This window comes from Ochotona princeps, chromosome 23 (genome assembly GCF_030435755.1).
Source record: "Ochotona princeps isolate mOchPri1 chromosome 23, mOchPri1.hap1, whole genome shotgun sequence".
NCBI lineage: Eukaryota > Metazoa > Chordata > Mammalia > Lagomorpha > Ochotonidae > Ochotona > Ochotona princeps.
Window position 1 is genome coordinate 11600061 of NC_080854.1, and position 72089 is coordinate 11672149.

At 44.7% G+C, this 72089-nt stretch overlaps 1 pseudogene; it reads right to left on the reverse strand.

Annotated features, from left to right (window-relative positions):
* Window positions 1–12347: 12347 nt before the first annotated feature.
* LOC118758211 (microtubule-associated proteins 1A/1B light chain 3B-like) lies at window positions 12348–48011 on the reverse strand (annotated as a pseudogene).
* Window positions 48012–72089: the final 24078 nt, after the last annotated feature.

Below are 72089 nucleotides of genomic sequence, written 5' to 3' on the forward strand. Positions count from 1 at the left end.
GGTTTTGAAAACTATTATCTTGATTTGGAAAAAAAAAAGTTGCATGATTGAATAATGAGTAAAGTTTTAAGTAGGTCTGTGCTGATTCACTCTCTTACTCACGCCAAGCAACCACCATCCATGTCAGAACTAGACTTGGAGCTTGTTGTTCAACAGTGACTCGCCAGCACAGCACAGAGTGAACCAAGGTCTTCGATGTCACTGAGACTTCCTTATCTCGTCTCTGCTTATTTCCCTGTCTTGGCTTTCTTTCCATTTTGAAGATAACAAGAGGCTAATCAGAACTGTGTGCTTTGGCAGCTGGAAAGTTCATGTCCTCCAGACTCGCTTCAGCAAAGGACCAGAAATCAGGAACTGCCCTCCCCAGGGCGGCAGAGAAGCTGCCATGCAAGAGCTCTAATTTGCTTGATTTGTGTTCTAGAATTCGCCTCCAAAACACGTACAGTGGGAGTGTGTGTGTGTATGTGTGTGCACGTGTGTGAGTATATATTCAAGCTAGGAACATATTAAAAGCTAGATCCTCAAAAGAGATTGATGTTGTCGTAAAAGTAAGAGTTCCTTGTAGGTGAAACAATAGGCTATTTACCTATGTGATCTTCAGTAAAATAAAGGTAATTCAGCACACTTCACAGGATTGTTGGAAAGCTTAAGGAAGTAGTGTGTGCCAAGCATTTTGCATATAGCAAACGCAAATTTTGATAGTTGATGTAATAGGATTAAGTGTCATTTTTTTCCAAGAATGTAGAGGTAATTGTCTTGCCAATATTTCATATCATTTTAAGCGTCCAGTTTAAGGGTTTTTTTCTTAATACTAGGTACAGAAATTAAAATTCTTACAAAATTTTAATAAACATATTTACAACAACAGTATCTCCACTTCGGCTGTACTGATTCTAAACTATGCATATTCCATGCTTAGGATTAACTAGATAATAGAAACAACATCCTTGGCCTCATATGTCACCAAAAGATACTGAGTGAGTAGGTTTCTTTGAAATAAATGTCTATGGCTGAGGCCAGTGCCATAGTATTGCATGCTGAGCTTCTTCCTGTGGCACTGACATCTCATACGGCCACCAATTCGTGTCCTAAGTGCACCACTTCCAATCCAGCTCCCTACTGATGGCCTGGGAAAGCAATGAGTGATGGCCTCAGGTCTTTGGGCCCCTGCATCCATGTGAGAGACCCGGCAGAAGCTCCTGACTCCTGGCTTCAAATTAGCTTAGCACCTGCCATTGTGGGCATTTGGGGAGTGAAAAAGTAGGTGGAGGGTCTCTGTCTCCCCTTCTCTCTGGAACTCTGCTTTTAAAAAAAAAAAAAAAAGCATCTTTTTTTTTTTCTTTTAAGTACATGGCTGAGAGACCTGGATTTTGCCTTCCTGTCAACAGACTGATTAAAATAATTTATCTCTGATTTTTTTAAAAGTTTATTTTATTTTTCTCTTATTGGAAAGTCAGATATACAGAGAGGAAGAGAGACAGAGAGGAAGATGATTCATCCATTGAATCATTCCCCAAGTGGCCGCAACGACTGGAGCTGAGCCAATCTGAAGCCAGGAGCCTGGAGCTTCTTCCAGGTCTCCCTCCAAAGCTTTGGGTCGTCCTCGACTGCTTTCCCAGGCCACAAGCAGGGAGCTGGATGGGAAATGGGCCTGCCAGGATTAAAACCGGCACCCATATGGGATCCCAGTGAGTGCAAGGTGAGGACTTTAGCTGGTAAGCTACTGCACTGGACCCTATCTGTAATTTTTAAATCTGGGACAGATTTGTAAATAGCTACTTACCTGGATTCTATGTCATTACTTTATGTCTGCCTGGTAGAAGCTCTTTTGTTTTTATTGATTGTGTTTTACTTGAGAGAAGGTTAATCATTAGTAGTTAGCCATGGCTTTAGATTTATGTTTAGCAAGGGAGCTGGGGAAAGCCACTGGCCTAAGACACTCGAAGTCTGGCTGTTGGTGGGAGCTGTTCTGTCTAGTTGGTTCCATCTCTTACGCTCTGGGTGTGGCGGCCTGCGCACTGAGTTCTGGGACTTGCTTTGCCTGGCTCTGCATCCCAAGGTGCTGCTCTTGGTTTCCAGACTCCTCCTCCATCTTTTCCCTTACAAAATCAGGGTAAATCCAATTATTCTATTTTCAAAGCTCAGTTTGTGTAACTTTTGCTGAGTTACCGCAGACAGTTTAAATCAGTTTAGTGAAGTCCCATTGCCATCCCCAGTGCCATCTCTTATGCTTGTAGGCAGTGGCGTTTAGCTCAGGGTTTGTTTTGTTTCTGTTCTTGCCTGTCTTCCCTACTGACCCAAAAGTGCCTCAGAGTAGGGGCATAGCAGTTCTCAGGTAATAGGGCTCTGCTTACCTGAAAGACACTCATTCTCAACAGCTCCATCTGGATCCCTGTAGCTGGATCCTTCTACCTAGCACAGCTGGTGGGGCAGCTGAGGATGGCAGGGAAAACTGGCCCTGCGGGGGGAGAGTCCTGGGTCCCTGCTGTGATCTCCCTCGCAGGTTCTTTTATGCTAGGACAGATCCAAATCACCCTGGGTATTGTACAAAAGCACAAAAACACAAATATCACATGAACCTGCCTTCATATAGAATCTAAAGTCATATTCATCATCAGAGGGTTGTGATTGTCAGTGGCTTTTATAGAGTAATGCTAAGATTTTGATTAATGGGTTAAAAACTTTCAATTAAACAGGGGGAATACATTCAAGATCTGCTGGGCTACTTGGCAACCATAGTTGATAGCATTGTATTGTGTACTTGAAATTGATCAGACACTGAGTGTTTTTAGAAAAATAAGAATGTGAGGTGTTGCAAATGTTAATCTGAACCAGTGGAGCAATTCCATAGTGTATTTGTATTTTAAAACCTTGGTACAACACAGATATGGACAACTTTTATTTAGCAAGCTAAAAATAAATAAAAATAAATAAAATTTCCTAGTCCAGTTGTGTCCTCAACTTCTGTGCACATCATTTACATGTTGCACTTGTTTAGATTTTAATGTGACTGGCGGAGTGTATTAGTGCAGTGTGACTTGAAAATTTGACTTGCGCTGTACTGGCTGAGAGGCTGCTCTGCGCACAGCACAGCGGTGAGCTGTGGTCAGTAAAGGAGTGGATCCTGCCGGGTCTCCCCCGCCCCCAATTATCTTAGCATTTCATCAAAAACAATGTGCTTCTTTAAATGTTGATCTTTGACCACAGAGTTATGTCTCCCTCACCGATTTTAAGACATCACTTTGTAGAGTTTTTTCCCTTGTCTTTAAGATATAGAGCTTAGTTCAATTTATAATTTTTCAGATGTCGACTTAGTAAACCTTTCATCCTTTTTCCCATGCCAATTTCTCCCTGTCTGAATACTTAGTGTGTAAAGACAATTCTGCACAATGTCTTTGTTCCCTATTTATTGCCTGTGTGCCATTCAGGAATCCCAAACAAAGTGTGAGCTGTGGCCCTTAGCATCCGCTCAAGTGCCAAAGAGTTAACAACCACACACAGCACTGGGCTTCATGCCGTACTGACTGACAGATGTAAAATTCTTCTCCTCTCTCATGTCCTTACACTTCTGACTTGCTGTGTCCAGTGTGTCGACCTTGGAGAAATCAAATGCAAACCTTACAAGAGTAACCTAACATTGACATGCTGGAAGGTATGGTATTAATGACATGTGCAATCATTTGCCATCGATGTTAAGAATTTTCATACCTGTTTTGCCTACTCTGAAACTTCCCATCCCAAAGCTCTTGGTGATTTCAATCCTTTAAACTGGTTGAGGTTGCTAGACAAGTAAGTTCTGACTAAATGTGTTCTCATTGTTACAACTTCCAAGTCAGTTTATTTACTGACTTTCTAAAGATTTCAGTTTCGAAAAATTGCATTCCTTGTAACTGTCTAGATTTTGATGGGCGAATGGCCGATTTTTGGGGTAACATTCTAAAAAATACGGTGAAAATGAATGTGATATTTACAGTCTAAGGTTTTACTATTTTGCCTTCAAATAGTCGAAAGGGCTAAGGCAATTGCATTCTAAGAATAATCTAAACAAACCTGTGAATTTTGATGAGTGCCATTCAAGTCTACAGATGATAATTCATGCTGTGGTTCTTGTTCTGGTTCTGAATATGGAACCCGAGAGGATTCGGAACATCAGCTCTGGTGAGCAGCAGGTGGAGGATTACAGCTGAGTTTAAATACATCTCTCTCACACACAGATTAGCATATGTTTGAGATGGTTTCTTCCAAAGCCAGCCAGCCAGCTCCACTGACATTTACTGAGAGCCTACTATGGACAACAGTTACAGACAGATGTTCAGCTGAGCATTCACCAGATAGGTTGCTTAGCTGAGGAAACTGAGGATATGAAGGATGATAAAGGTTCTACCCTCCCAAGCAAGCATTTCTGGAGTGCCCGATGTGTGCCAAGAACCGTAGCACCATCTGAATTCTTCACTACCGAAGAGCAAGCTGAAGTTCAGGGTTGACTGTGATGACAGAGCTGGGAGTGGCCATCAGGTCTGACTCCCAATGGCTGGACTTCCTTTTCCTGCTCTTCCTTCTGACACGGCTAAGATCAGAATTTCCTGTGCTGATAGCATTCCCTCTTCCTTCTACTGGGCTGGGGGTGGGACAGCGACCTGGGGAGAGTGCCCCCAGAACTGCATGAATGGAGACAGATGGGTTGAGACTTCAGCAATGGCCAAGCTGCCTCCCGGGTAGATACTTAGTTCCCTGATCTACAGGAATTTTGAGAGAATTAGCACTGGTATTATCCAGAAGTGCTTTGAGCATCTCAGATGAAAGACTTTAGATGATTCTAAAGCAAGGCTATTAAAGACTGGCATGGGGTTTTATATGAAGAAGAGCGCTTACTAATTATACGATAGCTAGTCATTTGTAGATTTATTTTCTACCTGAATCTGTTGTTGGCACAAGTACAAGGACTAGAAAAGTGCCCAGAGGTCTGTGACCAAGACTCAAAAGCCAAGTTTGCATGTCCTGGATAGACCTAAATAAATCTTAAAATAATAAAAAGAATTGTAGTAATTATAATAAATCTTGTTTACACCTAGTCTTTGCTTACATGACTTTCAAGTCTGAACAACCTAGGCTGTAGAAGCTATATTGTTACAAAGATCTGTAACTTTTCTGACAACATTTTAGCAGCATCAGGAACCAGGAGGTACATGTAATTAAGTATGTATCTTTGCAACACATCTGTTGGCTAAGAGAAGGGAAAGCTGAATAAATTTTTCCTATGCCTTGATGGTTAGAAGGCTTCTGAATCTTTTATAGGTTTAACCAATCCTGAATCAGCCCTAAAGTTTGTCCCCCAAGTTAATGTTTCTCTTTGTCTATTGTTTATTTTTAAATTACCCAGGCAGTGCCTCAGAAAGGAATGCAATTCCCATGAAAAATTTTCCCACATAAAACAATTAAAAATTATTTTGGGGGAGAAAGAAAAAGAAATTGAGAAGCACTTGGAGTTTTGGAAAACCTTTTATAGAAATGTGATTGGTATCTTTCTTTTGTGGCTATAAATAGAAAGCCAAAGAAGGGTGAAGTGTGATGGCCAAGGTCACTCAGGAGATGGGAGCAGCTAAGCTGGAGTGGATATGGACAGACCAGCTTAGGAAGTACACATGCTGTGCGTGAAAGTCACATTTCAGCATTTCTTCATTCTTTGATCCACTGGCTTCGAAAGCCATCTGTAGATATCATCTGCTGGCCTCTTCTTTCTCCCACCTGTTACTACTTCCTCTCAAATAATCTGTGCTTTGATAAGTAAATGATGCAGCCAATGGGATCCCCAGTTTCTTTCCCATCTTCATCTTAGCTAATTAAGATTCTAATACCCCTGCCCCACCATTGTAAACTCTACCTATACTTATTTGACTTCAGCCCAATAGAATGCTTTCCTCACTGATAGAAAACCTACAACAAATATCATGTTTGGCAGGAGTCTGTCCTCCAAGCTGTGATCTCTAGCAACCTAAGCTCCTTTGGTCTGCGGCTCCACCATCTTCAGCTTTTGGCTTCCAAAGTCATGCTGGGTCAGAACATCCAAACTCCTGGTAGGAAAAAGACCCAGAGTGCACAGTTTGTGTGCTCATCTGGTAGTGACCTGTATCACCTCTGTTCAGATTCTTTTGGTGTGAACTTGGTCATGCAGTCATATGTCACTCCAAGGCAGTCCGAGAACCGTAGCTGCTGTGTATCCAGGAAGAGGAAGAGACACTGGTATCTGCCCAGAGTGCCCAGCTTGGGTATTTTCTCCAGCTTTGATTTCTGCAGTTCCTTTTCCTGCGCTTGGTTCTTCAGGGAGGCCTTTACTGATCCTCTAGTGTCCTCTCACTGGAGAATACAATGGGATCTCCCCAGAAGGACTTTTTCCTATTTCTTCGTTGCTTCTCCTCTAGGCCAACTTCCTGTGGGATCCCCTAGGCACCACACTTTCTCCTACCTTTGGAGTGGTGCTTTTCTGGAGTTCCACTTGCCCCTTTTTCAATCATCTTTCAGTGTGTGTGACTTAACACTCCTCTTGTCATGTCACTTCAGCCACCTTACTGTCTTCTCCTCTTTATTCAAGCATTAAAGACTCAGAGAGACAGATGAGAGTGCCTGTCTGTTGGTTCACACCCCAAGTGCCTGTAATGGTTGGGACTTGCCCAAGGCCAGAGCCAGTAGCTGGGGACTCAGTCCAGGTCCCCCATGAGAGAAGAAGAGACCCAAGGGCTGTAGTTGTCATTATTGTGCCCTATGTTGGCAGGCAGCTGGCATCAGGAGCTGGAACTGGGAATAGAAAACCAGCAACTCTGATTTGAAATGTAGTTGTCTTAAGCACTGGCCCAAATGCCCACCCTCTCTTCTCTGTGTTTTGGATTGCTCCCTCTTACCTTTCCCAAAGCTGGGAGTTTTACCTTTCCCTAAGCTGGGAGTATTACCTTTCCCTAAGCTGGGACCTTCCAGCACCCTTTGCATTCTATGTGTCAGTCCTAGCCAATTTAGTTGTTCCTTCTGTCCCCTGGCCCCAAATCTCTTCTTTCAATAATGGCTATTGTTTCCTAGTTTAACCTTTTTGTTCAGTTATACCCAGTGAACACCTGGTTGTTGCATCCCCTTACTTTTGAGATGAAACGCAAGCTTCTATAAGTCTCTCAGTTCCCATACAGGCTGTTCTGCCATTTGGGCACTGTAATCTCATATCCCTCCTTTTGAGCATCTTTTTCAATACCATAATATTAATCAGCAGTCTGAAAGATGGTCATCCTGAATACCATGTCACCCAGCAGAACACAGATCCAGGGAGTGAAGGGGCTTTCTTGAGGTCAGAGAATCTTTACCAGATGAATGCTCAAATTCAGGTTTACATAGAATCCATTTTATATTGCCTCTTGCCCTTCAGAGTTCTGTGCTCTCATTACTGCCTCCTAAGTCTGCAGTCTGGGCAGATACCCATGTCTCTTCCTCTTCCTGGATACACAGCAGCTACGGTTCTCGGACTGCCTTGGAGTGACATATGACTGTTGCCTCCATTTCTCCAGTGCCTTAGCCTCTTCATCCTTCTGCTCTCCGGCCCGAAGGTTCAAGCTCCGTCATGCCCTGCCTTCAGGTCTGTGTGCTCAGCACTGTAGACTGGCATGGGGTGCCCTGGAGACAGCATGTGCTGTGTGACTAAGACTCTATAATGAGGAAAAGGCTTGTTGGCCAGTGAAAATTGTTTAAAAAACAAATCAAGCTTCAATGTAGAAAGAGTAAGGTGTCAATAAAATGTGAGGCTGTAGTTACGAAATAAACAGATAAATGATCTACTTCTCAGGCCAGCCATCTTTTGAGTCACACCAAGTTAAAATTTGGGGTTGGGGTTATGACTCATATGAAGAATAAATGAGAGGCCCTGCTCTCAAGGAGCTTTGGAGTAGCAGGAGAGATAAGACAAGGCTGTAAGATAATGCTGATGAAATCCCCGAAAAGAAGACTCATGCCAGCAGAAAGCACAGAGCCTTACCAACAAGAACATACCCAGTTGGAGAATCTGAGGGTGGGGCCTGTGAGGGAAGTGGCAACTTGGACTGCCCTTCACTCTCATGGAGGTAGCACCATCCTGCCACGCTGAGCACCAGCCCCAGGCCTGTAGCGAGCTGTAGGGTCAAGCACGCGGGCAGTGCAATCCCTGTCTTTGGAGAGCTTATTCTTCAGCAAGAGAGAAAGCCATCACCCTGATGACTGTGTAAGCAATTACTTAATGACGAGAGGGACACAGGACATGAAGGCAAGGTACAGCGTGAATGACTGCAAACAGGGACTATATCACAGAGGCAGGGTTTGAATGACAGGTCAGCTGCCTCATTTCTGGAGTGCATGGTACCAGGAGTGCTTCTGATTGGGAATTTTCCCAAATATTTGAGTGTTCACATTTATAGAATGAGGTGTCTTTGGGACCCCAGACCTTGAGAACCCTCCTGTCTACAGCCCTGAGCGCGCCCGATCTTGTCTGATCTCGGAAGCTAAGCAGGGTTGGGCCTGGTTAGTACTTGGGTGGGAGAACCCTTCAGGTTTCACCTAGACCTTATCCACACATAGCATGAAGGTAACTTTAGGTATTTTTGTTGTGCCTGTGTTTTGACTGTGACCTGACATACGTTACGTGGGGAAGTGTGTTCCCGTACTGTTGTCAGCACTCAGGGAGTTTCAGAGTCAGGGGCACCTTGCATTTCAGACTTTGAGAATAGGGATGCTTGACCTGTATGGAAAGAAGGAAAGTCTGGAGAGAATTCTGGGAAAGAAGAAAGCAGGGAGATAAACAAAAAAATCTCAGTTGGAGTGGAGGGAAGGCAGAGAGGATAGATTTTAGCAACAACTTCCGTGGATGTCAGGAATCTGAACTTGACTTGCCAGGAAATGGGAAAAGCCACAGCAGTTGAGATAATCGAGGCAAACAGTTATGTCCCAGATCAGAACAAGATCATGTGAGAAAGAATTACACAGCTTTTGTTTTTGTACATAAAACCATGCCAGGCCATGTGAGAGAAGACAAGGCGAGAGCCACAAGAGAACAGCTGGCCCCATGGTGTCTGTTCATGGAAAACCGTTCTGGCTGCTGGTAGTGGGCCTGGAGGAGAGGAGATGAAGACACTTGCTCTCTAGCTCATCTCACTGGCATCAGGCCGGATGCAGGAGCTTAGATAACACATCCGGAAAGAGTGGGAGGGAGGACTTTCCCTGTTCCCGCACGTGTGCAGCTGGCAGCTGGGAGCTCGGCCGCACAGCCCGGGCCACACAGAGAGCAGCCTAAAGGGGATTCTGCTTTCCTGTTTCACAGCATGGACAAGACAGAAATGAGATTTTTCTCTGGATCCCAAGGGTTTCCCTTCCTTTATGTTTCTCAGGTGGAGCAGTTGAGCTGGGCCAAGCCGGGCTCCGATCCAGCAGGCTAAACCAGCAGTTTTGAAGTGAGATGATCACGCCAAGGTGCAGGCGGCACGCCTAAGCAAGCGAGCATCACCAGGTCTCTGTGGCCATTTGAGTGTCTTTTTTTAGCGAGTCCCATCTAGCACACACAGACCCTGTCAATCACTGACTGCATTTCTTACCGCCCCAGATCCAAGTGAACTGCTGGGCAGAGCAGGAAGGTAGCTGGCCGGCACCCAGACACTAAACAATGGAGGCAATTATTCCGCAGCCATTGATCTTGCCAATTATATATAAACCCAGGTGCTGGGTACGAGAGGGAGCAAGATATTTTGCCATTTTTTTTCCTTCTTTCCCTCTGCCCTTTTCTCCGGAAAATAAAAGGGGACCGCATTTTACACCTCTTTAGCATCATCCCTTCCTTTTGTGTTTCCGGAAACAGTCATAGCAACATGGAAATTCATTTTGCCCGAGTCCTGATTTGTACCTCTTTTTTTTTTATTGTTTGATGTTTTTCTTTTTTATGATTCCTAATACAACACCTGGCAGGGTGCTTAGGAAGCCAATTTTACTGGTTCCTGTAAGTCTATGGTTCCTTTTCCACTTAGAGTTTCCCAGCAGAAAGGCCATGTCCATATCGCTCTCCTGACTAGGTAATACAGTGACCACTAGCACAGTGTGTTTCATGGTGTGAGATCTTTTGCCAGTGTGCCTATGCTGTAGGAACTTTGTTCCCATTCATTTTTGCCTGGATGAATGTCACCTAAAAACATCCCTGTTCACTTGAAAACCTATAGTAGTTGGTTTTCTAGGCAAAGGAACTTTCTTTCTTTCTTTCTTTTTAAACAAAGAAGTGAGGAGCAGTTCCAGACACAGTTAACCCTGGCATCGTCCAGGGTGATGATGAAATGGGCTGAGATTGTCTCCAAGGCCTCAAGGCTTTCTTTTTCCCGTCCACTCTCCCTTCGGAACCTTCGGCCTTGCCTTGCCCCCTCTCCTCTTCCAAGGTCAGCTGTAAGACCGGGCCTGTGCCAGTCATCTATCCCTCAGTGAAGGCTTGTTCTTGGGTGTTTGCCCTGAAAGCCTTATCTTTGGAATGAATGGAATTTCAGGTATTGGATCACAATTCAAAGTTCAACTTTTCAAAGATCTATTTATGTAGTGAGAAGGAAAAGAATTTTTTACTGGAAGGAAGGCCATGCTGAGCAAGGCCTTCTCCCCGACTCCAGGAGTCATTGATCTTTCTCTCCTCTCTTTGTGAATTCATCACTGGAGGAAAGGGTGGGAGGTTAGGGTCAAGTGTATGAGACCTATACCAACAGGACGCTTAATTCATGTCAGGTAAGAGGATTCCTAGGTCAGGAAGGCCAGAACTGTCCAAGCTGGACCCTGAACTCCTCCTTCCTTGGGATGTGGCAGAAGATTCTCCAGAGGCTTCAATATTAGGGAAAACAGGAAATGAAACCTTGCTTGCTGAACCATCAGTCATTTTCAGTGAGTTGGGAACATTCTTAAGATGCTTGGTAGAAACCTGCAATCTTGATTCCCAGAATTGATTCACACATATAGGGTGGGACCTTGGAGGTATTCATGAGAAGGCCCAGACTTAATGTTGCATTTTGGTTCTGTGGCTAGAACTAGGTAAGCTAAGGCATTTATTCTGGAACTCAATTTTGCTAAAATGAAATTTTTGATTGAAATTGTATAAAGTAAAATGAATTATTGTAACTTGATATGTTGTTATATGCCCCCCAAATTCTTAGGATCAGGATGAAAGGTCAGAACCAGGAATGCAAAGGTTAGTGGTGATTTTGCATTACTTACTTCCTCTTAAATTGGAGCAAATTCAGGGGTCGTGGGAAGAAGTAGAAATAACAGACGGTGAATCAATGTTAATTGCGTCACCAATAAAGTTGTTCAGGGAGACATATTTATGAAGGGTGGGAATAAACAGGCTGTCTGGGAGCTGAAGAAGAGGCTGGTTTCCTTTAAGGATAGTGGCTTGATCTGACAAAGGACACAGCTCCTCACTTGATGGAATGATTAAGTTAAGCCGTGAGCGAGCTCTCCAGAAGCAGGTTGCAAGTCAGCAGGCGTCAGACCATCAGCAAGTGTTTATTTCCCAACTAACTAGCTGTTACACAAGTCCTTGGAGCCTCCTGATTTTCAGGTTTGGGGTGTCTGGTGAACACCAGGCTCCCGTAAGTAAGTGGAAAGACAACAGAGGGGAAGCCAGAGAAGCTCATGACTGCAGGATTCTCTTTCACGATTTCTCTTTCAGCAATGCTTGCTTTCGGGGCCAACACGAACTTTTCACTAACACATTTGGTGAAACAGTAGTGTTCTCAAGGAATGGGCATTTAGGCTAGCAATGAAAACACCAGTATGCCACCTCCGAGCCCCTGACTTCTGTTTATGGCTCTGGCTCTTGATGCAAACCTCCCACCTGCATGTTCCCTGGGAGGCAGCCCTGATGGCTCCACTCCCTGGGCTCCTACCACCCACGTGGGAGATCCAGCTGAGGCATCCCTGGCCCCTGGCTCCTCGCTCAGTGCAGTCAGAGTTGCTGTGGGCGTTTGGAGAGTAAAAAGAGCTCTCTGTCTCTGCACCTGTCTGTCTGTTTCTATCCCACTCTGTCTCTTAAAAAAATAATAATAATTAAAAATTAGTTTAAGAATCGAAGAATTTGGAGATAATCTCTGTGGGTGAGTTGCAGAAATAGTTGCTCTCATCCTTCGGATTCTTAATTCTTCACAGGGTGGGGCTGGCGTAGTAAGTTAGTTTTGTTAAAATGATCGAAAAGGAAGTTGTTCTATAATAGTTATGAAAATATTTTTAATGTGTGAATAGTTATTGACCAGTGTATTAGCTGGGACATCCCTTTTTCTCCTTGGGAAGGACTTTTAAAAATGTGAGAAGAGGTGAGCTGTGTAGTCTCACACTGATGGCTGCCTTCTGAGTGTCTCCTGGGAGGCATGCACCACGTACGGGAACCAGTGTTCGCCCTTCTTGCTCTCATACAGCTCTGAGATGGGTATGGAGGTGCTCACCCTGCTCTGCCGGTACACCAGGAGGAAGAAGACCCGGTTGGTGTTGAGCTGTAAATGCCTCCCAATGATTTCGATGGGTTCACTTGTATTCACATGATCAGGTACAAGGAATTTGGTTTTATCTGGCAGAGGAAGCTGCTTCTCCCCGTTTTACCATTCTGTTGTCACCGAGGCCTTGGTAGGATGCTGCTCTCGGAGGAGCTGGACAAGTTCCACTCTTCACTTGAAAGTAAGTGCGGCGCTGCTGGAAGGTCTTCACCTCCGATGCTATGGCACGGGGCGGCTGGGCGGTGGCTGCGGCAAACCGGAGGTCTTGGTGGCTGCAGCTCTGGTGTCTTCCCTTGCTTCCTTGTGTTTTAAACCTCAGAAAAGTCTACGTGAGGTTTTAATTTTTAAAAATAACTAGCTTTTACGTAGTTTTATTTGGAAGTCAGAGGGACACACAGACACACAGAGCATGAGAGAGGTGTTTCACAGTCTCCCATGTGGGTGCGGGGGCCCAGGCACATGGTCCATCTTTCACTGCTCTCTCAGGTGCATTACAGGGAGCAGAATGGGAAGTAGAGCAGCTGAGATGCAAACCAGCACCCCATAGGATACTAGCAGTGGCTTAACCCACTACATCACAGCTCCAGCTCCATATTCAAACATTAATCAACAAGAGGAGCCTCAGGGACAAAGCCAGGAGAGGCTCTAGTGTTGCCATTGAGGCAGGATTGGCACAAGTTTATGGATGGCCAGAGAGTGCTCTGTCCCGCTACTGTCTGTTTTGCTCTGGCATAAATGTGAAGACAGGGCCTAGCATGGCAGCCTAGTTGCTAAAGTCCTCGCGTTGTATGTGCCAGGATCCCATATGGGTGCTGGTTTGTCCCAGCTGCTCTACTTCCCATCTAGCTCCCTGCCTGTGGCCTGGGAGAGTAGTCAGTTGGTTGGAAGAGCTAGTGGTTGGAAGATCTTTTTCTCTGTCTCTCCTCTTGTCTGTGGATCTGCATTTCCAATAAAAGTAAATAAGTTTTTCAAAAGAGTGTGAAGACAGAGTGTGCAGGAGAGCCATGACATTCCAAGGGAGAGCTTTATGTAGAACGTAATACAAATGCTACCGTTGCCACCGTATGGCCTGGTGGGGCTGGGAGAAGGCATGCTCCCGACCCATGCTGTGACGTGTGAGAAGCCAGTAGGAAGCTGTAGTGTATAGGAACATTTCTGCCTTTCCCATAGATCTCTGACCAGTTGCCCTTCAGTTTTCTTGGAGTGGTGGGAAATGACAGGGTACAGTGGGCTGGGGAAAGAGAAGCCCTGGGCATCTTTGCCATTTGTGCTGAGGCTGTCCACCTTGTCACAGAATCTCAATGAGTAGAGGGAGCCCTGTCACTGTCCTTTCAATCACCTGCTTTGTCACCAAGGTTGAAGGGGCACAAACATCGTGTCTTTATAGCTTTTTATGGGATCAGAACTGTTTTGGTCTTTTCAGAGCTTTGCTGGGATGTCACTAGTTTTATATTGCCAGTGCTGATTTTGTCATAGAGGCTTACAGATATACAATTTTTGTTCCTGTCAAAACAATATTTATGAGGAATTCTTACATCATGAGAACAGTGCTCATAGGTTTTTTTTTTAAATCAGCTTTTAAAAAATGTGTACAGAGTTGGTGTGGTGGTATAGCACACTAATCCTCTGTCTCTGGCGCCAGTATCCGTATAGACACTGATTAGAGTCCCAGCTGCTCCACCTTTTTTTTTTTTTTTTTAAGATTCACTTATTTTTATTGGAAAGTCAGATATACAGAAAAGAAGAGAGACAGAGAGGAAGATCTTCATTCATTGATTTACTCCCCAAATGGCTGCAATGCCAGAGCTTAGCCGATCCAAAGCCAGGAGCCAAGAGCTTCTTCCTGATCTCTCACATGGATGCAGGGTCCCAAGGCCTTGGGCTGTCCTCGACTGCCCTCCTAGGTCACAGGCACAGAGCTGGATGGGAAATTGGGTTGGTGGGATTAGAACAGGTGCCCATATGGGATCCTGGCGGATGCAGGGTGAGGACTATAGCCACTAGACTACCGTGCTTGGCCTGCTGCTCCACTTCTTATCCAGCTCTCTGCTAATGGCCTGGGAAAGCAGTAGAGTTTGGACCAAGTCCTTGTGATTCTGCACCCAAGAAGCTGCTGGCTCCCAGCTTCAGACCAGCCAAGCACTGGCCATTACAGCCATTTGGAGAGTGAGCCAGTGAAAGCAAGACCTCTGTCTGTGGCAGCCCCCTGTTGCTGTAATTCTGTCTTTGAGAAGATAAATAAACAGGTCTATTTTTTTAAATATGTATGTAAGTGTTTCTTAACTATTGCGCAAAAGCAAAGCACTTGTATGAGGAAGAAGACTCAGTGAAGTATATCTAAAATACTAGTCACTAATTTTGTATGTTAAGCTTCTGGGTGATTTCCTTTTAAACTTTATAATCTTTTCAATTTTCCAGGTTTTCTTTAATGGCAAAATACTACATTTAAAATTAGAACCCTGGGCTTGTGGTGTGATACAGCACATCAAGCTGCTACCTATGGTGCTGGCATCCCACATGGGTGCCAATTTGTTTCCCACTTGTTACACTTCAAACCTACCTCCCTGTTCATGGAGTGAAAAGCAGTGGAAAATGACCCAAAAGCTTTGGGGCTGCTGCCACCTGTGTGATAGACCCAGATGAAATTACTGTCCAAACTAGTGAATGGATGTTTTCTCTCTCTGGAGTTCTGAGTGCTAAATAGATAAATCTTAAGAAAAAAAAAATCATGAAAGTGAGGATGTGCATTGTGGAGCAGCAAGTTAAATTACTGCTTGGGATGCCCACTTCTCATCTCAGAACACCAGCTAGCATCATGGTTACTCCACTTCTGATCCAAGTCCCTGCTAATGTGCCTGGGAAGACAGCAGAGCGCTTGAGGCCACCCATGTGTGAGATCCTAATGGAGTTAAGTGTCTTTTCTTTGACCTGGCCCAATTCTGGCTGTTGAGGGCATTTGGGGAGTAGACCAGCAGATGGAAGGTATCTCTCTCTGTCTCTCCCTTTCAGAATAACCTTTCTTCTTTGTCACCTCTTTCTTTCAAATAAATAAATCCTTTAGAAATTAAAAAAAAGTGAAATGGTAGCAATGTGAACGTGACATATAACAGTTACAAAGAACTAAAGAAAGTGACAGGGTCTCTTATTTAGTGACTGTCTTCATGTGAAAGCTTATTTTTGTGTAAGTATAGAGAAAAATCATAGTTTTTGCTTTAACTGTTTCATAGCTATCTTACATAGCAGTTGCTCTGATTCACTGATTTTGTGTCATGGTTGCACCTATTTACAAACATAAATAGAAGAAATTAAATGTTTTCTGTGTTAACATTTTCACTTCTCTTATTTGGATGGAACCCAAATCTGATTTAAACAACGTATGTGGTTTGATAGACTTAAGAAAATATTTTCAGAGTTAAGAAAGTCAGATTAAATTCTCTCAACTGTTTCTTGTACAACCCATATTGTTTTGTTAGATGAGTTTTCCTAATGGGAAAACATTTCTGGTGCGTTCCAAAGAGTACCACAAAGTTTGCTTTCAGTTTTTGAGAAATAGGCCACAGAAGGTCTAGAGAAAAGTTTGATCCTTAGGGAAAGACCTAGGAGCACTTGACACAGAACTCGACCTTGAGAAGGTCCTCAAATATTTATTGTTACTGTTTGACAGCATTAAGCTTTTATTATTACCGAGTCATTGTGTCTGCAGACCATTCTTACCGTCCTGGAGTGGATATGATTTGAGTAGTCTCTTTGTTGCAAGAGACACATCAAGATTTTAATTGCTGATGTTTTGATCTTTGAAGTTCAGGCTCTTCCCTTAGGTTTGTGTCACGTGGCGCCATCACTCATTTGACTTGAGAATGTTATAGAAGGAGGATGATCAACACATGTGGATGACATAGTGATGGATACATCATGTTCAGGTCTTCATGAAGGCTCCGATTCTTGCCCTCTCATCAGAGATTGGGCTTTTTGGATCACTTTGCAGTTCCCCTCAGGTGACACAATTTGAAGAATAACCTCCTCACAACCTCTTGAGAAACATATTCAGTAACGTTGACAGGTTGAGTTTCTTCATTGTCACGGGAAGTCTTCCAGAATTCCAGGATTTTGGCTCTTCTGGAATACATGATTAGAAAAATGGGGAAAAGGTCTTGGAGGAGAGTCAGCCCTGCATTACAGACAACAGTTGAGCCAAGTTAGACACATTCCATTCTCAGGCATTTGCACATGATAAAGGGCAGTGCAAAATTATTTTAAAAACACATATCTGTGTGCATGTGTGTGTGTGAGAGAGAGAATGAGAGGAGAGTGGGGAGAGAGAATTGGAATATGTTGGCAGATGGGTTAAGTGTTGCCAAGTCACAGATTTTTAAAAGAAAAAGGAAGGCAGTATTTACAAGCTGGGAGATTTATAGCAGAGTAGAGCTCTTACGGGCACTACTCAACCTCTGTGGATGTGAGAGTCCCATATGTACTAGCTGTGACTGAGTTACAGAGCAGAGCAGGGGCTAGGGCCAGGATCCCGAGGGAAGCATCCCCCTGCTCCCAGAGACTACAACATTTCCTGCAGCTTGGTTCTGCACTGCACTCCTGCTTTCCACAATTCATTCTCTACCTAGAAGCCAGGCTGAGGTTTAAGAAAACACCAAGAGAAAAGGAAGAAATATAAATTTGATTGTGACAAAACCCAGAAGCCTGTAAGTGGTTCCTTGACCTCTCTTTGGTCTTCCTCTTGCACCATTTCCGCCGTCTGCTGTCTGTGGCCCACCGACCTTCTTCAGGTTTCCAAATGCAGTTGGGTTTCTTGGTGTGTTATTGCCCTGCCTCTTGCCTGCTCTGTGAACCAGCAAGGCTCCTGCTTCCTCCTTGTTTGTACGGGTCTACCAGATGCCTTCTCTGATGGCCTGCTTTGCTTTTCTCATCTTAGCCCTTTACGTCAACTCTCTGTGCACTGTTTTCACTTGGTCTTTGTTTATTGCCACTCACTCCCATCATACCCAATCAAAAGCTTCGTGAGTACCAGGACCCTGCCCAGACTTGAGGGTCTCTCATCTCATGCCCATGGCATGTAGTAGGCCCTCAAAAAACACTGCTGAAGGAATGAACGTATGTGCACAGGGGGTCACGGGACTGATCATGGAAGTCATTAGGAAGGTTAAATGAGAAAAGGTCTACGAAGTGCTTAAAATAGAAATGGGTACATAATAATCTCACCAAATCATACCGATTGTTATTATTGCTGTCCTGTTATTGTGCAATTTCTTGGGTGACTTTTCCCTGATCTTTATAATTGGAAGTTCTTTCTTTGATGTATAGCAACACCTGCTTCAATTACCTAATTTTCCTGTGTGGGCCACACCAAGTTGTAATTCTTCTGAACTATTTGAAAATTGCAAGTTTCGCCCTTGGCATGCTTTCTTCCAAGTCAAATAATTATAATTCTTCTAAGCTATTCTCATAGTATACTTGGAGAAGTAACTAAAAAAAAAAAATGACTTGTGTTATCCCTGTCTGAGCCCCAAGGCAGGCTACTGCACTGAGCCATCACCACATGCTAATTAGCAAATTCCTGCACAGCTCTAATTTGTCCAGACATAAAGAGGGTTGCCCACACAATTTTCCCTTGGAAATGACAATGTTGCCATAGTTCTTCCACCTACTCTTAAGGGGCAGACTTTCTCAAGCACACTTTTTAAAAAACCTAGACAAATATGAGGTAGTACTCTATTCTGCTCTCCCTCCAGTAGCTACGTTTAGATAGCTTCATCATTTAGCAAAAGGACATCATGATTGAAATTGCAACCTATAAAGTTATTTCCTAGTAACGAATGTCATTGCTTTCCTAGGTGATGGGAAAAAATGACCAGTTTGGGTCTTCCAGCATGTACTTAAGGGATTTACAGGATTTGTTTATGTTTCATTTTCATCCTAAGAATGAAAAAAGATGTGATTGCCATATTTTACATTGGAGATGATTTTATTTGGGGACTAGTTACTTTGGTAGAGAATGTTGATTATTTCCTTAAAGACAAAGTAATATAAAAGTGTCCTAATAGCTCAAAGAAATCAATTTGTAAAAAAAAAATTGTTTTTTTATGAAAGGTGTCGAGATGAGAAAGAGAGAGGTGAGAAATTTTTCAACTATTGAGTCACTCTGTAGATAATACACAGTAGCTGGGGCTGGGTAAGGTCAGAGCTGAGAGCCAGCACTTGTCTGGGTGTTCCACACGGGAGATGTGCACCTGTCTACAAGAGCCACCTTCTGAGGCCTCCCAGGCTGTGTGTTGGGAGGGAGACCCAGGACTCCACCTCAGGCTTTCCAGTATACCATGCAGGCCTGCCAGATGGCATCTGAACTGCTGCCCCAAGTGCCCACCTAAATGGAAACTTAGGAAATTGAGGAAAGATCACAGCTGACACATTCTAATGGCAAGGGGGATTTGTCAGCTCACCCTCGGGGTGTGGCCAGTCTTACTCATGTCTGGCTGTTTTCCCAAGTTCCTTCTCAAAATGGAATGTGCATTTGGAGAATAAGAACATGCAAAAAAATGCAAAAAAATTTTAATCTTTATGTTTATATGCAATGATATTTCAAAAAGTTTGGGGGAAGGGAAATTTACTTTGGGGCTAATTTATTTTCTTAAAAGAAATCCATTCCTATTTTGGTCTTCAAAAAGTTCACATATAAAAATGTTAGAAATTATTTTTTTTCAGATTTTTCAAAAATTTCTTAGACCCCAAATAGATTTATATTTTAATTCTGTTTTCCAGGAACATTTAGAAGTCCTCTTGCGTAATGTATTTACATTTTTCCTTCATCACAATGAAAATCTTTGAGAGTCTTGTTTTTACTTTGCACAGAAATTCTCAAAAATTGTGAGATTAAGACTATCTTAAATTTGAAATATATTAACTGCAGTCTAAATAGCAGTACAATATTTTTTAAAGATTAAAAAAAATTACAGAAAGGCAAATTTACATAGAGAAGGTGGTGGAGAAAGATCTTCCAACAACTAGTTCACTGCCCAAGTGGCCACAACAGCCAAAGCTGAGCTGATCTAAAGCTAGGAGTCAGCGCTTCTTCTGAGTCTCCCACATGGGTGCAGGGTCCCAAAGCTTTGGGCCATCATATACTGCTTTCCCAGCTATAAGCAGGGAGCTGGAAGGGAAGCGGAGCAACTGGGACAGGAACTGGCATCTATGCAGGATCACAGCTCATGCAAGGTGAGGATTTAGGCACTGGGCTATCATACCCAGCCCAGCAGTACAATCTTGTTAAAGAAATTAATGTTATAAAATCAGTATTGTGTATAGTGGATTAGCCAGATCCCAAATGGGTCCCTGTTCATTCCTGTGTGTTCCACCTCTAATCTAGCTCCCAGCTTTTGTGCCTGGGAAAAGCAGTGAAGGGGGACCTAAACGCTTGACTTCCACTTGGGACCTGAAAGAAGCTCCTGGCTTAGCAGATCTGGTTTGGATGCTACAACATCACGTACCCAGCCTGGAGGCATGGTGAGAGGCACCCTTCATCTTCATGATGATGCCCACAGCTGTCTAGGTAGCTGGGAAGCGACTGTGCATCCGTAACAGCCAACTGAAGGACTCCGCGGAGGAACCAGGTGGACACGGTTCATCCAGAAACTGACACCAGACCAGGACCTGCTTCACCTAAAAACAAATCTCTTCTTGTTTCCGTGGCTAACTCCCTTGCTACTACCCTGGCCAGACCAGTTGCCCCGCTCTTGCTGGGCCTCACCGTGTTCTATAAACGTGATTGTTTTTTCCACCAGGTATGACACTCTAGACATGGATGAGTCCAAAATCTTGACTCTGTAACTAAAAACCAGTGGGGATGTGACAGCCCAGACAATAGAAAATGGCAATGGTTTGGCTAGGCCTTCTGAAGCACTACTGGGACATGTCCATAACCCCACCTTTGCCATAATCTTGGGATTTTGCAAAGTTCTGAAAGAGAAGTGAGAGTGCTTATCTCATTCCAGAATGAGACCTTCTCTTTTACAGCCCCGGTAGTAAGTAGTAAGCTGATTGAGCCAAATTGTTTTCTCTAAACAGAATTGAAAGGTTCTGTTTGCCTGGTTCTGCTGTTCACTACTAGGTGGGATGCGACTCTTACTGATTGGATAGTTTGAAGTGCATGATGCTTAAACTGGGTTTGTTTCCTGCCATTACTGTTGATTGGATCATTTGTATTGTGCATGGATATAAGCTTGGTTGATTGAATGCTATGCATCATGTGTCAGTGCTGTCTTCGTTGATTGGATGACCATTGCTTAAGAGCCTCTGAACACAGCTGGTCGGGGCTGCTCCCTTTTTCCGTGTGTGCCGGAATGGGACAGTCCCCTGGTTGGCACGAGCCAGTGAATAGACTCCTGAGCTTCTCCTGGCTTTGGTCTGGCTCAGCCCGGACTGTTTTTGCCCTGGGGGGAAAAGAACCAGAGAGGCTGGAAGACCTCTCTTTTTCTGTCTCTCCTCTCAGTAACTCTGACTTTCAAATAAATAGATCTTTAAAAACAAATTAAAGTTACGTTAGAGGTAATAAAATAACAATACTGATGTTTTGAAGAACCAAACTTACTAAGATAAAGGATAACATTGAGAAAACTCCCAAAACACAGGCCTAGAAAACGACTGACCTCTAAGAGGTTAGGAATTCAGCTACAGATATGAAGAACAGGCAGTGGAGAGCCAGTACACCAAAAACGGTGATTCGTGAGCAAGTCATGAGGACGTGTAAATCAATCAGCTGCAATGCTAGAAGATTTTCCTGTAATGAAGGAGGATCTTGAGCTGCAGATTGAAAAGGTGAACTGTGGCCTACGAAATTTTAATAGATAATGATAGCCCACATCAAGGGTCATCTTGGTGAAATTAAATAACGTCATTCAGCCATCCAGCAATAGAATCAGAGACAAATCATTCTTCATTACTCTGTTTCTCCCTTTATTTTATAAACTGCTACTCACAAACACGAAAACAGGCCCATCGATATAGGCTGACTTTAGCCCCTGCGGGGGCATTTTCTGGTAGAAGCCAATGGGATAATATCTATAGGAGGCAAAGGAAAGGCAGGAGTGTCACTTAGGTCAAGCTGTCTTTCTCATGTGAGGGCAATGCTAAAATGTGCTCAGCAATGCAATTATTCATGTGCATTTCCTGGAAAATTTCTTGAAAAGATAATTCAGCTAACCAGAATGAAATAATAACAATATGCAAAATGAAAGCCAGACACCCAACTTTCTAAGTAAAATCAGAAACCATGGCAAAAGCATAGAATTCAGGCTTCTGACCATCTGGCTGAACTGGAGGCAAACAGCCAGTGACTAGCATGGACAAAAGTGGCTTCTCCAAGCAGGTGGGAATTCTGAACAGGTTTGCTTTGTGTAATATACCTTTATGCTGATCCCTGGGAGATTTCACTAGGATTTGATTGGACAGGAATATAAATAGGAATTGAACTAAGAGTAGACAATGCCTTTCCCAAAATTTGGGACTCCTGAAAGATGCCATCTTCATTGAGTGCAGGAACAATGAGGCAGGAAGGATGGCTCAGTTGAAAGTATGGAGGACAAGGGGTTGTCCTTATGAAGGATAGACACTGCAAAGGCTGTCCTCATCACACCTCCCATCCCATCTGGTGGGCCAGAGCATAGAGGACACATAGGGATACCACTTAATTGTTCTTTACATGGTTCCTTCACTACATATGCTTGATTACTAAATAGCAAAACTTGTCATTGTTTAATATGAAAAGCAGATTGACAAGGAGGGACAGAGACAGAAATTCCACCTCTAGTTCACTCCCCACTGTCTACGATGGTCAGGGATGGGCAAGGCCAAAGTCAGGACCCCAGAAATCCAACCAGCTCTCCCTTGTGGGTGGCATGTAGCTTTGTTTGTGGCCCAGCCTTCTCACAGCATGGAGGCTGTCCCCAAAAGATGCATCTGGGAGACACTGTGAGCCCCCCATGAGCCAGCCTCAAAAGCCACACAGTCTCAGTTCTGCTCTTTTTCTTGTCCAGCCACACATGAAGGTCAACTGAGATCCTAAGGAGTTGTGATTCTCTCATTTTGGTGCTAAAAGCAACCCACATGTGTGAGCAGGAAAGGCACTGGTGCAGCCATGTTTGGGTACTGTTCACCACCACCGCCACCACCACTATCACCAATACTACCACCACTGCCACCACCGCCACCACCACCAATACCACCATCACCACCTCCCCCTCCACCCCGTGGCTTTCCTGCTGAATGAGCTACACTGGGGACAGAGAGGCCTTAGATATCCTGTCCCAGGAAAGATGCTTCTACTGGATCTTGGCTTTAAACCATTTGGGGTTCAGTGGTCGTGTCATTTGATCTCTGCCTGTCTTGTGTTTTAATTTTTTACAATCATGCTTGCTTTTGTAAAACCCATTTGCTTCTGGCGGTTTACTGTGATTTAACTTTTGCAAATGACTGTCTTGGATAGTCATCCTATACCCATCTAGATAGTGGAGGTGCCTATTGAAAATGATGAGCTGGGCCTGCTTCGCTGGTCTTTTTGAATTGTGCCCTGCAGTTCTCTAGTTAAACAAAAAATTGCAGCATGGTCACGTGTGTTCTAGCCTCTCTCCCCCCGACCCCCGCCGTATCCGGAGAGCCACTGCATGGGGAAAGTTCTGAATCTGAGAAAGTGTCTTGCATTGATTTCAGAACTTGTATTTATGAGCTTGAGCAGTCCAAAGTGTTCCTGGGTACAAGCCCTGCCTCAGCTGACTCCTATTATTATCCTGCTACGGAAGGTCATGCCAAGTGCTTAATTACATGGAAAGTTATGAAACAGCTAGGGTACCAGAGCATTGTCCAACTGTGGGTTCCTAAAGGAAAATAAACTCTTCTTCTCATACCGAGCACGGCTGCCAACCCAGGCATGTTTGTCTGTGGCTGCATGGGTAACTCCCCTGTAGAGAGGGCTTGTGGTGGGGCAAAAATCCTCGATTCACCTTTCCTAACAGCACCAGCAGGCAGAGGAGAGGACAATGGAACCATTTTAATTCAGAGAGATTAAATCTGAGTCCTTCAAGTCAGACTTTTCCTTTCATTGAATGTAAACAATGAAACCACTCTATGAAGGCTTTCCTGCTTTCGCTCTGAAACAGGCGAATGCATTTCATGGTATACGCCTAACCGACCATTGGGTATAAGAAAAACATGTGTTTATGAAAGACATGATTATGCAGCTTGAGGCTCCCAGAAGCCACCTGCCTCTGGATGCTCTGCTTGCAGGAGAAAGTCCTGTGTGTTAAGAAAACCCATGCTGGGGAAGGAGAGGGCTTTTTACTTGTTTTAACCTATCAGATTCCTGTTGGGTCTAATTCTTACCTAGAGAACACCTAACCCTTGGCTCCTCATGCATTGCTTTTGCTTTTCTGCCACTCTGCACAACAGCATGCTAGTGCTGGATGAGCTCTTTGGGAAGTTAGAAGCTGAGCAAACCGCTTGAGAAGGCTTCTGTTCGAAAGAAGAGCTTTTTCGAGCAAAGTAACTAACTCTGGCTTCTGTTGTGTTGCAGAGGGAGGGGGCACTCTTATTGCTCTAAATCCTTTTTGGGAAGAAAAGTATCAGACTCCAAAGCCAAAACACAACTTTAACCCTCTAATCCCCCAGCTCAAGGTCAACCAAAGGTCAGACAAGAAGTGCTGACCCTAGAGGGATGGTAGGTTTTTTTCTCTGCAGGTAGTACCTGTCTCAGCTGAAGGCTACAGCTACAACTGAGACAGTGAAACATTGCTAGAACATTCTAACCCCAATAAACCTGTGATTTACTAACTGGTGTTGGTTGGGACAGAAGTTAAATAATGAAAAGATCTCCTGTTCTCCCAGTGGTCCCTCCTTCTTGAAACCTGATTTAGACCGTGTCAAAGTTTTTTTTTTAATACCATTCCTCATACCATTGTGCTGTAAATCCTGTCTGATCCGACCTTCAAATATTTATGTAAACTGAAATATGTCTGGAAAGAAATCAAAACAGAGCAAACTCACCACCCTTCTTCCAGCAAGTCCCTCCTCCCTCATTTGCATTCAAGCCAAAACAGCTCCAGCTGGCTCCCAGCTGTTGGGGTTGGTTCATTAGTGACACTTGCAGAGGAAATTTCTCAGAATTCACTTTGAGTGTGGAGTTTTCAGCATATGTGAAATGTACTGTTAGTATTTAAAAAAAATCCCTACAGAAAAGGGTTGATCTTCCCTTGGCTGTAGCAATGATCAGTGCACCTGCAGTTTGGGCCTGATGTGTTCCAGGGGCAGTGGACCCCATCCTGCCTTCACTCTGCCATTCGGGTGAAGTGTCTCATTTGGTTTCATATGCAGTTTGCTAATGATCATTTGCGTCACTTGCAAGTTGGAGCAACATCAAGCTCTCATGCTCCATCTTCTGGCTCGTGATACCTGTAATTAGAGTGGAAAATGGGAAAGAACTTCGAAGCTGTCCTATTACAGCTCTGAAACCCAAGGGTAGCAAAGTGGTTGCAGCCCTTTGTGTTAAGGATGGAATAGTCTCCATCTCTTTGGAAGGTATTCTGTAAACTTTTGATACTAGAGTGAAAAAGAGAAGTCTTGGTTCTCCCAAAGCTGACTTGGGTAGCTTGGGTTTTATTCATCTTTTCAACATTTATTAAACACTTAACACTGTGATGTATTTAAAGAGAGAATAATGAATGACAGTATATGGGACATAGGTCCTGCCTTGAGGGCTTATGTCCACATCTCGTATCTTATTTGGGCTTTATTGCAGTCCTGTACAGGAAGCAACGTGTATGTTAATTGCCCCATTTCACAGAGGAGGAAATGGAAGCTTGGAGAGGCTAGGAAACATGTCAAGGAGTTGAAGAACTTTGCCCTGGATGGCCCAGTGCAAGGCACTAGTGTGGGATTTGACTGGCAGTTTGGTTCCTGTATGCACTATCCCTTTTTTGTTGTTTCTTTTGTTTCAATTTGTTTCATTTTGCTCTTTTCAATCTGAGAAGCTTCCATGTATGAGAGTGTGTGTGAGAAAGAACTCATCTGCTGATTTACTCTCAAGTTCTCACAGTGACCAAAAAGGTGAGAGCTGAGAACTCAATCCATTTATCTCTCAGAGGTGGCAGGGATCCTTCTGCTTAATCCTTCACCACTGCTTTCAAGGGTCTGCACCAGCAGGAAGCCGGAGTGAGGGGTGTAGCCAGGGCTCGAAACAACACACTGCAACTCAAGACAGAGGTGTCTTAAACCCTTGACTAAACACCTGTCCTTTGGTACCTTATTCTCTTGACAAAGCTTTTTTTCTTCTCAGTGTCCTTTAGTCAGTGCTTATCCCAACTGATGAAAATACATGTGGAGTTTTTTTTTTTTCCTCATGGTTCCTACTCTTAGAACTGGAAATTCCATCACTGCCTGCCATCTACTCCCCTACGACTCCTAATTCAGGAAAGTAACTTTCGGTCCCTGCTGTTGTGGACTCAGGGTGAGAGAAGAGGGAACTCAGGACAGAATGAAGAACTGTCACATGCTTTCACCATTTTCTCTCTAAAAAGTTGGCTTTCTTCTCCCTCCAAGTAGGCTAAAGTGGTAGGGGCACATGTCCCTTGTGCAGGGTGAGAAGACCATCAAGGCTGGCTGTCCCAGATGGTCATGGATGGATCTGTTGCATTCTTTGTGACTCATATGTGTTCTAATGGAGAGTCAGCAGATGGCAGGTGCACCATGATTTGTGGGACCTACCTCAAAGTCATAGATCTTCAACTTCTGGCTGACCTGTGCCAAGGTGTTTCTGGACTGCAAACTCCGTGGTATAGGTTGTTTTATAGACTAGTGGCCTTTAAGTAGGTATAAACTATCCAATTAGTGATTTTGCGTTATCATCCAGTTCATTCTATGTAGCTTTGCACCTTATCAGATAAACAAAGAAGTCTTGAATTTCACCGACAGATTTTGAATTGAGGCTTAGCTCTAGTCTTAACATTCAGTAGGTATTCAGCACTGAGCATGCACACAGTTAAGTGCGATATTAATCAGATACTTTGGGAACTAAAGGAGATTGGCTGGCAACACAGACTTAAAAAACACATTTAAGTCGATCTTTGTGGCTCTTGTCTTTACGTGGGGCTCTGTAAAAAAAAAAGAGGGGTGCTTAAAACGTTACTCTTGAATCTTTGTATATGAAATGCATGCAATTTGTTTACCTGATATAAATAATCAAAAATTAAAAAATTATAAAAAGCAAAATCACTCTTGCTTTTGTCCTTTTAGAGTGCTGCTCAGACATCAGTTAGTTTTATAGCAGAAAGTCACAGGATAAGCCCAAGGAAGTTCCGCTCCAGCCCTCATGCCCACTCTTCTCAGATACTAGAGCTGGTGGCTTCCTAAAGCCTCAGATATCCACCGCTCCCCATCCCTTCTGCACACCTCTCCCACTCCTCCCCTGCTGCATCCCAGAGTGGCTCACAGAACCTCTTCCAGCTCTAAGGAACTAATTGTGAAATACCTCTGTGATTATAGTTTATATGTTTGATTAGAAGCTGGGAATTAAGCTTCCACATACCACGAAATGAAGGCTTGAGGTTCTCCCAGGAAAACCCCAGCTTTCCATGAATGAGGCCTGACTCGTCCATCTGTCTTCTGCCCTCCCCCTCATTACCCTGGTCCCTGACTTTCCTGCTGATGTCATCCACTTTCTGCTCTTGAACTTGGAAAACTGCTGAGATCTTTTTCGGCCTCATTCCAAGGTCAGCCTTCAAAGGCAGAGCCACGGAAGGCGGCTGCCAATTGCAGGCAGCAGGTTCCACGCTGTTTCCACGATGTATTTGAGAGCCTCATAAAAAATGCTGATGACTCATTTCTACAGAAGAGAACACACCAGAAATGCACACTCAAATGTGGAGTGGGAAGAATGTCCTGCCCTTGTGACTTGGTGTTTCAATGTCACATCTAGCAGACTGGATAACATAGAAATATGTGACTTATTTCCTTTGATAAATTGAGAGAAAAGGGTTCTGATTTTCTTGCCACTTTCTGGTTGTCACACCCTGTGAAAGAATGTTTTTTGCCTGGCTTTTGGTGGGAATTGGATGTCTATCTATGCAGTGTAGGTTTAGAATATTTTGGCTTTGAGAAGCTGTAGCGATAGCCTTTCCCCTGTTGTCAGAATTAATCTCATCTTCCTCTTGCTGTCACAGCTTACGAGACCTGGCTGTCATGCAGCCGTTGTCCTATGAGAACTTACATAACTAATCTGTGATAACTTTTATTTCTGTTTGTCTTCTACATAAGATCAAGATTTATATGTGCGGAAGACCTCTGTTTGTCGTATCTTTCTGCTTACCTGATTCCCATCCCACATAGTAGGCATTGAACACACGTTCAGTGACATTGAGTTTTAGAAGGTTATGAACAATAGAGGGCAATGACACCACCACTTTGTTGCAGCCTCTGTTAGTGTCCCATCATGCCCTGTGGGCCGTCCTGGGGTTCGGCTGCAGGCAGCTGCTGTGTACACAGATAGCTTCTTGCTTTCCCCACCTATAGGCATCTGTCAGTCTGGAAACACAAGGTAGGATGCAGGGGTCAGGAGTTACTTCTATGCAAATAAGCACGAGTCAGGGAAGGACAACCCCATCTGGGCAAACAACAGTTCCTTGCCCTCATTCTCAGGAATCCCTGGTACCTGATAGCTTTTTTAGTCCACTCTTGTTGAAAAACAAAAACTATATACTTATTTGAGAGGGAGAGATAATAAACTTATCTACTGGATTGGTCCCCAAATGCCTTCAACAACTGGGACTGGGCCAGGATGAAGCCAGAAACGAGGAGATCAGTCTAGGTCTCCCATGTGAGCAGCAGGGAGCCTATGATTCGTGCCATTGCTGCTACCTGCCACGACTTGCATTAGTAGGAAGCTGGAATCAGAAGGTACAGCCAGTTGTTGATCCCAGTGATGTGCGACACATTTGCCCAGACAAGTGACTTCACTCAAATTCTTGCCTTTGAGGAAATGGGACAGAGGAACCTGAACAGAGACTCTTTTTTTTTGTTTCAATTATTTTTTATTTATTTATTTTTATTGGAAATACAGATCCACAGAGAGGAGATACAAGAAAGATTTTCTGTTTGCTGGCTCACTCCCCAAGTGGCCGCAATGGCCAGAGCCAAGTTGATCTGAAACCAGGAGTCAGAAGCTTCTTCTGGGTTTCTCATGTGGCTACAGGGTCCCAAGACTTTGGGCTGTCCTTGACTGCTTTCTCATGCCACAGTAGGGAACTGGTTAGGAAACAGGCCTACTGGGACATGGTATCCTGGCATGTGCAAGGTGAGGACTTTGACTGCTAGGCTACCGCGCTAGGCCCGAGACTCTTTAAATACTAAAAAAACATTAGAGGTGATGGCTGGGTCATAAATGAGGACTTGGATCTGAATACATAGAGACTTTCCTCTTTGTCCTTCAAACGAAGAGAGCTGGAAAGGTGCAAAGCAAAGAGGCTGGGTCTGCAGGTGGCCTTGGGAACAGGCTTCTGGCCAGGAATCAGAGATGCTGCCTTGTAGAAAGATTCTAGAGGAAGCAGTCAAAGGGCTAGGTAGGTGGAGGAAACTGCAAGAGTCACCCAGTGCATTAGGCAAGCCAAATCATACCGCTCGGGAACGTGATGTTGTGGAAGAGTGAGCTGGCAGGCCCGCACCACAAAGCTTTTCAGGGAAGATGTGAGAAAGAAGACATTGATCACTAGGTCCAGCAGGGCCCACAGCCTGATTAGTAGGGAAGAGTTTGGCCACATCTGAACAGTATTCAACATGGATGGGAGGACAGAAGGCAAGAGGAGCAAGGCGCCCATTGCCAATGTGGCCAGTTAAGAACAAAGCCTCAGGTGTGGGGCATAAGCCCTAGGGATCCAAAACTTGTCTGGTTTTAGCAGCTTTGTATTTACTTCTTTGCAAAAACATAAGTGTGACCTGTCCCAACTGAAACACCAAACAGAACTCCAGGCAGTTCTAGTCCTCTTGTATGTGTCTGTCAACAGCAACAGAGACTTCATGTCCCCTTTTCCTTGGTGGCTGGGTGCCAGGTGAGAGGAACCTGCGTTAGAAGGAAGGAGGGCAGATTGACCATTGCACTCATTTATACTTGAGCATGAGAAGCCTGCTGTGTGCATTGGTACCCTGTCTGAGTGAGATTCGCTTGGTTATAAGATGCATTCCTGGGATCAGCTTTAAGAGATCTGGCATCAGGTGAGTCAACCAAAGCATGCGATTCCATGATGTGGGCAGTGCCGGAAGCCCTTTCTCCAGGATTTGACAGCTTGCTAACTTGCCAGGGAGGTCCTTCTGAGAAGGAATCTGGACACTGGCACAGCATCCCGTCTCTGGTCCCTAGGCTTGGGTCTGGCTCCCTTGCAATCGCAGTTTCCCACTGCTATGCATCCTGGGAGACAGCAACTGATGACTCAAGTGCTGGGTCCCTGGCTCCCACATGGGAGACCCTGCCTGAGTTCCAAGATCCTGGATTTGGCCTTGCCCAGCCCTGGATGTTGGAGGCATTTGGGGAGTGAATTGCCAAGTGCAAAGTATCTGTCTCATTCTCTCTCTGCCTTTTACATAAACTAAACATTTTAAAAATAAATTAAAATGAGCCTAAGTCTTTTAGAAGACAAAAAATAAAGCCAAACATTGTCCACTGATTTCTGCTTGCAGGAAGGAATTAGAAGACCTTGGCTGTAAAGTCACTAGCTCTGGGACTTGGGTCAAGTCCTTGCACCATTCACCTGGTTCCTCACCTATAAAACAAGGCAAATACTGAGCCAGGCCTCATAGCTCCTGAGTTTTGTCCTGATGACTGAGACTGCAGGGTCTGGGAAAGCTGGGGTCAGTTGCTGTCCCAGGAGAGTCATTGGAGAGACCCACTGTGTAGGCAGGTTCAGTGGGACAGAACTGAGATTTGGCATCTTGACTTGACTTGGCTTCCATAGACATGGCGATAGAAAAGCCTTCCTGAAAACCCTTGCAATGGAGGCCGCTCAGGGTGTGGCTTAAGTTGCATTAAGTGCCCCCCTTCCCTTCTCCTAAGTTGTTTCTTCTGCTATAAGATCCCCAAACAGCCCCTCCTGTTTAGTATCAGTGAGTGTATTGGGTTTCAAGAGATTTGTTCTCTTGTTAAAGGGATTTCTACCTGCAGAGAGTAGCTGGGGAGGTATGGATGAAGAGAAGCTGGGCTGCAAGAACAAGCGTGAGGACCCTATATGGGACAGGCGTTTTGGTCTGGGCCCTCTCTGGTGCCGCAGTTTTCTGTATTCAGGTGTTCTGCTCTGTGCTGTCATAGAGTTTGGTGCAAAAATGGTAGAGAAAAGAGGCTTTCAGGTTGGGCTTCTAACATGTTGATGAGGCCCTGTTGGCCACAGTGGAGTTATTATGAAACACAGCACATTTTTTAAAAAAGATTTATTTGTAAGTCAGTGTTATACATACAGAGGGACACACCCACACCCACACCCACTCCACCCCTACCTCTACCCTCACCACCTCCAGCCACAAAGGCCAGGACTGAGCCAAATCAAAGCCAGGAGCCAGGAGCTTACACTAGATCACCCATGTGAGTAGCATGGGACCAGGTTACTCATGGGCCGCTCCCCTCTGTGTTCCAGTATAGCACTCATTTTAAGGAGTACTTGGTAGAGTCTGAGCTTAGTCCCCCCAGTACAGGTAGGTTTCACAGCTACCTGTCCCCAGCCATGCTTTTGTTCCATTTTTTTTTTCCAGCTCAGCTTCTCAAACTTCCTCCTGAGAAATTGAACTTTTAAAGTCTGTATTGATGGTAGCCTAGTGGTAGCCTAGTCCTCACCTTGCACACACCAGGATCCCATGTGGGTACCAGTTCTAATCCCGGTAGCGCAGCTTCCCATCCAGCTCCCTCCTTTCCCTGGAAAAGTAGTTGTGAACGGCTCAAAGCCTTGGGACCCTGTACCTGCATGGGAGACCTGGAAGAGGCTCCTGGCTGCTGGCTTCAGATCAGCTCAGCTTCGGCCATTGCGGCTACTTTGGGAGTGAATCAGTGGATGGAAGATCTTCTTCTCTATCTTCTTCTCTGTATATCTGAATTTCTAGTAAAGATAACATAAATCTTAAAAAAAAAAACTGTTTTGAAGTCTTCGGTTCTCTGATTATGTTTCCTGTTGTCATTTTGTGAGTGTGTAAGTATTGAGATTGAAAGTATATTTTGCAGTTGCTGGAAAATGTGGGGAAAGAAATTAAGCTGTATTTCCTGAGATCATAAAGTGGAACCATGTTAATTAGAACTCTACCCATCATTATCTTCTTTGAAGTACAGTACCCTCCCAGGTTCCTGTGCAGCCTGAGCCTGTGTGCTGGGCCCTGCACAACCTGTGTTGTACATGACAGTAAGCCGTGTTCTCACTCCAACTTGACTCCTTGGAAGTTGGCTTTATAATTAGCCAAAAGTTCAAGGTTTTGTGCTCTCCAGGGTGCCTCAGAGGATTCCTATGGCTTAGGTGAAAACTTCAGCAGTGAAGCTCCTAGCTGAAGTCCTGCGCTGGTGGGAGAGCAGGGGTGGAGGGTAGCTTTGTGATCTATGCTAAATCATTGCAAAACTTTACATGATGTGCGTCACTGTGACATGGTTATGTTACAGGACAGCTTGACTGATTGCGACTACCTGGATACTTGTTTCTGAGACTACTTTTCTCACCAACTGCAACCAAGATAGTCCCTTTGGTTCCCTTTATTTTTTTCTAATCTGAATGTGGAACCCGTAATCATTCTACCTTGTTTGGGCATTTATGTACTCTCAACACCAGGGCCGCACAAATGGTTGTATTACACTTTTGCCTTGGAAGAAAAGTTAACCTAGTTTTTCCACATGTGCTAACTTTGAAAGGATTTGAAGAAGGGGAGTTGTAGGGGCTGGTGTTATGCTGTACTTGGTAAAGTTGCCACTCGCATGCTGGCATCCCATATGGGCAGTGGTTCAAGTCCTGGCCATTTCACTTCTGGTCCAGCTCTCTGTTAATGGCCAGGGATAAGAGCAGAAGATGGTGTGAGTTCTTGGGCCCTTGCATTCACATGGGAGACCTGGATGAAGCACCTGGCTCCTGGCTTTGGCCAGGCTGTTGTGGCTATCTGGAGAGTGAACCAGCTGATGGGAAGATGTTTCTCTCTCTCTCTCTTTTATTCTTGTTCCATCTTTGATTTTCAAATAAATAAGCTTTAAAAGAAATGAAAAGGTTGGATTTTTGTTTAGGAAGCACGTGGCATTGTTTTTATGAATCAAGTAACTGCTGACCCATCATAGAATAATGCTTATATTTGCATGATGCCTTGGAATATAAAGAGATTTTGCATGTGCAGTTTCCTTTGATCTTTGCAGCCATCTTGTGAGGTAGGTAGCCAGAGTGTCTTTACCCTCAAGTTATAGGCGGAGAAACTGAGGCATGGAATGACCTGCCCAGGGTCAACAGCTAGCAAGGGATGAATCCAAGTTGCAGATTTTAATCCTGTGACCTTTTCATTCAGAAATCTTACCAGGCTGCCTCTGGAGCAAAGGATGAAGGGTCACATGGCGAACTCATCTAAGGGCAATGAGCTAGTCTTGGCTACCTCTCACTCTTCCTCGCCCCACTCAGCACCTAGCAGACTGATTCACATCAGACATGAGTACAGATTCATTGGTAGACATGAAACCTGCAGTGCAAGAGAAGAGACAATCAGCCGGCCTCGCACAGAGTGCCAGCTCTTATGAACAACAGCCCGGTCAGCTCTGCTCCTGCCGGCCCTGCCTAGCACTGCACAGAGATGGATGTTAATTGGTTGCTAGGGAACATTGCATTCCTGGAGTCTGGTGCATTTCAGGGTAGTAGATGACACTACAGAGCTTGTGAAACTCCCAGCCTCTCTTATCTTTGGTCTGGTGACCGTTTGAAGAGCCCCCTGCAGCGACTGGACTGACTGCTCCAGGCAAGCCTGACAGGTGACTTTAATAACCTCCCTGGGCCCACCATAAAGGCAGGGAGGAAGATAGGGGCTATTAGTAACATCTTTCTCACCTGCCCATGCAGAGATAAGCCAGGTACTTGGCTCAAAGTCCAGGAAGCTGGAAAACTGGCCCCTCGTTCTGCCTTCTGAGAATTCATTCTCCGCAGAAGACTGATTCTAAAATAAGTTCTCTTATGGCAGATGAGTTTTAGTTTTTCCCCTCAGCTCACCCAGGCACGGTGGGGAGATACGGCAGTGTATGCTCACTGACCTGAGCTCTCCCCGTTGGATAGAGCAAGTGGCACATCTATTTCAAGAAAATTCCCCACTCCCATTCTGCCCCATCAGCGGGGAAGAAAGGGCACAATTATTTGTGATAATTACTCTGATGGCAGTAATCTCTGGCAGCTGTTGGGAAAGAGACATAATTACCTCCGACCACCCCCTAGCCTTTCTGAACAGAGCTCTGGAAGCTGGCTGGGAGGGCCTGAAGATGCGCAAACAGCCTCGAAATAACTCACAGTCCACTTGCCTCACTCAGGCATTAATTAAAAACAATCCATACCTCTTGAGAAGCTCAAGACGATGTACGGTAAGGAGTGTTATCTAAGGGAAAGGCCATGCAGAAGTTGTACGTTGCTACACGCTGTTCTGTTCCGCTAGGTCAGGAGTCCTTCCAGGCTGCTGCTGCCCTGCAAAACTGTCATTCCTGGGAGGATTGGAGTGGAATTAAAAAAGAATTAGATTTCCTTCTGGAAGTTTGCAGAGAGGATTTTGAAGTGGAAGGAACGTGAGTAAGTATGGGAGAGAAATACCACCGATTGGCAATGCTGTGCTCTAAAGTCCTTTTCTTTAGGGAAATGGATGCCTGGAAAAGAGAAAAAGCATCATAGGTTTTTGTTGTTGTTGTTTTCCTATACAGGGATCTTTTCAGGCTGTGATCATGGTAGGTTTTGGAAGCAGAATGATGGTGTGTCAGTGGTATATTATGACTTTGCTGATCATTGTCTGTAAGGCAGGAAAAATGATAGCAAGGAAGTGTAGTAGGCAGACTGTTGGTGGCCTGTGGAACTAATTGGCTTTCGCATTCTACTACTTTTACATGGACATCAACTTTGAGTGCATTTTAAGCATCTGATAAAAATGTTTGAGAAGTTCTGTCTAGTTTAAACTATCCCACCAACCACCCTAAGTATAAATTAGGAATGCTGAGAAATGTAAAAGGCTTTAAGAACCCCTGTGGCTGTGTTTGATGGAAGCCAGAGACCAGCTGCTTTGGGAGCTCCCCTGAACTTACTTCCACGTCTCGCCCAAAACACCCCCTCTGCTGGGTCACAAGTCCTAAATATGTTGTAAAGTATACCCCCACCCCCACACCCCACATACACTTCTCTTCCTTCACCCACGTCTTCATCTTACCAATGTTACACAGTCTGTCATCATTGCCCTTTGCCGCACATCCCTGCTGTGACACTGCTTAGTGGAAAGTTAATGAGTGTGGCCATTAAGAAGATGACCAAGACAAGCTTATCACCTACAGGCCTTGTGAGCCTTCAAACACAATTATAGGCTACCAGTAGAGGTCACGTGGTTCCCAGGGTTACCTTGGCATGTAAACATTTTGTTCTTGCCTCAGGAGTTTGCCGCTGCCTTGGAATCACTCACTGATCTGAACAAAGGCCCTGTTCTCCCATCCTGGTGAGTAATGTCCCAAGAAAAGCAGTGTCCCTTTCTAGTTGTCTGATGGAGGTGACAAAATAAATCTGCCTTTCTTGAGGATCCCCAGGCAAGAACCTGGTACAATTGCCCCTTGGGTTTCTGGTGATCTAAAACAGCCCTTCTCCAACTGGAATGAATCTGTGGATCCCCTTCCAATCTTATCTAAAGCAGATTCTGATTCCATAGGTCTGGAACGGTGCCTGGGGATGTGATTTTTTTCTCACAAGCTTTCCAGGATGTCAGTCCTTCTATCCTGCAGGCTTTACTTTGAGCTCCAGGGGATACAGTAGCCAGGGGCAGCCCCCCTACAATGGGAGAGGTGGGACACACGTTAAATCCTTTGGTGGCCTACCCTCAGTCTTAGATGTAGAGAAAGCATCTCCTTTCAGTACTTTCAGAGACTGAAGAGAATAGCTCTCTTTTAAAATCATCTTGTTGGCTCTGTAGCATATTTTGGAAAGAGATTGTGTATGTTTTTGCTGGCCAATGAATTTAAACATGTGATTTTTCTATTGTGTAGCATTGCTGTAATCATCTTTATCTTTGCTTTGATCATAGTGTTAGAGTATGCTGGCAAGCACAGGACAAGTTACTGTCGCTGAAAAACAGTCAAGGCTGGGGTGATGAACAGTAATGACCCTTTGATACTGTTGATGAGTGCACAGTGAATCTAAATCACACAGCAGTCACTGGCCCCTGAGCTCATTCAGCCTCAGCCCATGGCTCACTTAGAGTCTGGTTTTCCAAAAATAATGACAGCGATACCCCCTTACCTCATGGATTCTAAAAACTAGTTATTGGAGTCAGCAGCAACAGAGTGGGGGAGCTGGGAACTTCATCCAGATCTCTCCTAGGGATGGCAAGAGCCCAACTACCTGAGCTGCCACTGATGCCACCTAGGGCCCCCATTAGCGGGAACTTGAAATAAGGGACCAGAGCTAGGATCAAACCCAGACACCCCGATGCAGGACATGGGGATTTCAATCCATGTCTTAATTGCCAAGAGAAATGCTCGCCCTATGCTTCAAGTTTTGATAGAAGGAAGCAGATTCATGTCCTTGCCCTATTCCCATGGCTTCAGAGGAAAGAGTGGCTCAATTTTCCCTTTTCTCCTTTCCTGCTCAGAAGCAGAAGGTATGAACCCTAGATTGCAGATCCGTTGAGGAAGGACTCCCCATGTCCTGCCTCTCCCATTTCCTCCCATGCTCTCTTCTTTGGCATCCTCCCCCCCACCCCCAACCCATTCCAGGTTATGAGAGGTGCCATGGAGCTGCAAGAGAGGGAGCAAAAGGCATTTGTTTGACTCCAGGCAGCCTTGAGAGCTTGTGGTCTATAGTAATTGGTGGGTAGAAGTTGGGGTGACCATAGTGGTTGGAGGGTGAAGGAGCATTCAACTATCTTTCCTCAGCTGGGCTGGGGCATAGGCTAGATGCTTGTGGAAAGGGAAGTCCTGGGCTGGCTCCCTCAGTGGCCTTGGGAACGGGGCAGCAGGGTCTCATGTAGCTGGAATTTCTTATACTCACCCAAAGGGGACCCTTGTTACCAACCCGGAAGCTGGTCATCACAGCCCCATTGTACAGGAGGGACCACAGCTAAGAGAGGAGCCCTGGGCAGTGCCAAGTGGTTGATTCCATTAAATTGCTAGGTGGCCGACTCAGTATTTGAACCTAGGTCTTTCTGACTCCAAGTCTCTTGAAATTCTAAAATTCTATGGTACAAAGCAGTGTATTGTGGGAAATAATAAGACCTTTTGTGTCTGAAGGCTAATGAACAGGGTAGCGGGCTGGGATCCTCATATCAGCATTGATTTTTGTGGCAGTTGATGTGGTTTTGACATTCGTTGCATTTGGTGAACACACAAACATGCTGGTGGTTGAGAGAGTCTAATGTTTGCAGAACTCTAACCAAGTGCCATGTCAGAATCGCTTGTGTGCTCTACAGTTGCAGTGCTAAATGCACCTGCTCTGTGCTGTGCAAGGAGGCAATCCCAGTGTTGATAGCACCATCTTCAATACCAAGGTCAGACTCCCATAAGAGGTCCTAGAAGAGAGCGTAAGAGTCAGCTCAGCTTCTCTGTGGCCAAAGCACAAAATGCTAAGATCTCCTTAAAGTCCCAGAATTCCAAAGGGTACAAGCAACCCTCCTCCCACCATCCCCTCAAAGCTTTTTAAGTCCTGAAGCAAAGAGCCAGATCTACCTAAGAGAATTTTGGGTGAGTAAAATAGCTTAAGGTGTATTATGGGGAGTTTGCAGGCCTAAGAGTTCATCTGTGCCAGCATGGAGCAGACCATTCTGTGCATAGGGGTCACCTGGACAGATGCAGCATGAAGATCTCTCAGCCTGGGACAGGACCAAGCTCCTGGGGGAAGCTGCTGCTGTGGGTATGGGGACCGCCCTTTGAGTAGGAAGACCACTCTGTCTTCCTTGTTCTTCTCTGTGTGTAGTTGACATTCATTTCCTTGGGGTTAATGTGAGATAGCAAGAAGGAAGTTTGAGAAATCTTCCTAGCAGAGAATCTCAAGGGAGTTCTGTTGCAGTGTATTCCAGATGGCAAAAGCTGTTATGGGGATATCAGCTAAAATGTGGGCATGGTCTGTACTGAAATGATCTTTGGAAATGGGTAGAAAATTGAAATAGTCTATTTGATGGTGTTCTGGAGCATTTAATTGGCTAATGTGTTTATGACATTTTAGGAGAATCTTTTTTCTTGTTTGACCAAAAACATTTTGGAGGGAGTGGGGACACAAAGTTCACTGAGAATAGCTGTTTTACACTTTGATTCAGGTTGCCGCAGGCAGAAACCAAGTGGCTCTGCTAAGACGTTCTGAACACAAGGTAGGAGTCAGCCAAATGCCAAGGCTGTCAGAGGCAGGGCTTGTTCGTAAGCCAGGTTGGAGGTGATTGGGGAAAGCCAGCAGCAGCCAAAGAACCCAGACAGACCAGAGCTAGGAGTCGGGGAGTGGCAGCAGTAAGGGATGATTCTGCATTGACAGGGTCCATGGTTGGCAAGGCCAGAGCCTCAGGCAGCACATGTTCCTAAGGCAATTAGCCCCGTGTTCTGCTTGCCTCCAGGGAGTGATTCACCTAAAGACCATCTATGCGGGACAGTGATTAATCAGTAAACAAAAGTCCCACAGGTGGATTCAGTTGATTTGTAATACAGATATCCAAATGCACAAAAGCCGCCAGGATAGGCTCTGAGTTGTTCCCCTCTGCAGAGCCTACTGCTTCCAAAGCTTCTCTCTTGTATCATTTTGTTTTCCTTAAAAGCTCCCAGGATAAGAATGGGTTGAGCTACTCTCATGGAGACCCTGGGACTGCTTCGCTTTCAAAAACCTTTTCCTGTATCTGTACCTTTCTTGTCTTTTTTCATTACGTGTCAACCCTCTGTTCAAACCCTGGTTCATGCTGTGTGGGTCGTGGCACAGGTGGCCACGTGAGAGAAGGAACTCATCCCTAAAGTGCTGCGTAAATGTGACAAGCTTCTCTTCTGCAGATGATTCGAGTGATTCTGGGAGAAATGGCATTTTAGAAATACACAGCTGAACAGTGGGAGAGACTGAACCCTGAGGCTCTGGGTTACACAATGCAGTGTAGAATGTTGGGATGACCAATACGAACGGACAGCTGAGAGTGATGGAAAATGGGAATGTCTGAGAGCCCCCATGGAAGTGTCTCCTAGAAAATGCTTGAAAGCTGGGAGTGAGACTGGGTCCATGAGGCTAGTCAGGGGCAGAATGAGGAAACTTGAGAGAACAAATTCCGTGGAATGATAACCCATGGTTATCTCTTTTTAGTGTCCAGGGATTGTACCCTTTGTTGGAGGGTGGAGGAGAGGGTGCAGGGATTTCCTGGCCTGATGTAGACTTTTTTTCCCCCATAGAGAATCTAAACATGGCCAACCTCCATTGTCTCAGCCTGCTTTGTTAGCTAGTTTCTGGGACAATCGCCTGGGCTCTGCTCGTTGGAATTGTCTCTCTTATATCTAGAAGCAGAACATAAAAAAGGCACTCAATGTGTTTCAGTCTGGTGAGGTTGGGACACACTGGGTCTGGGTTCAGTTTCCAAAGGGGGCAGCAACCACTGTTCCATAGGCAGCACCCTGTGCCCAGTGCTGGCCATGCTCATAGACTGGTGGCCAGGACTGGGCCCAGTAACCATGGCTGCCCATCCTACCCAGCCCAACTCTGTCCTGAGCTGGAACATTGCTCCTGGTGGAGAAACAGCGGCTCCTGGTTCTGCAGCATCATGGAAACTCTTAACCTGTTTGCTTTTGCTCACTTCCTCTTCTGAAATGAACAGGGTTGCTTTCTGTTCTTGAAGCTCAGGCCCCTGACAGACACACATAGCGTAAATGTGGCCTCTCAATTTGGCATTTTGGAGCTGGAACTGAAATTCTTGGGTTGAGCTTTGCCCTTACAAAGAAAAAAGTCTGCATAGGTTGAAAGTCAAGGGCTACCTAAGAAGCCGTTGAACTTGACGGGACAATAAGATGCTGGACTCTATGTTTGGTATACGCTTGCAATGGGGAAATCTCAACTGAACTTGAGCTGTGGTTATGCAACAAGGTGGAGGAATCCACCATGGTGGGAGGGTTTGGGGAGGGGTGGGGAGAACCCAAGTATCTATGTAATTGTGTCACATAATACAATGTAATTACTGAAGTTAAACAATAAATAATTAAAAAAAAAAAAAGAAAGAAAGTCAAGGGCAAAGTCACCTTGAGAACTATGATGAGTCAGTTCAGGGGACAGGGTCGTATAAAGAAACGGACGCTACTGAGCCCGCACCTACGAGGTGACAAGTAGAGGAGGCTCGTAGCTACACAGTTCTCACATCACCTGATGAAATGAAGGTTGTGACTCTAATTTTTGCGGTAGGTGTGGCTTTGTGGTAAGCAGCTGAGCTGGCATTCCCACCCAGGTCTGTTTGTCTCTCTGTGTCCAATCACTGCTACAACAGGCTACCTCTGGGCCATCGGGTTCACATAACAGGCCAAGTGTCTCTCACTTGGAGGCGGTGACAGTCATCATGGGTGCTACCTGTCTCCATGAAGGGTAGGAGCTGGTTTCAGAGGTACAGACTAGCACACACTGTGGACTGCAAAGGAGAACATGTGATGGCAAATTTGCCTGAAACTTGAATATGTTCAGGGGGACTGGGTTCCTTGAAAGGGGGGTTTGTGAGCCAGAGTTCAAGAGTTGCCAGGGGAAGCAGACTGGAAGGGAGAAAGGGGGAAAAGGCCTCCCAAATCAGCAGAGCAGAGCCCAAAGATAGATCTCACCCTGCTTGGCTTGGCTTTGCATCCGGGTTTCCATCAGAGTGTCCAGCTGTTTGTGTAGTTTCTGTGGTCACCCTTTCTGTGAAAGACAGATCGAGCTGAGTGTTTGGTCATGGAAGGGAAAAGGCCAAGTCGCAGAGTCATAGCAGGAGATTGAAGAAAATCCTTGGAGCCAGCTGTCTGCTCAAGGCCTTCCTTGTTCCATCTTGACGAATGTGCTCCCTTCTGTTTCCTGAGCGGAGGATGGGAACGAAGCCTCTGTGGCTCCCTCTGTGGCTCCCTCCGTGGCTCCCTCCGTGGCTGGCTGCTGTGGGCAGGTGTACTGCGAGTCTATGAGGCGGTATGTGCGGATGCCTGTCTGCTGCTTTTGCTTGAAGTTAGGATGGGTAGAGTCAGGTGAGCTGGGCTATGAAGTTCTCTTTGTCTGGAAGTGGCCCTTTTCTCCTCTGGTCTTCTCAGGAATGCTCCCCACTAAGGGACTTGCAACAGGGGTGCTGCCTTTGCCTGGGGGAAGATCCAGATACAGGCTCAAATGGATTTTTTTTTAAGCCAGAAATCCTTAGAATCTGTTGAAGTCCCATGTGACTGATAAGGCTTAGCTTCTGTTGCTGTCTCCAGGAAGTCTTTCTTGATTCAGCCAAACAAGTTATGATCATCTCCTTGCTCCTCCCTGTAAGGCACCATTATCAAGACACAGCTTGACTGTTTCTGGCCTTGCAGGAGTGAACTTTCTATTTCTTTCTCTCTTTCAAATAAATTAAAAACAGGTAAATAACTTCAAAATCTTCTAGGACAAAATAGCAACTGAAAATCAGCGTTTAGTAAAAGCCCACCTTTTCATCACTCAGTGGAGTGCTGTCCTCTTTGCCTTTAAACCGATCACTAGACTGTCATATGGAATGGGACATCTGGGTTCACAACCCTGCCCTGCTTCTTGCTCGCTGTGTGATCTCTGCCTAGTCACCCAGCCTCTCTGAACTGAGCTTTTTCCCTGTAAAGTGTGGAAATTAACTTGTGGAGTGTGGTGAGAACAAAGCAAAGTGGCTTCCGGATGTCTTCCTTGTTCAGTGTCAAGGTTTATCTCCAAACAGGCTGCTGGGAAGGTTCCTGGACTCTGTCCCCAGCTCGGTGAGTGAGATGTGCTTGTCAGGTATGCACAGCTCTGGGAGAGGAGGAGGAGCTGGCTGAGTCCTGGGCACCATAGTTCCCAACAGCACTGTGCAAGGGCTTGGCTTCAGAGCTCAAGTCTCTCTGGGCCTCCACGTCCATTTGTGAGTCCGTGGGCGGGGCTAGCTGCCTGTTTTCCAGAAAGGCATGTTCATGGCCATCAGTGGGTGGCATACATTAGTGTGGTTGCTCGTTCTTTCCAAGTGGAACCTGCCCAGCCTGGAATGAGGACACTAGTCGGCTCTTCCCAGGCTGGACTTCGGCTCCAGGCTGACATGCACGTCCCGCCCTCTCCCTGGGGCACTGCTGCCTGCAGGAGCTCAGCTGGTCAAGCCCTTGGGAAGTGATTCAGTCCTGTCTGAGGGTGGGAGACAGGCAGGCTTTTGCTTTCACAGAAGATGCTTTCAGGGACTGGAGTAAAGGGAAGCCATGGAGAGGCAGGGCCTTGCTGCTGCCAGGGTCGGGGTCAGCCCAGGCTGAGTGTTAAGGGGGTTTCGGCTGCCTCTGTTGTTTCCGTCGCTGGGGCAACCAGAGGAGAAATAGCCGCCGCCCAGTGCAGGTGCACAGAGCTGAGCAGCCGCCCACTTCCTCCCCACAGCCCCAAGCAGGCCAGAGGCATCGGCCTCAGGCCTCCTCCCGGACAGCTCCTCATACACAGTCCATAACAGACACTGAATCCAAGGGCATGCAGGCAGCCTGCGCTTGGGTGCACACAGAAGCTGGCCTGGGAAGGGGATGCCAGCGTCTCCTGCCTGTCCTTGCTCAGCTGTTCTGCCTCTGGCGACTGCAGTCGCAGCAGCTACATCCTGGGTCCTGCTGAGGAGGCTCAGCACTGGGCTGAGGAGCCGGACTTGGGCCTCATGACTCTACCCTGCAGCTCTGAGGAGAAGCTGGGACCTCCCGGGAAGACACTGTGACTCCCTCGCTCTGGTGCCTGCCCTTGCTGTGCCACCTCCTGCTCATGCACTTGGGCCTCTCCCTCTGTCTCTGGCTCACACGGGTCCCTGTCTCTCTTCCTGACTGGTAGAACATGTCTGGGATTCTGGTTCCCTTATCCTTGAAACAGAAATACTCAAACCTACAGCACTGACTCACCAGGAGGAAGGTTCTAAGACACCACCTGCCACAGAATAGGCTCTCATCAAGGGGGCCTTTGTCCCATATCTAAGACAGAATTCTAGAAGCCTCTGTTGTGGATACATTCACTCCTTGCTAAACTGACCTCATGTTCACTCCTTTGCTAGGAGTTCAGGACCAAGAGCACCTAACAAACCCAGTTCACCAGCAAATTCTGCCACCTGCCCCTTCTTTCTCTCCTCAGCCTCTCCCCTCCCCCCCTGTTACTACATGGTGCAGCACCATGACCTCTTGGCCAGGGTCCTGCTGCCACCTTCAAACTGAACTGCCTGCTTCTGTCCCAGACTCCTCCACCACCCCCTTCCTAGCAGCCAGGAGCCAGTTGCTGCCTTTCCTCTGCCATGTCAGAACACCCTCTTCTGTGACCTCATGTTCTGCCTGTCCTGCTTGGCTCCTTCTGCTCCAGCCTCACTGGCCTGCTTGCTGTTTTGTGACTGTTCCACCCCAGGACATTTGCACTTGCTTTGCTCGCTGCTTGAGGTGTTCTTTCTGCAGATGTGGGTGTGGGCTAGCTCACTTTCTTTGGCTTCCAGTTGGTTATCGCTGTCTCACTGAGGCTTCCCTGGTGGCCTGTCTCAACATCCCAGTCACCATCACAGCCTCTCCCCTGCACTCTGTTGCTCCATAGCTTTTCTCATACACTGATGTTTCTTTTTCTGTCTTAGCCCACGAAAGTATCTACTCCAGAGGCTGGGGGATTCATTTCCTTCTCCCTGAATCTCTCAGTGCCTGGAACGGTGCTTGGCACACAGTTAGCACTGAACTGAGTAAGTAAGTGAATGGTATGGGGGAAAGAATATACCCATAGATGCTTGAATCTGCTTGGGAGGAAGTTTTCATAAATTCAGGTGTATGCAAGGAGTCTTCAAAAAGTTCATGAGAACGTGTATGCATGGATTAAAGAATTTTTGCAGTACAATGAAATTAGGTTGAAATTCCATTTTCCAAGGTCTTTGGGAATCATACCTATGTATTTTCCCCGGAAATGCCTGCTCCGGAGGGCATGGGGGGAAGGCATAAGCATGTGTGTGTTCTGTATCAGCAGTGCCTGGCCCAGCCTTACCCTTGGAGATGCGGAGAACACTCTTGGTGCATTGTTCTAGTCCAAGGTCAGAACGAGGGCTGTTTGTGAGTGACCTGGGCTTTAGACACAGGCCCCTACTAAAAGCACTGATGGGTCACAGGTGACTGAGGTGGGATTGGGGCATGGAGGCTTCTGGGACAGCCAGGAGGAGGGAAGAGTCACAGTGGAAATCCTCTTCACACTTTGGGTGTCTACCCCTTCAGAGCCCCAGGATTTGCTCCAGCCAGATGCCACTGGGCCCTGGGAACACTGCAGGTCCTTTCTTCTCTCTCTCTCAGCTGTCTTTTCTCTAAAATGCATTGTTGAGATGAGGATAAACTTGATCTCAAATCAGGGTGATAAAAATGAGCAAAGGGGCAGTGGCAAAGCATGGAGGATGCTGGCTTCCCATGTTCAGCTTTGCATCTGAACTGCATCTGGAAGCAGACAAGGGATTGGAAGTGTGATGGCGGCCCCTGCCCCATCTGAAGAGGCTGCATCAGAAGAAAGAAAACTCACGCAGCTAACACAACAGAGGCCTTGCCAAATTACTCAGAGCCACTTTTCCCAAGAGCTGAACCCTTGTCACTTGATTGCCTGATTCTACGTGCGACCCCTGCCATGCACCCAGAGTCTGTGCCCAGGATCCCTGCCCAGTGTGCATGCCATTCGTTCCTTACCTTTTCCCTTGTGGGCTATCCAACAAGTCTGTGAGGCTCGGTAACCCCACCAAGACTGCAACTACGCACACACAGGATGTGAACAGACGCAACTGTCATTTGCTTATCTCACTGTGCACAACACCCAGCGGCTGCTGGCGTGGAAGGAGGCGGCGGTGGGGCAGGGCGCTGAGACCCGTCCTATGTGTGCTTTGTTTGTGTGCTTTGCAGCTGATTCGAAAGCAAGAAAGGAACACACCCTAATCTGCTGTCTTTACTCTAGAGACCATCCCACATCCTTCCTAGGGCAGGAAGAGCAGGTGACTGGGACACGGGACATCTGGCAAGCTGGTGGCTTTCCTGCATTGGCATGCTCAGCTGGGGTTTTCATGACAAGACAATGACCTTTACAGAAAACAATGACCCTCGCAGCCATCTCCAAACCCTGGCAACCCAGCAAGCGAGCTTGGCTCCAGATGCATGCCTATCGCCTTTCCCAACAGATCTGAACAACTGCAAAGAAAGGAAGGACTTTTTTTTTCCTTTTCAGTCACCAGTTTCTGGCAGTTCCTTGGACGTTCTTTCTCCCACCCTGTGGTTAATGCAGAATAAATAGTGAGAGAATATCAAGTTGAAGTGCACCTTGGTAAGAGGTTGTTCAGGTGGAGCTGCTGCTTGTACAGGCCTGTGCCTTGACATGTGGGTCCTCAGATGGGGCACCTCCACATGAGGACCTGAGGGTTTGGAGCTGAGAAGCCAGAGAAGGATGAGTTATCTGGGGCATGACATGAAGCAAGAAAAAAAATCCTTCCTCCTCCAAAGATGTGCACTTTGTACTAGCGCTGAAGCCCTTCCTGTTTGGGGGAATTAGCAAGGGGACCTGGGGGCCCCAGGTGCCCCCAGCTCTCCACTGAATGCAGCACATGTAGAACTGTACCTCTGACTGGCTGCCTCTGCTGGTCTCCAGCTGGTAGACCTCAGAAAAGTTGCTCACCTGCTACAAATATTGGTTCTCTCCATTCTAAAGAGATGAGAACAATAGTACCTGCTAGAACGCCTCTGAGACTTGAATGAAACAATGAACAGTGCTTGGCACATGGGAACACCACCCCTCACCATTGATGTTCCCTGCATCAATAATTTCTTGTTGAGTAATGCTCCATTCTGTGGATGTAGCAGTTTATTCCTTTATCCATTGATGGACATCAGAACTGCTCTCCCGTTCTGACTATTACAAATAAAGCTGCTGTTTTGGCACAGTTCTTATATGGGCATGGTTTTCTCTGCTCCTGGAATAATAGGAGTGGAAAGGCTAGAACCTGTGGACGGTAGACAGTAACTTTTTAAGAAACTGTCTTTCCAACTAGTTAACACCATTTTCCATCCTCATCCACGGCGTGAGAGTTGATAGCCCCGTCACCACCAGCTCTTGACGCAATCAGCCTAACAGGATCTGTTATAACATGTGAGTCATGGTAGGTGATTCACAATAACCTTGACTTGTAGGAAAGATGTTTAGGTGAGAATTCTGTGCAGTTGTATCATTCACTTGATGGACATTGCATAGCCCTTGAAGCTTGAGTTTTAGATGACGACATTTGTGAAGTTTTGTCTTTACTCAGTAGGTTGCATTTGATGCAGAAGGTTAAGTGAATTTCAGGTAGCAGTGAATTAATATTTGAAGACCCCTTAATCTTTTCTCCATCTTTCCTGCTAAAACCAAGTAATTGCTGTGGTCATATTACTACTTTACCTGTGAAGCCGGTAGTGACCCCTGGGTCATATCACCTTTGGGTCTTGTTACTAAGAAAAGCATCAAAAGATTGACAACCCTTAATGTTAATGTTGCTTCTGTGTTTACAAGATGAAATTGAAGGCATTTAGCCTTGTTTGGATTCTCCTCTATCCTTCCCCATCCCAAATTTCTCTGAACACATTTCATTAGTAAATCCCTTGTACATAAATCCTGGTTTCACTTCCTTTTTCTCTGCATCCTGAAGCAGAAATAAGTTCTTTAGAGTTCTTCAGAGTTCTCCCCAGGGCCTTCCAAATTCAGCTGTTCTAACTTGGTGGAGGCTTCTGGAAAAGTGCTGACTCCACACAGTCCTGGCTGAGCTGGACTCTTGGTCAGGATTTGAAACTGTTGCTATGAAGAGCAAACCTCACTACATTGAAGTCATCACACACCTTCCCTCTCTACTTGAACACTTTATGAATTCTATCATACATGCTTCATAGATGTTGATAGCATTTCCATGATGTTGCATAAAGTCCCTACATTTGTCTTAGTTGCTCTCCCTCAGTTAATTGGATGCAGTACACAAAACAATCAGTGGTTCCCTTAGTAAGGCTTTCCCAAGCTTCTCTTGGTTGAGTAATATTTGCTTCTACTAATTTCCTCAAAGGAAAAATCAGTCCCGGAACTCTTGCTTATTCAGAAATGTTAGCCTATTGCTTTCTATTGATGGATTATACATTTTTGCATCACATTCTTGGTCCTTCAGGACATTTTTGTCATTATTTGCCTGGCTCCAGTACTTATTTTTTGACCCTCTCTAAGTGAATTGATAGCTTTTTAAAATAAAGATTCTTCAACAATTCTTTGTTTGCTTCTTTGAATGTGTATTTATTTGAAATCAGTGTTACACAGAGAGAGGCAGAGACTGAGGTCTTTATCCACTGGTGTTCTTCCCAGATGGCTACATCAGCTGGGGCAGGGCTAGGGACAAAGTCAGGTTCATTGAACCAGGAGCTCTTTGTGGGTCTTCCCACCACTGCCACACACACAGGATATTGGGAAAGAGAGAAGTCTTGAATTCACTAGTTCACTCCCAAATGGTTTCAGTAATCAAATCTTCATGGGGCTGAAGTCAGGGGCCAGAAACTCCATCCTGGTCTCCCAGTTGTGTGGCAGAAGCCCAGGTACTAAGCATCCTCCACTGCCTTCCTAAGCTGCATCGAAAACAGCATCCAGGTCACAAATCGGCACTCTGGTGTGGAATGCCAGCACCACAAGCCACAGTGTACCCTTCCTGTGCCTTTTCTTTTAATGGGAAAAATATGTAACAGTTATCTCCCAGGTTTCAATTCTGTTCTCAAAATGCTGCACTTCTGGAAGTGACTCATGAATCTGCATCAGTAAAGATGAGTTAGATCCAACCGCGCGGGAGTGGCCAACCTTCTCCAAAGAACTGCCTCGTCCCGGGCCTACCATGTGAGACTGCAAGCAGAAGCCATTGGGATTTCCATCTGGACATATAAGTAAGGTTATTATTATGTGGTTTGCTTCTTCAGGCTTGTCAGTTCTCCTATTTTCTCACCTTTTCACATCCATGTTTATCACTTCTTCTGGTAAATTTTCTGATTGGTTAATTCCCTTTCATTTTCCTCCCTTTTCTCACCATGATTTCCACGTCCTTTGCCACATTTGCTGTCAGGATCTGGTCTTCTTCAATGCCATAGCTCATGGGCACTTCGTTTTTGTCACACTCTAATTTTATTCTTCCGCTTCTTTTTTATGTCCTAGCAGCTCTTGTTTCTTTTGCTTGTACTTTATATTTTCCTTTGATTCTTGTATTTTAACTCTGTGTTCATGGCAATGGCAGAACCCTGGATGTTTTTTTCTCTTTGCAAGGCAGCACCTCATTGCATCATCTCTGTTCCATCCCTACCAGTTCCCAAGAAGTTCCACAATGGCTGAGTTTCCCAAGGATGTTGAATTAAAGCTGTGCTGTGCTGGGTGGGGTGGTGGAATGAGGTGGGGGCAGCAAGGACAAGTAGACTTAGGGATGGCCATGTTTTTGCTCAAATTTTGTCTCTGCTACATCATGGTTTGGCTATCCTGAGGAAGTTGACCTCTCTGAGCTTGTACGTGCTTTTTTTTTTTTTTTTAATAGAGGTCCCATTACTTCACAGTGTTGTAATATCTGGATCAAGTAGATAGTTCAAAGAACTAGGGTCGAGTCAGCTTACAGAAAGTAAGCTGTGCAAAGGTTTGTTCTTGGGCTCAGTGTGATAGCTCAGTTGGCAAATCTTCCTCTTGCAAGTGCTGGAATCCTGTAAATGTGCTGGTTCATGCTCCAGCTGTTACACTTGCAGTCCAGTTCCCTGCTTGTGGACTGGCAAAGTAGTAGAGGACAGTCCAAAGCCTTAGGACCCTGCATCCGTGTGGGAGACCTGGGAGAAATTCCTGGCTTCTGATTTTGGATTGGCTCTGCTCTGGCCGTTGTGTTCAGTTGGAGTGAACCAGCAGATGGAAGGTCTTTCTGTTTCTCCTCTCTGTAAATCTTTCTTTGCAGCAAAAATAAATACATCATTAACACAATAACAAACACAAATGCTTGTTCCTATTTCAGTTTTTCTTTCCTCTAGTTAAATGAATGGAGAGGAATAAGAAATGTTATTGTGAGAAGAAATTTTGTTTTTTAAAATGTTATTTTAAATTTCTGTTTTTTTTTTTTTTATTTCATTTGAAAAGTAGAGACATTGAGAGAGGATATAGAGACAGAGGTTCCGGCAGACATAGCTCCTTCATCCTGTGGCTAACGCTGCAAATGCTTGCCATGACTGCCATGACTGCGGCTGGACCAGTTGTAAGCTGGGAGCCTAGAAAGCACTTTTGGGCTCTTCCATGGGGATCAGGAGCCCAAGTACTTAAACTGTTGCCTACTGCCTTCCGAATGTGCACTAGCCACAAGCTGGTCAGAAGCTGCAGAGCCAGGACTCGATCCATGCATTCTAATACGGGATGTGGCATACAAATGTCTGCTTAAGCTACCACATCAAATACTCACTCCAGAAACTTTGTCTATAAATGTAATGTTTTTTATTATCACTTGAACATTCTCACCATAATCAGTTACTTTCAGAAATAGTCATTGAAGACTTTCTATAGTCTAGGGATTTTTCTAAATTGATCACACATCATCTCATTTAATTTTTTAGAACTCTGTGGAATATGTAATGTAATCATACCTATTTTAGAGTTGAGGAAGCTAAATCTGGAGTAAGTTCTTGCTCGAAATTGTAAATGTCTTATCTACATCTTGGACTAAACTCTGATTTGGTATCCTCATCTTAATCACTATAAAATATTGCTTTGTAAAGGGATTGCTTCCATGCATTTTGGGCTATAGATGAAGAAGAATAAAGCATACTATCCTTCCTGACCTCGAGCAGCTCACAGGATACAAACACACACACATACACAACACAAATAGTTTCATAAAAACAGGATTGTGTGTCAAATGTGCATAGTACTGAAAGAAGACCTTGTCCTCTCTCAAGTGTAGTAAAATTTGAAACATTACTCAAGAGAACACTCTGCACTATGGGTTTGGATCTTGAACTAAAACTTCCTAGTTTATCCTTCTGTTTTTAAGTGGCCTCGTAAAAGTGACTGAAATTGAAATCACTAAGATGATTGAGTTTTCTCAGAATGTAGCTCTGTGTGTGCACATGCATGCGCACATGTGTGAGTGTATGGTGGATATTATGTAAAAGTGATTGGTGGGAAATGGATAGATAGGGGAAAAATTGGGCAGGGAATGAGGACCCCACTGAAAGGACTAGGGCATGTCATAACATTTATCAAAATATATTTTCGTCTGAAAAATGAGGGCAAGTATTGTCCAACTCAGTTTAAGGAAATTCCTGCAAGTGCCCAGAGATTTAATGTTGTTCTTGAAAAGGAACTACAGCAAAGCAGCTTAATGTTTTTGCTGCTGAGTTTTGTACTTTTGACAGTTTCTTGGTGTATGTAGCATACACAAGCAAAACCAAAACGAAAAGCACAGAATCTCAAGAACTGTATCATTCGGATTGTTCCAGACTAAACAAAAACTCCTAAGTATGGCAAGATAAAAGATTTTTCAACCGTCCCTGTTCTCCACCCCACCTTGCTATCAGAAGACCAGATTTGCAGTACAGTGCAAGAATGTTGGATTGAGGGCCTTGCCTTGTTTCTATTCATGGTACACCTCTTGGCTTTGGGCAGAGGGCAGGAATGCAATCATGCCATGGCACTGGCTTGTTGGAATCCAGACAATGAGTGTTTCCTCTAGATTACAATGGTTTCTTTCCACAACAAAATATTTTTCTAGGCAAGTTGTCCCTTAATTTATTAGCTTCAAGGACCTGCAAAGTCAAATGCAGATATATTTTGGAAGAAAACGGAGTTTTTAGAAGATACAAAGCACAGCCATTTGGGGAAGCATCACTTGGCATCTGGGAACCTGCTGTCGATGCAGTAGGAATGCTCCGTGAGCCAGACCCACCCTGCCCTTCTTCCTCACAGCCTCAGCTCATGCAAGCTAGCACAGCAGCTTGAAGCAGCTGATCATAAACATGGAATTGTCTGTTGCTCCCCAGTCTGTGGCAATTAAGTATCTCTCTAGCCAGCTCAGGTAATTCCTAATAATTTGCAGATAACATTACACTTTTAAATTGATTACTTCATTTTTCAAAGTGGGAATCACAGATTTTACACTTTGAAAATTTGTAGTCTGTTTTCTGAATTCCTCAGTTAATGCAGAGTGATTCATTAACAAAATTAAAATCACACATTGCTCTGTTTAAACTGATAGGGACCATTCAAAAAGCGGTGACATGGCATGCAGTCTAGAACTATGCAAGTGCACTCACGTGTAAGGTAAACACCATGAGATCTGGCTGTGTTTTTCTTACTTTGTTTTATTTCACAGAAAGGTCTTGTTATCAAAGATGATCATTTTCTGCTTCGGAGAGTGGCCTGGGAGGCTTGTCACTGATGTCTGTGATGCCACTTTTGACTGGCACGCTTTGTGGTTTGCACACTCCATCACACACTTCTGGATGTGGATGTCTTCTTATGGCTTTGGCTAAAGCCAGTCTTTCCTTTTTAAGGATGGGTTTGAGTTCCAAAACTGGACCGACATCTATTTTAATTAAAATTGTAATTACAGAATAATGAGTTTCATTTTACCTGTCTCTCTGTGTTGCACACAGTTGATGAACAAGCCCTAGAGGCAATGTCCCAAGAGGAGATTTTAAAAATTGCTTTCCTTGGTGCTATTTTAGAGGAGATGATACTTATATCCGCATGATAGGTCTTTAATTTAATCTCTTCTTTCTACAGAAGCATGGCTATTTTATTTTCATTGCTTTAAGGGTTTATAATGAATCGGTGTGTGTGTGTGTGTGTGTGTGTGTGTGTGTGTGTGTGATCCTGAAAAAATTAGATAGCAAAGGGCATAGTTACAAAAATGCCATATATATATATAGTTTAAAAATTTACATTGTTGATGTTTCCTGGTGTTAAGTTATAAATGTTTAAGGTAAGAGGAGATATCAACATCTGTAGAGGACAAGGTAATGAGACAGTCAACAAGGAATTGTAGAATGGGATTCAGCAAATTTTACACAGTGGCTTCTTTGCATTGGACCCTGAAATGGCTACAAACCTAACCTTGGCATTGACTCTGTTGGAGACAATGAACGCAATTCTTGGTTAAAAACCAACAGTACATTAGTTGTACTGTTAGGACCAGAGAATGCTACTAACTCTATTTCACAAAAAGAGGAAACTTGGAAAATTCTCGGGAGACTTGCTGTGGTATCAGAAGCTATCAGTCAGCTCAGAACCTGGAAACAAACTAACCCTCTCCCATCCGCTTGTTCCACATGAGTGGAAAAGCCATCTGTCCTCCCTCCTTTTACTTACAAAGCTGCTTCTGACATCTCCTTCGGGTCACTTCTTTGGTTCTCCCCAGAGAGAATTACCCCAGTGCCTATTATGGTAATTTGTCACACTTCTGTCTGTCACGTTGAGGTCCCTCCCCAGTTTCCACCACTGGCCACTGAAAAGGGATGGTAAGGGATTAATTGGAGGCAAAGATCATTCACCTCCCCACTCACTCTCCTGTCTGTGTTTGAGGTGCCTGCTCCTTAAGCTCGGGTGTGTGGTTGGGAGTTGGCTCTCTTCCTGTGCTCCACTTGGGAACCAGGCTTTCAGCCCTGAGCCATCCCCTGGGTTAAAATGGTTGTTCCCATCCGGAGAATAAGGTCGGGCACCAGAGCCAGGGATCAAACGCAGGCATTTTGACCTGATGTGAGATGCAGGTATCCTTTCTGGTGGGCCAAATGCTCACCTCTCACTGTATTTCTTAATGAAGTTAAGATCAGACCTGGGACATGGTCCCTTCTGAAAACACCAGGCCAAGCCACAGAAGAACCCAACAGCCCTGGGTGAGAGGTGTGATTTGTTCTAGAAGGAAGTGCAAATTCCCAGGGAAGAATTCGAGTTCAAGGAATGGTGAAGGGACACCTCATTAAGTTTTCCTTTTTCAGCTTTGATGTCAGTATATCGAATTGTAAAGACGAAAACAGATCAAGCCCTCCCAGAGAGTATTGTGTTGGAATAGTCTATGGCCTGACTGTGATCTAAGAAAAAGAGCAGTCACATTTAAAATGTTGCCATGCCAAACAACTGTTGTGAGAATAGCTGTACTGTTTTGTTTTTAAAGCAATTTGTGAAAGACTTTTTGTTTCTTTTAGAGTGAAAATAATCATTGCAGACTTGCCTTAATAAAAAACATTAATGAAACAATTCAGAATTGACTAGTACCCCAATCCCAGACTCCAGCAATGACCAGATAGATATGTTTTATTATCTTGTAATGTATTTAGCTTCCCTGTCATATCAATAACTGTCTCCCTCATTATCTTTAATGTGTCACTGGGTGCATCTTCCATTATGTACGCAACCAATCCCCCAAATACTTAAGGTACGTCCACTTTTTTTAATAAGAGACCTTTGTGAAGGAGATAGGTCGATGAGTTCTCATGTTTTAGACTTCATAGGGCTTGCCAAGTTGCCCTCCAGAAAGATTGTACCAAAATTAATTCCCACCAACAGTTTATGAGGTACCCACTTCCTGCACCCTTGCCAACAATGGCTGTTAGCATTCTTTTAAACCTTTGCCTATCTGATAAGTGAAAAGCAGCATCTTATTTAGTTTGCTTTCCTTTAATTACTAGGGAGAGGAGGCATTCTTTCTTCTTCATTTTTTCTTTAGTGAATTATCCTTATATACCATTTCTCCACTGGATTGTCCATTGTTTTTCATTAGAAACAAATGAGCAAATTGAACACATTTCTGTTCTCCATATACTACACTTTATCTCAGTTTGTAACTTGGTTTTTGGTTGGTGCTTGCTCTGTTGACATTCAGAATGTTTGTGCCCTCAAAGCCAACCGTCTTCGTAGTTACAGTTTCTGACCCTGTGGTAAAGGCCTTTTCTTCTGACCACATGATTTTACCAAGTCTGCATGCCCAGAAAGAGCCAATATTTTGAAGTGGCATTCGGAAAGCAAAATGAGAAAGACAAATGAATTACAGGAGATACTCTTCACTTGCATAGACTTCCTGTTTTCCCCAAGGGCCTCTTTGTTTGCCAAGACTTTGGTGAATAGTGTGAAAGAAAACAGTCCAACAGTGCTCATGTGTTGGTGTTAGAATAAACACATCAGCCTAAATTTCAGTGTTTCTACATCAAACTCTGCCATGTTCTTCAGTAATAACAGTAAACAAGCTTTTGGGGGTTGGTCATGGCATAGTAGATTAAGCCTCCTGTTACAGTGCTGGCATCTCATGTGGTTTGAGTCCCAGTTGTTCTACTTTTGATCCAGCGAGTGAAAGATTTCTGTCACTTTCTCTCTCTCTCTCTGAAAATCTACCTTTCAAATGAAAATAAATAAATTTTTTAAAATAAGTAAATAAATTGTAACCTATTGCTAATCACCTTGCAATCTTTTAAATTAATTCATTCGAGAGACAATAGAGAACAAGAGAAGGCTCCTATCCACCACTTTATTCCTCGATTGCATGTAGAGGCTGGATTGGACCTGGGTTAGGCTGCCATTGGGATCTGGGAACTCAGTCCAGGTTTCCCACATGAATGACAGGAACCCGCCCACTTGAATCATCACTGTGACCTCCCAGTGTCCACACTAACAGAAAGCAGGAGTCAGGAGGCACCAGTGGGTGTCAAACCCAGTGACCCCAATGAGATGTGGACATCTTCCCTTTCAGGCTAAAAGCTGCTCCTCATTATAATTCTAATAGCAGAAATGTATTCTAAGTGACTTATTTTCTAATCGTGTTCTGTACTTTAGAAAGTTATTTCACCTGCATCATTTCATCTAATTCTCTCAGCAGGATTGCAAGGTAATTATTATTCTCTTCCTTTCATGGATGAGATTATTGTTCAGAATGGGTCAGTGACTTCCTAATGTCAACCAATCAAATGAGGACACGGCCTTTTAAATTCGAAATCCAGTGTTCCTCCCAGTTGTCAAAATAATGGTCTTTTCAGCTCCTAAGTTGAATTTCATTGCCCCTTGGGGATTCTAGAGTGTGTGTGTGTGTGTGTGTGTGCGCGCGCGCACACACATGTTTACTCAAGGCTCTTCTTTGGTTTTAATTCCGTTAGAACCACCTGCCTTTGTTTACCTTGTCTCACTCACGGAAGCACGCATCCTTGACTGTGTGACTGTCCATTTGTGGGCAGCTGTCCACTTCTGCTTTCTCTGTGCTGTGCTCATCAATGGAGCTGCTCTTGGGACACTCGCGTCTCGTTTCAAACAGAGTGGCACTGTAGAGTCCTGATTCAGCTCTCTTAAACCAGCTTTCTGATATGCTTACCCTGGGAGGCAGTAGTGGGTGACCCAAGTGCTTTGATCTGCAACCTGCATTGTAGATCCAGATTGAATTCCCTGCTCATGGTTCAGCCCTTCCTGTTGCAGGCATTTGTTGAGGACATCAGCAGATAGACGATCTCTCTCTCTTTTTTTCTCTCTCTCTCTCCTTTCTCTGCTTCCCAAATATCAATGAGTTAATTCAAACTTTAAAAATCCACTTGTGATCCTTTCCCCTAAGTCAGGATTAGTTGATCTTTCCATCAAACCTCCTCTCTGTCTATCAACGCAGCATGACCCACACTAACAGAAAAGGAGTGTGGCTTTCTCAGAGGAAACACTTGACACTTGAAGAGTGCTTGGGTACTTCCTTGGGCACACAAAGCAGAGACTGTCACTCAAGGCAGGAAAAATGAGCACATGCCAGGCAGTGAGAAATAACCCCAGGCAAGGAGCATGCATAATTCATCGTGATTGTGTGTGTGAAGAGAAGGTGATGGAAGTGGTGAGATGGGCAGGGGCTGTGTATCCTGAGGAGGGACATGTAGCCAGTCAGAAACAATGTACCTCAATCCTCCATATCCCAAAAGGAGCAACTGGACCTTTCTAAAGAGAGGACCCAGGGAGTCAGATGTGGTATCCAAGAGTCCTAGAGCTGCCATAGACTCTGTGACTTGCCTACCTGTTTGATCTCATTTTTTTTTTTGGTTATGATTGATTTGAAAGGCAGAGTGACCACAGGAGTGACAGAGTGAATGGCAGAGATTTTCTATCCATTTTTTTACTCCCCAAATTCCTGCAACAGCTCCTGGCAGCCAGTAGCTGGAAACTCACTGCAGTTTTCCTGTGTGGGTGCAGGTACTGGGGTGCATTCACAGGGAGCTGGGCTAGAAGCAGAGTACCAGGACTTGAGCTGGCACTCTAACATGGGATTTGGGCAGCGCAAGCAAGGGGCTTAACCCGCTGCACCACAATGCTGGCCCTCTGATGTCATCCTGCATCATTCTCTTTTGCTTCTCGTAAGCATGCTGGCCCCCGTGTTGCTGTTCCTGGTTGCCAAGCATATTTCCGCCTCTCAGCCTCAGTGTTAGATGTTTCCACTGCTGGGACCATTTTTCTCACAGGCATCCCTAAACCTGTGTGCCAAGGCCATCTCCTTCAAGAGACTTTCTCTGATGATCCTCTGAGTTCCCCCTATTTGGGGGCTTGCTTTGTTTTTCTGGACACCATGCCGCTGATCACTGCCTAATATTAAATGGCATATCTACTTGGTTTTTGGCCTTTGCCCTTCCTCTCTAGAAAGTCCGCTTCCCAAAGAGGGCATTTTTCTCTTTCTTGTACATTGCTTATCTCTAGCACTCAGAGTAATGACTGATACATTAAATAAACATTTACTGAGTGCCTGAGAGGATGGAAGAGTATACCCAGAACCCCTTGGAGCAAAGATCAGGGTGCTCGGTAGAGTGGTCTTGGAGGCAGGGAGCAGAAACTCAATACAACACGCCTTTGTCCTATCACTTCTCAGCCACTGAGGCAGACAGTCATTTTGCAGGCTCTGAGACTTTCCCAGACACAGGATGCTCCAAGAAGCAGGTTCATTGGGATGCTGGTGTTTTAAATAACATAGCCCCAGGTGTGCTACACACCTCCTGCAGGTTAAATATCAGTGCTTGCACTCAAGTTGTGTAAGGCATAATACCTGAGTGGGAAGATGGCCAATTCACTTAACTGAATTCATGACGATGGATTGAGATGTCTTGATCTTTTCCCTTTGGAAGTGGCACTTTTCTCGAGTTCAGGCTTTTGACCAACTCTAAGCTTCCTGGACCGTGCAGCATTTCTGGCGTAAGCCTGGTGGCTTCTTGTGGCTTCATGTGGCTTCATGGAGTTCCCAGGAGTCTGCCTATTGCTCATTTACAGGAAAGAACTCCTGGCCACTCTTTCAATTTGTTACACACTAGCTGCCCTCTCTGGACTTGGATTTCCCTGCAAGCCCTTTGCACAGCCTCAATCCATTTCCTGTGGTTCTAAGTCCTGTTTACTGCATTCACCGTTTACCCTGAACGTGCTGGGGCACTCAGGACTAGTCATGCTCTATTAGCTGTGTGGGTTTGCCGCAAGGGTGGTTGAGATGGGTTGGCTAGCGTGGAGTTGGGTAACAGGGGGTAATGCACCCCTACTCCTCCCCTGAGATGCAATTTCAGTCGTTCCCACAGTATGTTTTCATCGTACAGTGGATGCAAGAGCTCCAGCTAGTGTGAGAACCGAGCTCAGATTAAAAAAAAAACACCGTAATGGCACAGTTCCTACAGGGTGACCATGTTATTTTCTCAGCATTAATAAACCCAACACTGTCTAACCAACTGACTTTGTGGTGTACTTGTAGGTTTGCACAGTTCGCAAGGGTCAGATTAGCATATGTATTTCAAGAAGAGGGGGAGATGAAGTCAACCTTGGTATACACAATTCATGGGTCTAAGATTCAGCTTTCGCCTCCTCTCTGCCTAAGCCTTAGGACAAATGACAGAGTCTCCGCAGACACACATAGATACAGCTGGGACTCCGTGACGGAGACCACTCAATTCTCAGCAGTACACAGGAGCTGGTTATTACTGTCAAAGGTCCCTTTGCTCTGGGACGTCCCAGAATGTGTTGGGAAATATTCCTCAGCTCTTCGCTGCCTTGCATCAGCCTCTTTCTTGGCCTGGAAAATATGCATGGCAGTTGCTTTGTTGCTTGTCGGAAGAGAGCAGCCCTTCCTCATCAGCTGGAGTGGAGTTCCCTGGTGGCTTGTTGTTTTGTCTTTTTTTTTTTTTTTTTGGTCTTCCTCCCACCATGCAGTATTCCCACATTTCTCATCTCATGTTGTAATCTCTCTGGTTATTTGAAGCCCTTAGACTTTGAAGTTACTGCTTACAAAGACAGTCTTTGGAAATATTGTATCAAGTTATTTTTAGTGAGAAACCATATCATTCGTCTTAATTGTCACCTTTCCAAAAATTCCAGAAGCCTTGAAGGGCATCCTGCTCCAATTAGAGGGATCACAGGCAGGGAACATCTCTGGGGTGCTGGCACTCCCATCAGCACCACCATTAAGGCAGCAGCTGCCACCTTGCAGCCCTGAGGAAGCTGCCTGCACTGTCTGAGCCACTTTCTGCTTTTTTTGTGAGCTGACCAGGTCTCGGAAACTCAGTGAAACGTAAGATTTCAGTCAATGTTGATGCATCATGCTCACTACAGTGTTTGTCATATAATAGATGCTTGATATATACCTATCTAAAATTACCCATTTTTATTACTGAGAGATATAAGATCACCAGATACATTACTCTTGTCGTATTTTTTGTTGTTGTTGTTTCATGTTTTTTCTCTTGGCCATAAGGACATGACCTTTGAACACTGTTTCCAGAGATGTCTGTCATACAGTCTCTATTCCTTCTAGCACTGTGGTATTGGAAATCAGCATGGTGTTTATCCTTAATTTGGGTTAAGGTGAGCAGTGACTGAATGGAAAGGCGATGAAAGATGGTGGGATGCTAGAAAACATGGGTATGTTTATTTTATGATGAGGATTAATCAAGCTGCACACATTTGATTAGAACACTTATGTTATTAAGATGTTTGTATAGTCTGATTATTGGTTTTCTTTTTTTTTTAAAGTTGCAGTCTGAGCAATCCATTTTCTAACTGGATGGCCTGAAACATTTTAGTACCTTACTTCCTTTTTTCTGTAAATCAGGGATAATAATGAACTCAAGTTTCATATGGCTGTTATGAATTATAAGGATTTATTTAGAACAAATGCTCAAAATGATGTCAGTTTTTGTTGGCTGATGTGTTTTAGTATGCAAGATACTTCAAACCTGGTGCATTCGCAGGCTTGAGACATATCCCTATGGGTCATTAGAGTACACCTCTGCCTCCTAATTTCTCAAGATCTGTGTTCTCCTTTGAGACCTTGTTTTACATGTTTGCTTTTAGTTCTCTTTGAAAGTGTGCTAACATGGGCCCAAGCTGTAGCCTAGTTGTTAAAGTCCTTGCCTTGTATGCACCAGGATCCCATGTGGGCGCTGGTTCATGTCCTAGTGGGTCGACCTCTCATCCGTCTCCCTGCTTGTGGCTGGGAAGGCAATCAAGGATAACCCAAAGCCTTGGGAGCCTGCACCCACGTGGGAAACCTGTGGATCCTGGGAAATTCTGGGTCCTGGCTTCGGATTGGCTCAGCTGTGACTGTTGGGGCTACTTGGGGAGTGAATCAGTGGAAGGAGGATTTTCTTTTCAGTCTCTCCTTCTCTCTGTATATCTGACTTTCCAACAAAAATAAATAAATCTTTTAAAAAGTATTTATTTTGGCTTTTATGGCACAGTTCCAAAGGGTCTGGGAATCCCCTCCCCCAAATTCCTACCCCCTTGACAGATTTTCCCCATATTATTACAATAGTATAGTCCTTCATAAGGAGTCATAATTCCATCAGTCTGCTATTTAAGTGTGCCCCGATATGGTTGTACAGACAGTGTCAGACAGTCCAGCATCCTATTGTCTAGATATGTCCAACAGTTTCACTGAGAGTCCATCTTTGACTTGGAAGTAGTGATGCATATTGCATTGTATCTTCACATCTGGATATGGTAGTATCTACTATGCCATCATTGTATATTCCATTAAATTAAAAGCCACAGAACAAAGTCAACAACAGGTATGAAGTTAAAACAACAACAACAACAACAACAACAACAATAAATTATAGCACCATGGAGTCAAAAAAGTGCACCACTGAATAACCAATGCATGGGTGACAAAAAGAAAACACAAAAGCTTCTTGGGTAAAATGGTGCCACAATGTGATCCATGAGCCAACAATGAATTTGACAAGAGAAAAGAAAACCTTTGGAAGAAATGAAAATGAAATAAAAACACATGGGATGCAACCAAAACAGTGTGGAAAGGGTCATTGAACTTAAAATTTGCATGATGGCTTTCTTTATATTAGAGAAAACATATGGTAGTTGTCCTTTTGGGATTGACTTATCTCAATGAGCATAGTGGTCTCTAGTTGGGACTATTTAATTGCAAATGGTATAATTTCATTATTTTTAATGGCTGAGTAGTATTCCATGGAGTGGATGTACCACAGTTTTTTTAACCACTCTTTTTTGGATGGGCATCTGCTTATTTCTTTGCTATTGTAGATTGTGCTACTATTTGGAATGTCTTTACTATTGTAGATTGTGCTGCTATAAATATATTACAGATTCCCTTCTCATATGCAGTTTTCATTTCCTTTGGGTATATTCCTAGGAGCAGGATAGCTGGATCATATGACAGGTTTATTTGCAATTTTCCAAGCGCTCTCCATACTGATTTCCACAGTGGTTGTACTAGCCTCCACTCCCACCAGCAGTGAAGGAGGGTGCCTTTCTCCCTACATCCACACCAGCAGGTGTTGTTAGTAGAGTTCTGAATGTAGGCCAACCTCACTGGAAAAAAAAAATAAAGTATACAGACTCAAAGATCAGATAAGCTCCTATGGCCCTGGAAAGACATTTTCTCATATTTTTACCTAAATAAGTTCTGTGAATCCCAGAACGGTCTTCGAAAATATTCTTTTCATGTTGTATAACATAGTAGCCACTGATTATATGTGACTAGTGATATTCAAGTCTAAATTAATTTTTAAAATAAAAATAAATAACACTGTTGCTCAGTCAGCCTTGCCAAGTTTAAGTAGAGACATGTGGCCAGTGGCTATCATACCCAACAGTGCAGATGAGAAAGAGCATCACCATAGGAGCAAATTTCATTAAATATTCCTTCTAACTCAATTTTCTCCCGATCCATATGTGACTCTGCTGGGCATTCTAAGCCCTCAAACAGGGATTGAGTGACGCCTTAAGTATATTTGTTATGAGAAGGATTTTTGCACAGATTCCCTAGAAGAATTTTTAAAGTGTAGATATATTTAATAGTTGATTTCATGGTTTGACAGCAACCCCTCCTTTTGTTTTTTAAATATCCTTGCCTATACTAGCAAATGAAATTGCACTGGCACTCAGCTAGCAACGTGGTGTTCAGACTTGCTGCAGCTGGCGCAGCTCAAACAACAAAGCATGGGCTACAGCCTCTCCAAGCCTCCTCACTGTGTTGTGCAGCGTCCCTTCCAAGATTTGAAGAACATGAACCAATAACATACCAAGTTGCAATTATCACTGTGAATGGGTCCAATCCTAACGATGTTATTATTGAATTACTGGGAGCCTATGATTTCTATTATTTGTGTACTGTCTGCCTTGGGATTTGAATTGCAATTGTTTGTGCTTAACAGCTCCTGCATCTGACATAAAGCCTGGGTCAGGGTCACCAGTGGTTTTCATGAGGCATTCTGGGTCATGGATGAGCGGACCCAGCTTCTGAAGAAGCCGCCATCCTGAAGTTTCTACTCCAGAGAGCGTCAAGTTTGATGGGCTATTCAACATAAATCTTAACTGCTTTGTTTGTTTACTTTTCTTTTTTTAAAGCTAGATAGTAAGTCCTGTTGGATATTGTAATAAAACTAAGCATTAGTGTAGAAGCTTTCATAACTGACTTCTGCTCAACCAGTCGAGCAACATAAGTGATGGTTACCCTTCCTTCTGCTCAGGTTGCCATCTCAGGCCTTCCAGAAGGCTGCTCTGTGGTGTGCTCATGTTGTACCCAGATTTTGAGATCCCCAGAAATCATCAGAAGTCTGAAGTCAATGCAAACGCATAAGGCCGGTTTAAAGGCCGGTTTATTCAGGCTGGCCTGGACTCCCAGCCGTCAACCAGCCCAGCAGGACTGGGGGAGAGAGAGTCCCGAGGTTGGATAGCACAGGGTTTTTATACACTTCAGACCAATTCCACAGTTATGATTGGTCAGTTTGAACTTTTAAAAAGAGCAAGTTGGCAGGCTTCTGTTGGTGGGTTTGAAGCAAGCAACTTTCAGATAGTACAAGCTGGTGGTCTGTTGGGTTAGTGAGCAAGTCTTATCTAACACCAGGGGCCTCCTTCCTGAGGAGTGCTCTGCCTGTGTGACTTGTCAGGTGTTACGTAGACTATTAGACTGGGAGTCCACACAGCTACTCAAGCGAAGCAAGCAAGGCAGAAACTACAAAAGCAGAAAACACTGAGGTTCCTCACTCAGGGCTTGTGCCCCAATTGTTCTTTGTAAGTTCATAGTATTTTTGTCTTACCAAAACTTCACATTGGCAAGGACAATCACAAATCTTTTGGGTCCAGAGGATGGCACTGACCTCTGAATGTCCCAGCCTACCAGGAGAAGGGAGATAAGGATGAATTAATGGGGCTCGGCACGATAGCATAGTGGTTAAAGTCCTCGCCTTCTTTGCGCTGGGATCCCATATGGGCGCTGGTTCGTGTCTCAGCAGCTCCGCTTCCCATCCAGCTCCCTGCTTGTGGCCTGGGAAGGCAGTCGAGAACCGCCCAAGGCCTTGGGACCCTGCACCTACGTGGGAGACCTGGAGGATCTCCTGGCTCCTGGCTTTGGATTGGCTCAGCTCCGGCCGTTGCGGTCACTTAGGGAGTGACCCATTGGGTGGAAGATCTTCCTCTCTGTCTCTCCTCCTCTCTGTATATCTGCCTTTCCAATAAAAATAAACAAAATGTTTATAAAAAAAGATGAATTAATGAATCTAGAGACAGTACAGTAACATACTGAAAGAGGGCAGGTGATTTAGAACAAGACTTAATGGAATGTGTAGATGATGTTCCATTTGGGAAAGACTGACCTTGGTCTACAAGGTGCACAACAGACTGACATTCAGGGTGTGTTGGACAAGAAGCTCCTGCTCTTCATGCACATAGGCCTGAAGTAGCAGGCTGAGGGTGTGTGGGGTTGTGCCCACAGTTTTTGGAATACAGCTTCAGGAAGAGCCATGGAGAGTGACTCTAGTTTAAGAAGAGTCTCTATTCTGTCGCCTCTGTAAGTGAGACAGGAACAATGAAAAGATTGGAGCTGCAAGGTGATTACAGCTTCTTTAGAATCAGAATTCCTGATAAGACAGGAATGAGGATGGCTGTGTTAGTTTTTAGAATTTTTTAGTTTTCCATAGCTATGGAATAGAGGGACTATGCCAGAGTATAGTCACTGCTGTTTAGAACTACCAGGAAAGAGTATGAAGGAAAGAGCATGAAAGAAAGAAGTGCCACCAATAGCAGTCCATGGCTACTTTTAATCACATTCTGCACTAGCCATCAGCAAACTGGCATCCCAGTCTGATGTGTACTTGTCAAACCAAAGTTAAGCATCGGTTAAGCTTCAGAATTCCATCCCCTGCTTGACCTCTTGACTCCAGGTTTCTGCTAGTGCAGAACCAGGGAAGCAGTTCTTATGGCCCAAGTAATTGGGAACTTGCCACCTACTTGGGAGAAATGGATTGAACCCTCTGCTCTTGGCTTTGGCCTCAGCCTCGTCTTGGGCTGCTGTAGCCATTTGAGGAGTGATCAGCAATCAGTAACTCTGTCTAATATTTTTTCAAAAAAATAGTCAAGCTTGATTACTAACACTACTTCCTCAAGTACGTGTAAGGGTGTGTATGTGGATCTCTACCTTTGAGTTCTCAGTTTTACAGTTTCACTGTATAACATAGTTCCCTGCCAATGAAAAGAAAGGGCAAAATTTTATTGGTGATAATTTCACACTACAGGTCCAGGTTCAAAGGATGATTTTTTTTTCCCTTATGGACATCTGTAATAAAGCATCATTGAACTCAATGATTTTTTTCAAGAAAAGGATGAATAGAATTATTTATTTCTTTATTTATTGATCTGTTTTGGATGTGAATGGGTTCTAATGGTTTTCCTGGGACCTCAAAAATAGGAAAGATTTTAGATTTATCCATTAAACATGTAATTAAAATGTCTTAAAAACCCACATCTATAGGTGAGCATGCTCTCTGCTAAGTTATTAAAATAGCTGCCATACTGTTTTGCGAACGGTGTGCTGCTGCCTGCTTATCACCTTATCTCATCTACCCAAAGGAAACCTGCAGAGATTGTCAGAGTTTCATGTTTTGCCTTCCAGTCCTGGAGGCGGGTAATGGGATTCCGCTGGGGGAGTGGGCGGCAAAGGAAAGCACCTCTCTTGCCCAAGAGAACAGAAGACAGACAGACGTCAGGCTTGTGAAGGTGACTCACACAGGAAGGAGCACTCTCAGTGAGGGTGAACGAAACTGGAGAAAAACTCAGACAGCCCTTGGGGAGTGGGGAGACATGGACATGCTTTCTTTGCCCAGATCAAATGAGAGAGAAGACAGCGAAGTAAAGGCACTTCACAGGCCAAGACTGAGGCTGGGGTCCTGGCAGGATGGAGTTCTACCCTCTGCTGTGCAGGGATGCCCCAGGTTCATGATGCAGAGTGCAGGTTTAAAGTTTGCTCTCTGGAATTTCCTGATTATGAACCCTGCTTCTGTGGGGGTGCTCCCAGCTCCTGGCTGGCCAGGTTGTAGGCTGTTGGTGAAAGAAGAGAAAGCTAAAGAGAAGATCTATAAGCTTTAGCTTTCAGGGCTCGAAGGCTTTCTGAGGACTGTGGTCTCAGCGAAGACCTCAGTACGTTCCCCGGAGTCTTTCACACGACCTTTCCAAGGGCATGATGCTAACTCAAAGCAACACTAAAGCTTACTTGGCTGCAGTTATTACTCTGCAGTGCCACTTGGGTTTATCAGGTCGTTCACACAGCAAGGCTGGTGAGGGTTGCCAACTCCTGGGAAGCAGAAGAGAAGCCACTTAAAGAGCTCAGACCACCCACACACTCAAACGCACAGAAAATTTAAACATTCAGTGCACAGTTTGATGTTGCAAGCCATGTTCAAGCATCACCAGTGTCCTTGTGTTTACATTGACCAAAGGCCTCCTTTTTATTCCACATTCACCCTGTTTCCTAAAATGCATCATTAAAATGACATAAATTGGCTTAGCTTGAAACCAAGGCTAGACCTTTAGAATCTTTGATTTTTGGATCAAGAATGAGTAAAGCATTTTTAACTCCAACTTACTATAAACATGACATTTTGCTTCTGCTCAAACCTAGCTCTTTCTGTCTTTGCAGAAGTTGTTGTGGATTCTCATTGGCCCTATCCATTGATACTTGGCCTTTGAGCTCTTAGAATGCCAAGATACAGGTTTGCCAGCCTCCCTTACTTACATTGGTCTTATTACAATGTCAGTCCCTTAAAAGACCAGGGTCTTTGTATCTGCCTCCCAAATCTTAACAGAAAAAGAAGGGAGAAGTGAGAAAAGTAGGCAACAAGGCACAGTGACATGCCAGAATTCTGAGTATCCTTTATTATTTTCCCTCTGTTTTCTCAAAAGATAAGAATTGGCTTCCCTGAGATATATTCCTGTCTTCCAAGGCTGAACTTGTCTGGGAACAGAGAATCCAGGTTAGGAGGTTAGAATAACCTGGTTCTTCCTCACCGACTCAACCCTCCCCCCACCCTCTTTTTTCTAAATCAAGACTCACAAATTGCTTCATTACACTTCATAGACTAATTTTTCTGGAGAAAAATTTGTGAACAAAACAATATCAAAACAAACTTGGCTCCAATCCTGGTTGGAGACAGTTGCCATCTCTACTTTCCAGATAGGAAAATAACAAAAAGAAAAGTGAGTCAGCAGAGATAATGTTTTAGTCTCCTTGACCTCATTACTCAAGTGATAATAGTTGGACAGGAGCCCATCCTTTCTAAAAGAACTTCGGGGTAGATGTTCAGCATAGAGGTTGACACAGTGGTGGAGATGCCGAGGACTTGGTTGTACTCTGGCCTCTGTTCCTGAACGTAGCTTCCAAGTTGTGAGGGCCTTGAAGGTGGTGGCTTATGTAATCAGATTCCTGTGAGACCGGAACAGAGTCTGTAGCTGCTGACTTCAGCCTCGCTCAGCCTCAGCCGTCACAGGCATTAGGAGACTGAACAAATAGATGAATTTGTCTCTCCTTTCTCCCTCTCAAATAAATCTGTGCCTAGAAATATCCTGTAATCATCTATTGAAAAGTATATGTGACTATTTAGGTAAAGTACTTTTAGAACCTAGAAAGCATCATAAAAATATCATAGACTGTTCCAAAAGCAAAATCTTCAGGGGTGTCAAATATGCCTCCAATGATTAGACAACATTTTTTTGCCTGGATAAAACGATCTGTTCTTATCTAGCTCTCTAGACATTGACAAATAAACATCATCTAAGAGCATTAGAGGTCACTGTTAACTTTTCTGCGTACCAGTGCTGAATTATGTCAGTCTGTCTCTTTACATCACCTATACTCCTTGAGGGCTGGGATTGTGTCTACTGCTCCTACAGTCTCAGTCGCAGCCAGTGCACCGAAGCACAGCCAGTGCTTGCCAAAGTGTGCTGAATTAAAATAACAGCTTTCTTGCTGATGCTGCAACTCATTAGCTAAGGTAAACAGCCTGGTCTGTTCCCAATGTAAAAAAAAAAAACAAAATCCACATTTGCTTGTCCACATGTCTTGTTAGCTGCCCATGCTGTATATGAAAGATGCCTAACTTGTTGACCTCTGTAGTCCCCTGGGAACAACGTCAAGTGGGGTATGAAAATGAAGCATTCATATTCCCTCATCCATTCATTGATTGATTCATTCAACAAGATGCAGAATCTAACAGAAGCAAAGGCTGTGACTACCATTGTATGCATAGAGCATTCATCCTAGCTTATCTTTGTCAGTCACTTCAAGCAAAATAGTTTTAAAGCTGTTTCTCAAATTTGTTTTTTATTTATTTGAAATGCAGAGAGATAGATCTTCTATCTGCTGGTTCACTCTGCAAATGGGTCAATAGCCAGAGCTGGACTAAGCCAGGAGCCTGTAACTCAATCCAGGTCTCCTGCCTGGGTGGTGGTGACCTAAGGATTGGAGCCTTCGCCTGCTGCTTCCCAGGGTAAGCAGAGAGCCGAAATCAGAAAGAGAGCTGGGACTGAAATGCAGATGTTTCAAAATGGGATGCAGGTAAGAAACTGCCACACCAGTCCTTGCCTCCAGAATATTAGTTTTGTTAAAGGTTTATTTTCATTTGAGAGAGTGACAGAGAGAACGAAAGACAGAGTATTGTGCTTCCAAAAACCTCTTCTGTCTGTATCTTTCTTGTCTTCCCATTATGTGTTGTTCTTTCTTCAAATCTTGGTTCATGCTGCGTTGGCCATGGCAAAAGGTGTGCTGCCTTCTTCCCCTTCAATCACTGGAGAGACATTCTCAAATGAAAGGACTAGAAAAGAAGTCTCCCCTAATAACATTGTACTTTGAGAGCCTTGGATGAACAACTCATCCAGACAAATAATGCGTTTTATTTATTATTGTTCTGAGCCAGTGAAGTCTTTCAACTATCCCTCAGGGCATGGAAGAAGGCCTAGAATTGTTTTTCACTCCCACAATCTTGCCAAAAGTATGTTCATCAAAGCTTAGGAGCCAATTCCAAGCATTCTCATTGGAAGCTGCTGCTTTTTTTAAAGATTTATTTTTATTTGAAAAGCAGAGTTCCAGAGAGAAGGAGAGACAGATAAGTGAGGTGTTTGATCTGCTGGTTCGCTCCCAAAATAGCAACAGTGCCTGGAGCTGGACTGTACCAAAGCCGGGAGCCAGGAACTTCTTCTGGGTCTCCAATGTGGGTTAAGAGGCCCAAGCACTTGGGCAGTCCTCGGCTGCTTTCTCAGGCTGTAAGTAGGGAGTTGGATGGATTAGCCAGGACGTGAACTGGTGCCCATACAGGATGCTGGTGACACAGCCGGAGGCTTAGCTCACTACATTACCCTGCCAGCCCCTCTCTTTGGAGATACCAGTCAAATTTATCACATAGAGATGTCCATGTACTCAGCCAGATGAGGAGGTTGGTGGAATTCTTCCCAACCATATGAATATTCTGGGTCTTTGGCCATTTTTCTGAAGGGGCAACTTGTAGATATTCACATTTAGACATTTAAAGGAGGCTAAAGCAATCCAGGTCTGAAGGACTCTTGTTCCCACTAGCATCTTGGGCTCTGAGATAGGTGCCAGAGATTCAGATAGGCAGGACAACTGGACCATTGCTTCTCAAGCTGAGAAGATGGATTTGTCTTCCTAATTTAGTTGGAGCTGGAGGATAGTCATTACAGAAACATAAACAGCACTGCATGGCATCATGGGCGGCTTGAATAGGACTGCACAACCCACAAGATTGATTTCTGTGTAATGTGGAGTGAGTGCTCAGAATGGGTTGAACAGCCCTGTGTCAAGGGCGTCATTAGAGTTGTTGAATTTTAAAAATTAGTCTTTGAGACCCCAGATTCCACTCAGAGGAAAGAGTGTGCTCTAGGACCCTTGGGCAGAGAACCATGTCTGTACATTTGATAGATTTGGGCGGTATGTGCACTGACAGCCTCACTGAGACCCTCTTTGGAAGCCTAAATGGGAATAACTTCGGGCAACTGAAGAAAGGGCTGTTTGATGTGTGATACTCCCTCTTGCTGAGAGGCAACGTGGCAGACTTGCCAGAATTAAAAAAAAAAATGAAAACGTCGGGCACTCTAATGGGGAGAGGGAGCACTGGTTGGCAGCTGTTCCTGGGAGTAGGATGTCTTCCAGCTTGGCCCTTCCCCCAGCTTCACGCATCCCCCTCATGCCCTTCGTCCCTCTGGAGGACAAAGCATTAGAGAAAGAGAGCACTCAGAAGGACTGAGTGTGATCCAAGGCTCTAAGCGCTAGGCGTCACACACAGAAAAGTGTCTAACATTGATGTAACCTGGGGGAAAACACAAGGAAAGTCATGTATCATGGCTTGAGTTCAACACGCAGCCAAGCTGCCTATCACAAACAAACATACACAAAAGCATCTGCTAGGGTGTGCAGTTACTATTTAGAGTTTGATCTCAGATCCAAAATAATCTAGCTTGTATTGAAGCTGTGAAGATGCTATTACATAACTGATGCCTCACCCCCGCCCCCGCAGTCATGATGTGGCTCTTTCTTGTCTACCAAAAGCACTGGTTAGAAAAAGTCCTTACCTTTCCACTTTGGATAAAATGGACTGAGTGAGCTAAGTACTAAGGATAAGACCATGGGGGCTGGTGTTGTGGCTCAGTATGTTAAGTTGTTGTCAATATCCCGTAAGGGTGTGAGTTCAAGCCTGGCTGCTCCACTTCTGATCCAGCTCCCTGCTAATTAGCTTAGGGAGCAGCTAGATGGCTCTAGTGCATGGACCCTGAGGACTCATGTGGGAGACCTGGATGGAGTTCCGGCTCCTGCTTTAGCTCAGCTTTGTCTTTGCTGTTGCAGCCATTTGAGGAGTAAAAAAGTGGATGCAAGACCTCTTCTCTCTCATCTCTCTCTATATACTTATGTTTCACATATCTAAAGAAATGATTATCTTTTTAAAAAGAGTAAAACACTATTAGGATATTTGTGGTTACAGCACAAGCTGAGTTTTCACCAGGTGATTCTGAATAGAACCCAAAAAGATTTCGTTCAGGTGATTCTGCTCTATTTGGATGCCAAGGCATAAAACTGGCAAGTGAGGATTTGCTTCAGGTTCAGTGCCAACTTCACTGGGTGTGTTTTCAGTCTCGCAACATGAATGGATTCATGCTGTAAAGTTTGACAACTGTGGCGCCAGAAGATAAACAGAGCGACAAGATCGTTCATGAAAGCCAATCTTGATGGAGAAACAGAAGCACACATGACTGGCCAGGATCTTTCAAGATCAGGCAGGCCCTGACGATGGTTTCGTCTTGAAAGTCCCAAGATGTCCCTTCCATACAGGAGCCACCAGTCTGCATTGCAGCAGCTGCCACCAGCCAACCCTGTGGCCCTGAACTTGGTTGTGACTTGCCTTCAGGCCTTATTAGAAGGCTGTTGGTTGATCAGCAAAGCACCACATTCCTGAGAAACAGATCCTGGGAAGGAAAGTGAGGATCTATCACTCATCATTTCTTAAAAGAGGAGAGCATTGGCCATGAACTAGTTTGAGAAACATGCTGATGAATGAAAGGAAATGTGTTAAAGACTTGTTCCGGAAATAGCACAGGTGATCCGAGAATGGCTATACTGGGATAACCTGAAATAGATGTAAGTTGGGCAGAATTTCATAGTGAAAAGGTAAAGTATTTGATAATTAAGGAAAGAAATATTTCCTTTCTTCCTAATAATCTGTGCAACTCTGGTATTTTGGGGGGGGCTTATGAAATTGTTAACTTTATATTTGCTATGAGGCTGTAAGGAAAATACTTATATATGTGTGTTGGCATCATCCGTGTCTTTTCCTGATGGATTTGAGAAGGCCAGAATTTGAAGACGGTTATTCTCTCTCTAGATTTGATTGTATAGAATTAGCAAGGCTGTGTTCTCTAAAATCTTGGCTCCCCTGGCTTTCTTGACTGTGGTTGATGCGTTTACTGCATCCTTAGAATAGCTAATAAAGCCAAGACTACAAAGCCAGAGCCACCTCTTCCTGAAACCAAGGTTACCAGATGAATGGCCCTTCACCCACTTCCTTTGCAGGAGAAAGCAAGGCCCCAGGAGACTCAGATCAGACCCATTTGTGGAGCTTCCTTGGCAAGCAGGCACTCTGCTTTCCCATCAACATGTGCCTCCGTACCCCACTCCTGGGAGGCTCCCTGACTCTTCCAACACTGCGTGCCAATCTCCAGGCCTTTCCCTTGCTCATCTTTGCTTTTTCCAAAACTGGTTTCTTATTTTCTCTCCTAGGCTAACTACAACTTCCAACGGACAAATCCTTAAATCAGTAGAGCAGGAGAGGCCCAGAGATTTGCCCGAGGGCACCCCTTTGGGGGCTCCAAAGCTTTGGGGATCTACCCTGGAGGGCTAGGACTCCTGCTAGGGGAAGGCTGACAGGGAGGGAGAAGGAACAGTCAGTAGAAGTAGGTCTCAGCAGTTGTTTGTGACAAAGAGCTCGACTGAGCAACCAAAGCCCTGCCAGCTGGGCAGGGAAGAGAACATTAGATCCTGGTCCCAAACCCCAGCATCACTCACAAAAAAGATGCTCGTAGCCAAGATTCCACACAGCTTGGCTTTTTGGGTGGAGAAAGCTGTGTATTTGGGGGATTAATTATATGGGCAGGTGGCAAGAGATGAAACAGGTACAGAGGGTGACTCTTTAGCCTTTGAGGTGGCAGGCCAGGAAGGTCAATAGAGCAGAGGATTAGGGTCCAGAAACCAAGGCTCATGTTGCAGCTGCAGCACTAGCAGAGTATGTGACCATGAGGACCTCAGTTCTTGACTTGCAGTCTCAGTTCACTTGTCTGCCATGTTAGGAGGCTTTACAATATGATTTCCAGGGAGTTTTCAAGAGTAGATTTCCCCTAAGCTAGTGACTCCAAGTTCATCTACACTTTTGAATTTGTTACCTGCTTCCTCTTCCTCCTCTTTCCTTCTTGTACCATTGACTTAACCTCCAAAAAGGAATACAGAGACTGAAGAAAGAGCAAAAACCGTTGGAGGGTCGCCGGGCACTTTTGCTAGGTGTGCTGAAGATGATTGGAGAGTAAGACAGTGGCGCTGACCCTTCCCGGCTGCACCTCGCACTGCCCTCGGCAACTTCCTTTCCCCTTCTGAACTGAAGGAAATGCTTCTAACCTGATTCCACGTGGCTGAGAATGTGGAAAGAAGGCCAGTGCATGGCAGCATTTTAGTCAGATTGCACACCCTTCCCAAGAATGGGTGATATTGTTCATTAACTAAGGGATGATGCAAGAAATAAGGGCTTAGAAAGGAATTTGGAGAGATAAGATGATCCATTACGAGTTAATTTTTACTGTTGTGTTTTAAAGAAAATTATTAATCGCTAATCTGACCCTTCCAGGTGTTTTTCTTTTGAAGCTGTAGACACTGTGGAAA